General features: G+C 42.1%; 2 protein-coding genes across 3 annotated transcripts; one reads left to right on the forward strand and one right to left on the reverse strand.

Annotated features, from left to right (window-relative positions):
* Positions 1-6,256: 6,256 nt before the first annotated feature.
* Positions 6,257-34,267, reverse strand: paxip1 (PAX interacting (with transcription-activation domain) protein 1). Of its 2 annotated transcripts, XM_079750489.1 has the most exons (24): positions 34,089-34,267; positions 33,298-33,432; positions 32,799-32,842; positions 32,611-32,674; positions 32,173-32,283; positions 24,545-24,620; positions 23,937-24,449; positions 22,822-22,937; positions 18,424-18,717; positions 17,823-18,327; positions 17,587-17,681; positions 16,807-16,902; positions 16,561-16,698; positions 16,134-16,255; positions 14,862-15,046; positions 13,142-13,185; positions 11,953-12,014; positions 11,744-11,846; positions 11,217-11,385; positions 10,645-10,745; positions 9,165-9,299; positions 7,027-7,102; positions 6,768-6,832; positions 6,257-6,578 (listed from the first exon to the last, which is right to left on the reverse strand). In XM_079750489.1, exons 1-24 carry the CDS (start codon positions 34,167-34,169, stop codon positions 6,567-6,569), a joined length of 3,342 nt encoding a protein of 1,113 aa, XP_079606615.1. In that variant the 5' UTR covers positions 34,170-34,267; the 3' UTR covers positions 6,257-6,566. The 2 variants fall into 2 exon arrangements, with proteins under 2 accessions (XP_079606615.1, XP_079606614.1); XM_079750488.1 differs by having other exon boundaries at positions 17,823-18,717.
* A 30,660-nt stretch (positions 34,268-64,927) lies between these two features.
* On the forward strand, positions 64,928-67,635 carry en2b (engrailed homeobox 2b; the record flags this gene model as incomplete). The annotated part of the gene is made up of 2 exons (XM_079750471.1): positions 64,928-65,486; positions 67,316-67,635. 2 exons carry the CDS (start codon positions 64,928-64,930, stop codon positions 67,633-67,635), a joined length of 879 nt encoding a protein of 292 aa, XP_079606597.1.
* Positions 67,636-72,089: the final 4,454 nt, after the last annotated feature.

Raw genomic sequence — 72,089 nt, forward strand, 5'->3', positions numbered from 1 at the left:
CATACAATCCTCCAGTTGTAACTTTCAAATGTGTAACCCTTCCATGAAGTTAATGGTAGGCCTACTTGATAAAACATAGTGCATTTATTAGCAAACAGTATTACATTTTGTAAAAGGGCCCAGATAGTGAATAAAGACACATTTTTTTAAAGACTAATATACTAAATATTTCGATTTGTTTTGAGATTTGCCAGATATACTTTTCCAAAGGGGGCAGTATAGTCATGACACAAGAATGGTGAATTTTGTGGGGGAGAGAATTATCACATTTTGTTGCAATTGCTATGAATACCACTAATAGATGAAAATGTAGACTATAACTTAATATTCTGATTCCAATAGCTGCTCTATATTCTGTTCAGTTGTTTATTGGAATCTTAGGATAACAATATTGAGTGTCTGCTTTAAATGCTGTCTGTCTCACCTTAATTGATTAAAGCATAATGACAACATTTAAATGTAAATCATTCAATCAACTTAAAAAAACAGTTAAATACTGGTATCTCAATTATAATGCTATGATTATCAGCTAACTATTTTTCTTAAATTATATAAAGTAAAATTATGTTCATGCTGCTGTTCTCAATTCATTGTCATTCTGGTCCCATCACATTTAATTAGCACTAATGATTATCTTTGCCTAATTAGTCTGTAATTCCTGTGAATGCTAACTAACAGGGGAAAGTTAGTGCAACAGCATTGGGGATACCACAAACGACAGGGGTGGGAGTGCTCTGGAGTAATTAGAAATATTTCGTCAAAGCATTTACAGATTAATTACATTTTCAATGTCCCAATACTTTATCCCTTCTCCCACAACTCAACTGTGCCAGCAGAGAACATTTACAAACCAACAAGGAACTCAAATGCTTTTTAATCAAAGCTCTTGCTGCTAATTTGCATTTCTAATTAGAAGTAATTACGATTAACTGTGTGTGTGTGTGTGTGTGTGTGTGTGTGTGTGTGTGTGTGTGTGTGTGTGTGTGTGTGTGTGTGCGTGTGCTCACAGGAAGTCCTCAAAGAGTTAGCCACTTGATGATTTAAACAAACTCAAGCTACAAAAAAAGAAAATCATACTACAAAATCAAATTATCAAATTATTTCAAATTAAATAAAAATGTATTCAACAGTTCAGATTTAGATAACTATTTTGTATTGTCTGAATAATTGAAAGATAAGAGATCAGTGCATCAATAAAATTAGGCAATTACAATTAAAGTGTTATAACTGTGTGAGTAATAAAAATAATATTTGATGTTCTGTCATACTAATCTATGCTTTGAAATATCTGCATACATTGCCACTTATAATAAATATGACACAATTATGTTCCCACCACCTTTACAGGTTTTTGGAAGTCCCACACTTTTTAATGTCTCACAGTTGATGATTGGGACTGATTTGGACATGACAGCTTTCGCACAGGTTGCTAGAGGACAGATAATCAAGACCGTATTTATCACCAATTTATTAGCTTGAGCATAATACCCTGGTAAGCTGTAAAAAGGAAATCTAGTCCATGACCTTGGTTTAAGACTTATGCGAATAATTCAATTTCCCCTGTTTGGAGGGCGCTGCCGCGGGCCGTTTGGAACAGTATCCACCAGCCCCTGATGGAAGGAGAGCACCCCAGGCAATACGTCTGACAGCTAGCAATTAGAACTTTACCAGTAACTACCCCAGCCCCCTCATTACAATAATTAATTAGCCTAAATCAAATCTATCAGGAATTGTCACATTAAATCTTGGAAGGTGTTGTTAAAGAGACGTACTATATTTTCCATCCATTTTCTGCCTTTTTTGTGCGCGACAGTATGTGATTGTGTGATCAGACCGACAGAAATCCATTTAGTCGTACAGAAAATCGATGGAATTTATGTTTAAAGGTACGTTTGAAGTTATCTTCATGTAAAGCAATAAATGACACTTCCAAAATATAAGAATGTAAAAAAGACTATCCCTTTTCATCAAAAGGAGTAACAATGTATTACTAAACAAGGCAGATCTATGGTCTCCAGGTCTATGTGACATGGCCAGCCTCCTCAATAACTGCTTTTATGTTGCACAAACTAAAAGTAGGAGTGTCCTGGTATCATGTCCTGGTACTCAGCTTTGTGAAGCATCTTATCCTAGCTATCTTTTGTCAATCTCGTGATTGAACATCCTTACTGTACCGACAGCAATATGTTGTTCCTCTTTCTTCAGTCAAATGTACTTATTGTAAGTCGCTTTGGATAAAAGCATCTGCTAAATGCCCAAATGCAAATATTATGTTTGATAGAATTTCCCATTGTTCAACACATGCTGTTTAGCAAGGAGACTTTTCCTTTTCCTGACCTTCTTTAAGTCAATGACGAGAACAAACAGGTATCACAAACAAGTATTTTGAGCGGTTTGCCACACAACCGTGCTTGAGAAGTGAAATGATGGCTCAGAAGTCCATGGGATTGCACAAATGAAGAGGGGGGGGGGGGGGGGGGGGGGGGGGGGGGGGGAGTATTGGGATAAAAGAGCAGTGATGAAAACATTTCACTTATTGTGTATTATGTTTTAAAGGGGTAGTTCGGAATTTTGGACATAAGGCCTGATTCCCAAGTGAGCATTGGTGTTCTTTATCAGTGGAGACAGTTTTCAACACATTTCATTCAGTCCTTCTAGTTGCAGAGTTCGCTCGTGCTAGGCTAGCGCACGGCAACGGGCAATGCTAGCCTGCTATTAAAAACAGTCTTACCCACTCCACAGTACACCCGAGGTAAGTCAATTAAAACGACAGACTATAGATTTAAATGTCTGTGTTGATAGAATAATGTTAGAAATAAAACTAACCTCGCATCGCATGAATCATCGAGGGACTACTTTCTCAGCAGCAGCGGAATTTTACTTTGCTCTGGTTAGATGTGTAACCGAATCACTACAGCAAAAAGTAAACAGACAAGCATGGGACAGAAGCGGATTGAACGACTCGCAACATGCTGGTTCAGTGTGCATTTAGCAATTGTAGAAATAAACGCTACATGGGGACCACAAAGTTTCCATTAATTTCCATTGCGAGATCCAGAAAGGACTCAACTGAGGCTTGTTGCTGCTGGCTTGGACATCAAAACACCGGCGGAAACTGCTCGCAATTGGAAAATTTGTAGCGATCATTTCAGACCGGACGACTTTGAGAAACCAAGCAATCTAACGAGCAAGGCATCGCTGGAAACGAATGCGGTGCCATCCATCTTTTCAAATGCACCAACAGCCACTGATGAACAGGTAATAACTTTTGGTAAGCTACTCTAGCTAATAAAGCTCGCCCCTTTCATAATGCAGGCAAGCAGGCAGGCAGGCAGGCAGGCAGGCAGGCAGGCAGGCAGGCACTCTGAATCTTTCAGAGTGGCGAAACCGGGAATGAACCTTTGGTAATATCCCACCAACCCGAGGAACGACTTTACCTGTTTCTTGGTGGTGGGGCGTGGCCAGTCCAGGATGGTCTTTACCTTGTCCTCCTGAGGTCGGACGTTCCCGCGTCCGACTCTGTAGCCCAGGTAGGAGGCCTCCTCTAGGCCCAGGTGGCACTTGGTTGGGTTGGCGGTGAGACCCGCCTTCCTCAGCTCCCGCAGGACCGCCCGTAGGTGTTGTAGGTGTATGTCCCAGCTGGCGCTATGGATGATAATATCATCAATGTATGCGGCGGCGTAGGCCTGGTGTGGTCGCAGGAGCTGGTCCATCATGCGCTGGAAGGCGGCCGGGGCTCCATGTACGCCGGAGGGGAGTACCTTGTACTGGCATAGTCCTCTGGGGGTGGCGAACGCCGTTTTCTCCCGGGCGGTTCTCGTGAGGGGGACCTTTCAATATCCCTTTGTGAGGTTGAGGGTGGTGAGGTAGCGGGCGGGCCCAAGCCGCTCTATGAGTTCATCGACCCGTGGCATGGGGTACGCAGCAAACTCCGAGACCTTGTTCAGTCTCCTAAAGTCGCAAAACCCACATCCTGGTGCTGCAGCACGACTTCGGTGAGGTCCTGTCTCTGGGCGGGACTGAGGTCTTCTCCCATCGGGACCTCCGGTACCCTGTGCCGGGCGACAAGGACCAAGGGAGTCGGAACTGGTGGGGTTGTCCCGGCCTTCCACTGTTTGAGGAGGTTAACATGGTATAATTGGGTAGGTTTACGCCTCCCCGGCTGCCTGACCCGGTAGTTCACCTCCCCCACCCGGTCGACCACCTCATATGGTGCCTGCCACTTGCCCAGGAATTTGCATTCCGCTGTCGGGATGAGGACCAGAACCCGCTCACCTGGTAAATCATATAACAAAGGGGGACTCTCCCATCCCGGCAGAACTATAAGTCAAAGTCTGGGCTCCCTGAGCCTCTGTGGACGTTCCGGTCCTCTGTTAGAATAAACCATGTGTTGAACATGTACCACTCTCCGAGTCAAACCTGGCCCGAGTCGACCATACCACAAAGGATCAAATTTGTTTTTCATCACCAGGAGAGTCCAGAACGACTCATTTCTAATGTGTGTACTTTATATTTAAAGGCATGTAACATGTGTATAATGCTAATTGCGTTTATAACATTGCTTTTCACAATTGTTTTTACTGCATAATGAACCACTTTTTTTTGCCCTCAATGGCCTTCCCTCTCGAAATGAAACATGTCTTTGTTTAGCAAAGACAATGTTGAACAATCGTTCTCGTGCCTTGTACGTTGCTGTAATACTTTCCAGGCGCAGTAAGGGAGCATTCACACTACATGCGTCCATCCACGGTTCTCATTGACTTTGCATGGGATGCTCTCGAAATGCATTGTGGGTCGGCTACATGGCCTGCGTCAAAAAGTTGAGAAATGTTCAACTTTTCAGGCAGCGACGAATCCGTCGGCCAATCAGAACGCATTATGCAAATATACGCAAGTACACTGTCCAATGAAATCGCCTTTGTAATACAACTCGGGAAAACACATTGATACGTCAAAAAGCCCAATCCGTCAACGGATGCAATGTAGTGTGAACGAGGCGTCAAGAGAAGGGCCTGCGTCGCTTCATCAAATGTTTGGTAGGGATGAAGACTGCCCAGTGCAGGGTGTCAGGGTATGGTTTCAACATAATAAAAAATAGAAAACTACAGGTTAGGTTTTTTTGCCAATTTGCATAATGAGCAGGGCTTTTCCGTGTATACCAGGCCACTGTTGTTCTAACCCTATCATTTCAGCAGTCTTTTGAAAATGTTTTTCGTCTTCCTTATACTTTATTGATGCATTAACACTTACCAAAACGTATTGGCGGGATACATTTTTCATGATTATCTAAAAACAGTTTCAGCTGGAATTTAACTGAAAGTTTGAGGAAAGAGTGTTTCAACCCACAGCAACTTTGCGTTTTTCTCATCGTTCGTACCGTCGTGTATTAGCGGTATAATTAGAGACGAATATAAAATGTGCCACACACCATGGGGTTATGAGAGCTTAACCATCACCACGACTCGGACAGAGAAACCATGGCCCAATGTTCATGCGGAGCGGGTTAGAGCTGGAGAGACTGTCGGAGAACCTCTCCGTAGCTTATGTGCGCATCCAATATTTTTTAACTATCCGTCGACGCAACGGAGACGGACCGAGAAGGCAAGGGCTGTGATTGGTCCTCTAACCAAATCATTTCCGGAATCACTTTTCGTGATTTGACTTTGCACATTATTTACTTTATACCTTGTTTACATTGCACATTAAGGACCAATAGAACACAAAATAAGATTTAAAATGCTTTGGAAGTTTTACAAATACTATTTACATGGTTAGTAGTCAACATAAGGTCGATCGGGTGGCGGATTGCGTTGCGTATCCAACATCTCGACGGAGAACTGCGAACGCTCGAGGGGTCTCCGTAGTTACGGAGTGGGATTACGGACCCGTAGTTGTATACTTTGGCCTTGACCCTCTTTGGGTAGCGATCATCAAAATTGTACAACTTGTACAATTATGCCAGCATGAGTTTTTTTTCCCTCTTTATCAGGGTAAAAAAAACTTTTGTTTATAGTTCAGAATGAACATGTTTGTTTTTAATAAATTGTTTACGCAACATATGAATCATTTGTTTTTAATTTACCTACATTGTGCAACTTGTAATGTTGGCTCGAAGAAAATATACCTATTTTATTATCCAAAATGTGGCATTTATTCAGCTTTACTATACAGGTTAGAAAAGCAAATTTATACACAAACAATTTGGGAGGGAAATACTAAGGTGTACGCAAAGTCTTTTCATAACAGTACTTTTATTTTCAAAAGCAGCATGTGTTTACTAAAGCTTTGAATTATTTAATATTTCAAATTGTTTAAAATGTACATCATTTAGACAATTTCACAAAAATAACATCCATTCAATCTTCACTCAAAATCTACAAAAATGACTGCTTAACAATTGACACATTCATCAGTACAAAAATGGAATCTAAATCTGGAATTGTTGACATATTGTACATTACAAATTAAAGTTCTAAATCCGAGGAAAGAAGATCGGGAGTGCAATATGTCTTTTATAACCCATTTTCTCGTTCTGTTTGCATCCGTCAGGTCCATCCATTGTGCCATCAGGTGAATTTATATGTGAGATTGTCAAGGAAAGAATGGTGGTTGTCATCTGAAATAATATTTACACTTGAATTGAGGATTACACACACACACACACACACACACACACACACACACACACACACACACACACACACACACACACACACACACACACACACACACACACACACACACACACACACACACTTTTTGAAAGGATATGAGACATAATCCAACTTCTGGGTTAGAACTCCGGTTAAGATGAACTCTGCGTTGTGTACATCTGAATGTGAGGGGAAGATAGAAAATCATTCAGATTGTGTGCATTTGATTGTGAGTTGGGTTTTGTACTTGGCTATAACTGCTATAATGGCTATCTAACCCTTTTATTTAAATTGTGTAGATAATCAGATGGATAAGATATGAACACATCTAAAGTCATATATTTTCTTGTGTGTAATGACTTCTGAATCTCACCAATGTTCTTCAAGAAGAAGTCTCTACAAAGGTGAAGGTCATTTTCACAGGAAATAAGAAGAATTTCTGGAAGGTTCTGTAGAAAAATATAGAAATAATATTATTCAATGAGGATGTTTGTGTCTCGCAAACATCCCAGGTTCTTTCAGCTGGAAATAACCATCTTATGGCCAGCTAAAAAATAATAGCAGGAATAATAAAAAGTAATGTTGCAAAATATCTTAAAATGTATCCCAGTTCTTTAAACAACTTCAATGCATACATCTGTGAAGATAATACACTATAACCAGTTATGAATAAAAACAATTCAAGTAAATTGTCATGTAAACTCAAAGTTTAGTCTGATATAAATTTAGTTATTCGTCTTATCGTAAACCTGCGTGACACCCGCTGTAAAATACTCAGCTACAACGTGGATCACGTTTACAGTGTTAAGTTGTGAAGTTGCTCGTTATCTTGATATCATTCATGACGTTCCCCTGCATGGGAACATGGAGCTCCAGCCCATGAATCACTATCTGCCAACCGTACAATAAACGGGGATTCAACATCAGCGCCCTGCGTGTCTGGATGAGCCCTGTAAAGCCAAGGAGGAGGCACGTAGCATGGCCATAGCTACAGCCGGCGTATGTGATGGGCTGCCACAGCGTGACATTGGGCTGCTTTTCTCCAAAAGTTTCAACTTCGTCCGTTGCCAAGCTGTGTCTTTTTCGCAAACCCCATTTCTTAAAATTCATGAATGATAAAGATCACAAGCGACTTCACGACTTTATACACTATGAACATCGGCCGTCGAGCTATGTTTCTGAATCTGAGTCTGCCCTCGATTCCACCCCAAGGGCTATACAATTTCCCATCTCTCCTCCCTCATCACCAACATCCTCAATTTTGCTCTCTTCCCCTTCATCAAAAGGGTCATCCTTTGACTCTGAATCCACAATACCAGAGTATAAAACCTGTCGTGCATTAGGCGTCTTTCTTGCCATTCCTCAATCAGTTTGTTGATTTAAAGCGTAAAGTTGTGTAGCTTCGGAAAGCTTTGACCTTCTCTACAGCCACATCTGTAGCGCAACAGGAGCAAAATGTCAATTCACTGTAATTATATGTTTTTGGTCCAAAAAAATGTGCATTTCTGTGCTCATTCTAAGGTTATATGGTTGTCATATAATCAGCTCAGGCAGCAGAGGTGGTGGCATTGACGAGGGCCTGGTGCAACCCTCATTGTGAATACCAGGGGTCAGCCCCCTTAGTGGCAGTTGGAAATGTTGCATCAGGTGAGTGCTGCATGCACCATACCCCTACACCAGGGGCACGGTGTAGAGCAGGGGTCGACAACTACGTTTGGCCTTGGGACAATTTTTTTCCCAGCCAGCAGGTGGAAGAAAAAAAAGTTTACTGTACATTTATATTTAAGCTAACATATAGATATTTGACATGCTAAAAAAAAAAAAAAAGAAATAATTATTATATGACTTCAGAATAATCTGTCGGGCCAGATAATGTCCTGCGGGCCACTTATGGCCCGCAGGACGCCAGTTGCCGACCCCTGGTGTAGGTGCATGGTTCAGCAGTGCCACAATTACGGAGAACACCGGTACCTTAACAGATCATCTGGTGGCGTTAAGCCTGCATAATTTCATCATTTCATATGTGCTATTTAAGGAGACTATCGTCCGAATTTACACTGAAACCAATCTGTCTGTGATAGTCCCATATCAGCTAATAATACCAATCGACAAATATTCAACCAATAATTCATTACGGCAATCTCCTCCCTTTTGTATCTTTTGTGGTTGACTGCATGGTTGTTGTTCACCTATACTTTCATACTGTACCTCTGCATCGTTGTTGTTCTACATCTATACTTTTAAACTGTACAGCTGCATGGTTGTTGTACGTGACCTATACTTTTATACTGTACTCGACATCAGTCAAAACCATTCCTGTGACGTCACACACTGAGATGATGGCAAGATGGCCATACCCAGAGACTAAAACAATCAACTTTAAAAATAAATGTATTTAATTTTGATTAGAGTTTTTCTTACAGAGCTATGAATTGAAGTGTTACCTCCTCTGATGTTTAGTTGGGTCACCTAAATGAACAAATCTACAATGTCTTGTTCTTCTATACCAACCTTGTTCTGCTTGTGTTCCATGATCTTCCGATAGGAAGGCTGCTTGGGCAGAAGCTTTCCACCAGCGCTCTCCAAGATTGCCTTCATGGTGCCGAGGCTTGGGCAGATTCCTGGGGTGATGTAGAAGTACTTCCCCTACAACCACAGGTAATAAACTTACTTAATGAAATGTAGAATCACAAACCATGTTCCCATTCAAATAAAAAAGGGAAAGCGTAATTTGCACCAGCCACTAATACGATATATATAGGGGTGTAAATCTCTGGTTTCATCACGATACGATATTAAATCGATTCATTGGACAACGATACGATATTTGCCAAAATATCACAAGTCTTCTGCGATTCGATTTCGAAAAAATTCAGGGGCATGCGATTGACATGAGATGATATCATATACCCATTTAACACAACCTCTTACATTCACATCAACTTACAAAAAAACACTTAATTATAATTTCATTATTTTATTTCTTTTATTTATTTTTAAATCAAAAACAATCCATTTTTGATACAAATAATTAAGTGCCACATTGCATTTAAGTTTGAACGTTTTTTTATGGCTTAACTTAAAGAGCCTGTAATGATCTTTCATTTTGAACATAGACCAGGCATTCCCAACCTATGTGGATAGTTTTCTTCTAAAAACAAAACATCCCTCGGAATCATCTTGGCTGTTATAAGCCGTTCGTGTTGCCAGATTGGGCAAATTCCCGCCCAATTGGGCTACTTTTATTCAAAACTAGACATCCTGGCGCTCACACATGTGCTCGCTGTTGCTGCCTGGTTTAACTGGTGAACGGATCATGGACCCATTAACGAAGGAACGGATACGTGCGTGGCTTGGCGCACTTGCGCAGAAATGGTTTCACAAACACCCGCGCAAGGAGATTGTCAAAATAAAAGCGCATAATACAGCGATGTGCATCGATGTTTGGGCGTTGCATCGATGCAGTTTGATCGTTCGCCAATAAATCGATGTATCGATCTACATCGATGGATCGTTACACCCCTTATAATAATAATCATATTATTATATTAACATCATATTTATATTATGTTATTAACATAATATAAATAATTATTTCTATCAATTATAAGAAAAATGTTACACGTGTGTCAAAAAACAACTTTTTTTGGTTGGGCAGCCTCTAAGTACTAGCCCAGCTTAAACAGCAAAGCTAGCAGTGACACACTTTCAGAGGACGGAGATAGTGCATCAAACTTAGTATCCAAATTACACAGACAAACCAATGTAGGCTATTCATGTCATGAATAGCCTACATGAAAGTAATGTTGTTAAATGAAGCTCCTAGTAGACAGTGACATGATCACCTCAAGTCTACTGCGTGACACACAAATCACCATGCTGCACAGCCTATCAAAACAGATGACAGCAGCTAGCACTTAGAATGCTAAGCTAGCACTGGCATTATTATTATTATTTGAACACCTTTTGATGAGAAAAAAAGAAAACCAACCTTAAAAAGTGGTGTACTGTGGGCTCTCTTCAGGGAATCTTCTAAACTGAATTCAAACAGCACTTCGGCCTCTGCATCCCTTAGTATGTAGCTCTGCTCGTCTAGAGGGCGCAAAGCAATCAGTAATCAGGACCAAAGGAGTAGAAAACGGCATTAGCATACCATGAATGTGGAGTTATTGTTTGTGGGGTATATAACAGTGAAGTTACTGAGTGATATGCACATTTTTTATTTCACATAATTGAAGATACACATCCAATGTTGATTTTAAGAAATGAACAAGCTAATTTTTGTCATCAAATTACATTGGCAGTGAATATTTCACTTCCTACAATTCAATCTTATCCCAAAGTTGATTTGACCTGTACCGGCATTTTTAAACCATTAAGGTTGGTGCCATTTAGCGTATTTTAATTCCTTCCCGACTCTAGGGTGGGCGTCACTACAGACCATCAGCCCTGATCACAGTCGGCAGTGGTCTGCAGCCTGTTGGGCATGGGCCTTCAGGAACTGTATGTTGGTGGTCTAAAGTGGTCCTAACACAGACATGAATGCACAAAAGCCACATTTACCTACAAACTTCTGGCTCCTCCAGCTTTCTTCCAGCCATTCTGGTGTGACAATATGCTTGACAACAGACATGGATGCTAGGAACTTGACGGTGCGTGTCACCCGGCCAGCGACCAGGTGGGTGGTTTTCTGGACACTGTCGGAGAGCTCACCCCCTAAGGCATGTACTCTCTGCAAGAGAACGTAGAGGTGAGCAACTAGGGGCATTTCAAAAGGACACGAATAACTAAGTTCATACAAGATTCAGCAATATGATAGAACTGGCAAGTTCTATCATATTGCTGAATCTGCATTTTAAGACCATGTTGAAACAAAAGGACCATTTCCAGGTTTTCATATTTAGGGTGTACCCCCTAGAGTTTATCCAGACCCCTTAATATACTCTGAGTAAAAAAAAGTAGTTGAGGCTTTCACTAGTTTACAGGAACCCATGTTTACCAGATATGGTAAAGATATGTCTATGGGCTTTCTTTTTAGGACTTTTGTGGACAACAGAAAAATCACGTTAAAAGGGAAACTGAAACTGTACCTTAATGTACTGTTGCACCTGAATGGGCTCAAAACCTGTGAAAGTGACATGAGGTGTAGACTCTGGGGTGAGCTTCTGATTGGATGATTGGATCTCCTCAAGCCTTAATACAGACAAAAAATAAGGAAGTCTTCAATATCGTTCTGAGTTGTCTGTTTCAGGAAATAGTGACTATGAATAGATCACAAGATAAAAAGAGGCTTTCCAACCTTGCTTTTTTGCTTGGTGGCTGGGAGTCAGTCAACCTCTGTTTTTGAAGCAGCTTGAGGCTCTGAAAAGCAAGCGGACAGTTTGAGAACTCGTTAACCCTTTGGTTTTTGTGACCTGCTCATTGGTTCAATAAGTAGCGTGGTTCTGAAATCCTGAACCGCTAATCTAAAGACTCCATATTTTGGACATCCAACGACAGCAAATATGTCTACATGCACTCCAATAAAAGATTATCAGTTTTAGGGAACATCATGCAACTGAAACTGCAAAAAAGCATAATTGAAAAGGTGGAACATACGTTGGTCTTAATCGCATTTAACCCATTCAACAGCAGGATGAGGGAGAAGGAGTTGGACCAGTCCGCAGATCAATGTATATCACGCTGGATATCCATGACTGTTTACTTTCACCAGCGCTTTTTCTCCCTTTTTTTTTTAATGTACACTTTACATAAACGCTTTACATAAATGACCTTTATCATTCGACCTTTTCGTCCAATGATTGAACAATCTTTGCACACATGTGGGTTTGTTGTCAAATTCTGGGACTGAATGTGAAAAGGAACTGCACCGAACCAAAAAATAAACATTGTATTTTGGTCCGGAACAAAGAGAGCGAACTAAAAAGTTATAAGTTAAACTTATACTTCAAAACGTAATTAAGGAAGGATAGTTTTTTAGTTATCCTATCCCCTTCCTAAAGTGTAGTCATCTGTGCCCACAGTTTAGTCACGGGATTTCAAAACTAGTATTATCAGGAATATGGCTACACATATTATTTCGAAGCATTGATATGAAACATTAGGGACTTATGATAGATATTGTAAACCTCTCAATTTGGCAGTTTGGTGTGAGTTTGACATCGACGAGCGCTGCTGAATGTAGTAAAGAAATCCTAGATTGAGGTAAAAACATGGTTTAATGTTTATATTGTGTTTGTTGTGTCAAGAGGCTCTCATGGTTACAGGAGTGGATTTTTGCATTTTGCGTTTGCACTTTATATCCATTTTTTATTGTTTCCCGAATTTGACTGCATGATTATTGTCTGTGTGCACAACATATTCAGTAGTGCACTTTGGTACACACAGGTTTTGTTTTTTAAATAGTAAAAGTAAAAAGTAAAATTAAAACTTCTACAGGGTGCCTGTAGATCTTTAGTATTGCAAAGAATAAAGCCAGGGCTACTTACTGCAAGTGCTTCTGCAGAGACTTTGACTGGAGTCCGCCAGGCACCTGCATTAAGGAAAAACAAATGATGAAATCAACCACATACAAAAGTTCACATTACGGAGGGCAACATGGATAGTATGCTACAAATGGAAATTCTGCAAAGTAGCAGAATTTTTTCAAGCCAGCATATTTCATCATAAGGAAAACACTGGAGACTAGGTATGGAAGTAAATCTGTCTCATCGAATTTTGAAAATAAAAAGCAATTGAATTTTGACCACTGAATATTTATGCATTGAAATAACGTCTCTGGATTTTTTGCCTCTGAACTTAAATCTTTAAATTTTCAACTAATAATTTTCAACTTTATTTTTCAAATATTCAACGTTAAAGACTTCAACTTAAATATTTTCAATGTCCCCAATTCAAAATTCCAAAGTCAGCAGTAAAATCCAATGCATGAAATTCCGTGTTAACATCCGGGAACCCAAGGAAGAGCAATTCGTACTAGGTGCAAGATCGCGGTCAATCAAGGACCGAGCGGGCGCTGTTGGACATTTTCTGCAACATGGAGGAGTTTGAAACGTAGACAGACATGAAGTAGGTCACGTGCGGAAACATGCCCAAGCTTAAAACTTAACGTTTGTTTCGTCATAGATCACTCGGATTGGGGGTATTCGTTTTGTGACGTTTTGGGCGCACGTTAAGTGGCTGGAGCAAAACGGTTGATATGCCCCTGTGGTGGTATAACGAGAGCGCAGCGAGCGCGCAGAGCCAACAGTATTGGGCATGATACAGATATGAGGATGACAAATTAAACGCAGTTTGCTTTCGGGTGCTTCTTCCCGAGGCACGCCGTGCTTCCACTGGAACAACAAGCTGCTGCCGCTACAGTTACCACTCAGTGAGCAATACTGTCGGCTCTGCACTATCGTTCCACAGTACTTGTTATTAAATGTGCTTAATAAATACATTTGATTTGCATTTTACAGACCCATACAATTGAAAGGGCGTTTAGTAAGGTCCACCACCGTTGCTTCTCCCCCCATAAAAAGCTACAGTCAGTGTTTAATGACGTTGATTTACCTTTGTGAATTTCCTATTATAGGCTACTGTGTAAAATGCTGTTTAGAATTAACGTTTGAATCAAGAAAGAAAGACCCATCATCAAAGCCGTTGCCGCTGGCCATGGCTAAGACCACCTTTGCAAATGCCTTCCCGCATCAGTCAGGTATCGAACGAGTGACGCTCTTGCTCCGTCTCGCTCCACTTGCTTGACCGCGATCTAGCATATAGGATCGATTGCTCTTCCTTGGGTCCCCCGATGTAGACGCTGAATTTCATACATAGAATTTTGCAGCTGACTTTGGCATGTTGAATTTGGGGACGTTGAAAATATTTAAGTTGAAGTCTTTAACGTTGAATTGTTGACGTTGAATATTTAGCTTTGAATTTTTTTACATTGAAAAATAAAGGTGAAAATGATTTGTTTCAAATTTAAAGAGTTAATTTCAGAGGCAAAAAATCCAGATACGTTATTTCAATGCATAAGTATTCAGTGCATAAAATTCAATGGCTTTTTATTTTCAAAATCCGGTGACAGATGTACTTCCATACCAGGGGTCATAGTTCATAGTTGGAAAAGGTAATCTGAGGTTGCTTTCTCTTTTCTTTCACTTTTGGTAATTGTTGATGATATTGCACAATTTATTCTCAACAAATATATGAATGCATACATACCTAGTAGATTATGCACAAGCAGTTGGTTAGGCACCAGTGGTTCAGCGTGGTTATAGTTAGAGTAGCGACTGTGCTGGATCTGCCTTAGAGCATCAAAGTTCCCCAGCAGGATGTCACAAAGCCACTGAGCGTTGACACAGGGTATCTTCCACTCCTTGGCCTTCTCATATTTCAGTCCACTGGGGCTGGAGAGACAGTGATTTACATAGGGACAAGAGCATATTAAAGAAAATAACCATTTGACAGAATCCTTGAAGATATTAGTCTAGCATAGATTCATTTTTATTACAATTATATGTATTAACAAATATTAGTCCATCATAACCATTGAAACCTAAATGAAACACAATTCCAAACCAAAACAAACGTATAAGTAGGGATCGTACCGTTAAGCACAGAAACCCGTTACTTAACACACCGCGGGGCTGAATTATTATTATACTTGAACTCTAGTATCGATAAGCTCCAACGTACCCGGTGCTGCTATCAGTATTTGAGAAGTTTAGGAAAGATGTTTTCTTTTAATTCAGGCTAGATAAATGTTGCTAGTTATGTGAAGGGGGGAAAAAAACAAAACATGTAAAATCCTATGTTTTTGCCATTCTCCCCAAAACACTATATGAATGTTCCACTTTGCTGCGAGCAGGTGTTATTAATTTCGTGCCGTCTGAGTAACTTTTCTGATGTACTCAGTCGTCCCGCCCAATGTGCACCAGCGACCTGGTCTGTGTGGGCGTGTGGAGCTCTCTGGGCAGCGGTTGACTGCGGTGTCCGCGAGAAAGTTTAGCTTTTCGGCCACATATAGTGCAACTCTACGGTGTGTGTGGATGGAGAGCATAACATTCTGGATGAACGATCACCAGAAAAGGAAAAAAGTAAAATATTAAGAAATCATATTGATAGATCGATAGCAGCCATCACTACAAGCCAATGTTTACTTGAACTGAACTACGTGAATTAAGGTTGCTTATAATTATAATCAAATCCTCTAAAAACATGAAGTTATTTTGATGAAAATAATAAGCTCATCTTAACTAGGCTTTTTGAGGTTGAGAGTTGTATCCATCTTTCTTTTTCACTGGCGCAATGATTATAATTAGAAAATGTTGCATATTGGCTTAATAACTAATGTAAATACTTTTGACATCACGTTTTTACGTGCTTGATGTAAAAGGACATTAATATACTCTAATAATACTCTAAGCAGACAGAAGGACACATACAGACAGACAGAAACACTTTATGCATGATCAACTGCCCCATTCAACTTACTCTTTGCAGACGAGGACCGTGTTGCTGCGGCAAAGGTAACCAGTGTATCGGGCTCCAGCCAGGTACGCCATTAGCTTCAGGTCGTCTCTGTCTGTATCCACGAAGCCTGTCAACGATATAATCTAACAGGGCAGTAGAGTTAGGTCTCAGAAAGGGGATACAGAACTAATAGCTTTAAAAACTGTTATGCATGTCATTATCTTAACTTTATTTACTTTATTTTTTAAATTAGGGTTTTCCCATTTTTCCATAAATGAAAGATTACATTTATTAACATAAACACAATGCATCTCATCGAAAAGATTTCATCTCATCGCACAAATACACAATTTATTTAATATTCGGCCGAGGATTCTGAAAATGTCACAATAACCATGCAAGCAAAAATCAGTGGCGCCATCTCTAGTGACCCTCCCCTCAGACTTACATGTTGAGAGCAGGGTTTAGCTCCTGGAGGAAAGGCGAATGGAAGGTGCAATGTTCTGTGAGGGGGAACCATCCTCTTCTTCTTCAGAATGGTGTTGAGCCAGTGGGCTGTCACACAGCGCTTCCCCTCTCTTAGTGCCTGGCATTGATGGGGTAGTGTGAGTGTCATTAACCGTCAACCACTCAACACATACAAGTATCAATAGAAAATTAGCCATTTTAGAAGTTCAAATGTCCAAGAACTTACCTGGACATACATGCTGCTCACTTGGCTTTCACAGAGCAGATGTGTGCTACGACTATTAAGAGAAGAGTCAACGGTGCCCCCACAAGCCTGGATAACCTAGGAAACATTTTTTGGGATTATAATTTATTTTAGAGCCAATGCAATCCAATCCTTCATGTTGCTCCATCTGTTTTTGAACCTCTACATGTGTCACCAAACTACCAGACAACCTCTGCAAAGATCTATTTTATAGCCTGAAGCCCCTTTCACACATGCTTGTCCTAGATTTCCTGCATTGCATTGTGAATTGGAACTGGGATCGATATATATCGCATGCTAGTAACATTTCCGGATCACTGCTGGTACCTCCGTGTTATGAAATAAAGCAGTAACTTAGCCAGGAGAAGTCCATCCAACGTAACACTTTCACAGTGTTGATGGCTATACGTGAACCGATCAGAAGACTCCGCAGAGGATGTATTTGAATCACAACTGTTTATCCTAACATGGCAAACCTTTTGCAATAATGGGACCTGGACAGATTCCAAAATAAGGGAGCTCCTTTCAATACGCAGCTGACATCTATAAGTGTTGCATTGCCTCCATCTGCTGGACTGTCCCTTGGCTCATCTATTCCGATATTGTTATTTCATGTGTGAAAGGGTGCAAGACTCAAATGTTCTTAAAAAGATATGCGTACGAATACTGAACATCACTAGCGGCCCCGGAAAGGTTATCCCAGTAATAACCTTGGAACAGAATACTGAATATTTCTAAAAAAAGAAAGAATTACACACATACCCTCTTCCATGTTGCAAGAAGCTGTTTGTCAGCCATCTGTTCAGGATAGTCTGCAATGGCAAACACACAACCTAGAAGGAAGCCATCCTCTGGAACTGAAAGTAAAGAGTGCAGGAATAGTAAGGCACAGCTACAACACAGACTCATTCTTACAGTTTTCAGCCATTATTAGGATCAATTTGTAATAGCTTAGCATGGTCTGCGTTAAACTAGAGTTGTGTTACAGTTTTACTCACTCTCTTGGCCTGGCTCATGGCCAAACAACTGGGATATCTGCGGTGGCTGCTGCTGCTGCACCGATGTTTGGAGTGGCTGTTGTTGTGAATGTTGCTGCTGGTGGTGCTGTTGGTTCTGGTGCTGCAGAGCTTGTTGATTCTGCAGATGTTGTTGCTGTTGAATTTGCTGTAAGTGATGCTGCTGCTGCTGCATTTGCTGTTGCTGTAGGAAGTGCTGCTGCTGCTGCTGCTGCAGTTGTTGCTGGTGTAACTGTTTCTGCTGTTGGCTCTGCTGCTGCTGCTGCTGCTGCTGCTGCAGCATCTGCATACGTTGCTGCTGCTGGAACTGCTGAAGTTGTTGCTGCAGCGCTTGTTGCTGCTGCAGTTGCTGAAGTCCAGGCCGCATCAACTGCTGAGGACGCAGGTGCTGCTGGGAGAAGGCATGCTGCTGCTGCTGTTGTTGCTGCTGTTGCTGCTGCTGTTGTTGTTGTTGTTGTTGTTGTTGTTGCTGCTGCTGCTGTTGCTGCTGTTGAGTAAATAACTGTTGTTGATGGATCTGCTGTGACTGTTGCAGAAACGGTTGTTGCTGTTGGGGCAATTGTGAAAATCCTTGCTGCACAACCTGCGGGAGTTGAGGCTGGTGCGGTTGATGATGTGGAAGCTGCATCATCTGGTGTTGCTGCTTCAGGTGTAACAGAGGATTCTGCTGTTGCTGTGGCAACTGTTGATGGTGTTGTTGCTGCGCGACATGATGTGATTGCTGCTGCTGTAACAACTGTTGTTGCAGCTCAGCTGTGAGAGGCACACTAGGCGCCTTTGATTGGTGGAAAAGAAGAGAATTGTTGCTGTTGGGGGTAGAACCCTGGCTCCGATTGGTTTGCTGGTCTGATGGCTTTGCCTGAGTACCAGTCAGATTCTGAATGAAAAAAATAGAAAGCAGAAAATGCAGTACAGCCAATATATTCAGCTTTCAGAAAAAAAAACATTAATAGCAGGAACCGGAAGTTATTTAGACCTGCTGCTAGTTAGTTCGAAGGCTAGTTTTGCTTTAGTTAAAACCCAGCTGGAATCGGTCAAAATTGAGTTCAAAGGTAGACCTCAAACAGCATCTGTTATATCATCCCCATGAGGTTGATTCGATACAAATAACAATATGGCACCATCAAGAACATGTAAAGTTATTTGTTTGGAATCCATTTCCAAACATAGAATTCAGCACCTAATAATAGTGCTGCCGCGTTTAGTCAACGTAATCGACCATGAAAATTAGTCAATGGCAATTTTTTCTTAGTAACTATTGACCGCCTATTTATTTTTGGCTCACTGTAATTCAGCGGCCCCCAGCCACTGGGGAATCTGAAGTCCAGATTCAACCACGACATGGAGGAGAAAGGGATTGTTAATGCTAAGTAGGTTTGAAGAGGCCTTGTAACATATTATAGCTGTCTGTGTGATGTCTAGTCTTTTCACTTGGCCCAATCAAACATTGTCGATGCCCAACAACATCATTCATTGAACAACAAAAAAGCAATTCATTGGAGGGTGGAGAATCCAAAACACATTTAAACAGTGTTTTCAAGTAATTTGAAAATAAGGAAACGGCGGGAGTCTGATAGATCTGTAAAGATTGAAAGTTGGCTACATTTGCGCCAACTCAGCTGTTTCAAATGGATGGTCCTACTCGTCCCTTTTTCCCATTAGACCGATGTTTAGAATTATATTATGATATATAACTTATTTTTCACGAGCAGAACATAAAAATAGACTGATGTGTAATTGACGCAATGGCAAAAAAGGATCTGGACCATTGTTGTCAAATGATCCAGTTGAGCTTTGCTAGGTTAACACAGGTCACAGAGCTAGCTTATCTTGTTTTGGATGCAATTTATTTGCGTGATTGCACAAGGACATACATTTTTCATATTGGATATCTATATATGTTAGCTTAAATGTAAAGGGACGGATACAATGAATTTTTTTTTCTTTCCGTGACGAGTGACGTGACGAGACACACCCGTCACAGTCATCGGAAAGTTATGCAATAATTATTGGAAACTATGAGTTATTGGAAACTATGCAATATTAAATTAAACGGAACCCCCTCTATAGGCCTATATACAACAACCATGGCGACCAGACATTAGGCCTACGTATTTTTGTGTGATACTGCACATAGAGAAAGACAGGAGCCGTTTTCAAAAGTCCACAAAAGATTTAAGACGCCAAGCTCTGAGACTTTGCTGTTGAACGCAAGTAGAGTCTCTGATGAGGCTTCTTCGCCTACAGCTCTTCTAACGGTGAGTAGGCTAGGAACGGAGGTTTGTGTGGGTGCGTGTCAGTCAGCACCCGCCGTGGTGTATGTGCGTGTTGTGTTAAGTGTTTTAAGAGTGGTTGGCTGCTTTTTTAGGTGTGCACTACTGCCCTCTCTGCAGCATAAGACCTTTCTACGTTGCCATGCTGGTTCGGTTGAGGCTTGGCACCCCGGCGATTTCACCGTCTTATCTCAAGTTTCCTGTGTATAACCGAGGGGGTAAAATCCCCCGTTCGTCAGGGCGCGGGCTTTCTTGGTTCACTGGAGAAGGCGGGGCTGCGCACGGCGTCTGGACCTCTTTAGAATAATTTGCATATTCCCAAATGTTTTTATTTTTTCATGAATCAAGACACCCTCATGCAAGAATGAGTTCATGTCGGAGTGTAGGCTACAAACGCGACTAACTATTTACAAGTTCAAAAACGCCAACATATTCTTTATTTTGCTGACCACTTGTTTTTTTTATCCAGACAAAAGCCTCGTAAGGACAGTTCCTCTGCGTCTCTCTCGTAGAGAGAGACGCACCACCTTTCAATGTCTTTTTTTAATGCGAATGCATCACCTTCTCTCACATGATCAGCAGCTTGCGGATTTTACATTCTCTCCAGTTAGAACTGCTCTTGATGATATCGCTGCGTTGTCTCTGTGGAGACAGTGCAGCATGGGGTAGAGGGAGTCGATTTTTTAACGCAATAATCACAATCACGTTTGCTGTTTAAAACGTGATCAGGCATGACATTTACGTGATTAGGGCATACACTTGTTTATATGTACGTCTTTTAAGAGTCATCTAGTGCTTGGTAGGCATATGAATAAGCCAGCTGACGGGCCTCCGTCGCAGTTCCAGATATGCACTTTCATTAATCAATTCCTTGAACTAGCCTTTGATAATGTTCTGGCCCGCCACCTACTGGCTGGAAAAATTGGCCGGAGGCCAAACTTAGTTGCAGATCCCTGTTATATGATATAGATATCCATGTATAATATGATATTATTTAGATATAGAGCTCCAGGACTCCCGCCGGAGCACCCGGAGTGTTCTAGAATATTTACAGAACACGGCCAAAAGCTGTGTGCGCCTCGCCATTGCGATACATCCACTGTAAACAGAGCGCATGGTACCGTGGCCGCAAGCTGCTCAGGGCCACACCCCCACCCTCCTCCTGGACCCGCCTCTAAAAAACGGCATGTTTGTGGAAATCTCATTGGGGGACTGGCTTGTAGTGGCTGTAATTCTGTGTACTTTGCACTTGCACTCATAAATAAGACCTGCTGAATTTTCAGTTTTATAACTGATTGTCTTATTTTGTTTACAAGTTACGGATGGAGTCTGGACATGATGTGGGGTACTTATTGTTTACATCTTAGATTACACAGTTCAGGCTGTTGCAGACTTCCATTGTATTTTTTACAATGGAAGTCCAAGCGGAAAATACACTGACTTCAACCATTCAGCCTTGGCGACATAGCCTTCTCCAGGGCAGCTCCCAGGCTCTGGAACACCCTCCCAACATATCCGTGACTACGAGTCCCTCACCATCTTCCAGTCCCACCTCAAGACCCATCTCTTCTCCTCCACCTACCCCTAGATCATCCACCAACCCAAGCCCCATCAACTTAACATGTCCTTTTGTTTGTTTATTGTTGTGCTCCTATGTAAAGCGCTTTGAGTGCGAGAAAAGTGCTATGAGGGTCGGCTTAGCTCAGGAGGTAGAGCAGTTGCCTTGTAACCATAGGTCGCTAGTTCGATCCCCAGCTCCTCCTAGCTGATGTTTGTGTCCCTGAGCAAGACACTTAACCCTAACTGCTCCTGACGAGCTGGCTGTCGCCTTGAATGGTTGACTCTGCCGTCGGTGTGTCAATGTGTATATTAACCGACGTAAGTCGCTTTGGATAAAAGCGTCTGCTAAATGCCCTAATTGTAATTCTATATGAGATTAGTATTATTATTATACCGAGGTTTGAACACGTCAGGGTTATCAAAATTGGTACACGTATAGAAACAGCACTTAGGCAGGTCTCTAAAAGTAAAAGGACCTCTTTAGCGACAGGGGGCGCCATAACACTGTGGCATTAGAATGTCAGCATGCTCACGGAATCTTGCACACAAGACGAGTTGGCATGCTACTAAGCGCATTGTCTTTCTTCATTTTTCGGTCAATCACTTTTTAAGGCACATTAATGGCATTTTACCTTATCTACCAAGCTCACCATACCTCCACATGTGAAAGACTTCTCTTTCTCAGAATGTAGTTGAATCTGCCCTTGGGATAATTAATGCCTGGACCTCAACAAAACATACTGCAAGAAATTGAATGATGTTTACTATGATTTAATCATCAAGCCATGGCCCGCATGCTCAGCATGTTGTAGGACCCAGTCATCTTTGCTTGCAACTATATTCATTATTAGGTATTCACAGTGTTTCTTTGGATACCTATTGTTATTGTAGGCTTTGGGTATTATTATTCCGTTTTGGTAACATCTATATATTATATATTTGTAGTTTAGTTTCTTTGCCGTTTCAACGATGTCATCAGGTATCGGCAATTTTTGATTGGGTCATAAGACATTGTACAGCCCAAGAGACCAAAATAACTTACAAAATGACATACAATCAATGCTCACATGTTCAAAAGGTAAAGGCTTCAACCAAACACTGACAACACAACACAACAGCAGTAGTTGAGGTTGTTAATTATTACTTACATGGGGGGCTGTCGTGGGTCGGTTGGCTTGCTGCATATCAGAGTTGTTGGTGATATTCCGTAGGGTTCGTGCTGCCGGACTCCATTCTGGGACCGCCTCCGAACCTGAAACTACCCCTTAAAGCCATGAAGAGATAGAAAAAAAAGTTAGATCTATATTTTGCCAATAAACATATATATAGTTAAATGTATGTCCTGGACCGCAGAAACTCTCGAAATATATAAGGGCAAAGGACTTAAGTGTATGAGAATTTTGCCACCCATTTCTAAAAGGTTTATGATGGAAAGAATCATAAACCAGGTAAAGTGTATCTTGGTCACATTTTGTCCATTTACTTCAGCAAGTTATTCTCAAATTGTGTTAATTACCTTAGAAACATGTTACATTCTACGTAATCCATGAACGCAGAAGTTCTCCTCAAAAATATATTTACAGTATGTATTTCTGAATTCGTGGTGGAAACAGGTGAGTTGCAAGTAACTTGTCGTGTCCAGCAATCTCAAGTTGGACGCGAAAGGCACAGTGTCCAAGTTACCGTGGGTCTAGCAGTCCTAACTGGTAGTACCTGTCCAGAATCATTCCTCTTTTTGCCCTGCTTTATAGCCATTCATTTGGCTTTCTTAGTTTTCAGTTTAAATCTCTAGAGCAGATCTCTTAAAGGGTTCCCCACTTAAGATCTCGATGGATCAATCAAGTCATGTTCTTGACTTGTGCCGATTAACATCTTCATGCTTTAGAGCTGTCAATCTTCCTCTATAATCCCATTCCTTATTATTTTTAATACTTAAATTCTTTATAATATCTACTATGTACATAAACACTGTATACACAGGTTTATGCATTGCCAAAACCACTATCAGCATGTTTTTAAACGTTCTGTCCACTAGAGGACATTCCACCAATAAACATTTTCCTTGCAGAGTAAATAATATAAAGACACAAAATGATATTATATTAACGGCGCATCTCGGCGGCGTCAATATCATTTTTGATTCGTGAAAATACATTCAAACCTATAATAATGAGAAATATTTTACATTGATTGACGATCATCAACACACACTTCAAAGAAACGAGAAACCCTGACCAAAGCCACACCCGGACCACATACAGACCTTGCTGTGTAGATTGACTGAGCGGAGCAGCAGAAGAAGCTCCATCCACTGCCGTGGCGTTCTCAGGCACAGAAGGAGCAGTGGTTCCCAGGCTGACGAGGCCTTGGGGGGGGGCCGGGTCTATTTTCCCAGCTGGCGCTGGGCGTCTTCTGGTTGCGTTGGTGGCCGCGATCGCCGAAGGAGCGACCACTTGTGTCCAGTTGAGGTTGCGCCCCTCCTTCTCCGCGGGGGAGTCGTCGTCTGAGTCGTCGAACATGCGCTCACTCCCGCGCTCCGGCTTACGTGATGAAGCGAAAGTGATGGAGGAAAGCTTTTTGGGGCCTGGTCGTCGGCGGGGGCTGTCGGGAGAATCGGCACAGGACGAGGCAGTGCTGGAGGGGCGTGAGGGCCGCGGGCTGTTGCTTCCATCAGAACGGGACCGCTGGTCGTATGACCCGTCACTCTCCCCTTCATCCTCAAGCTCCATATAGGTGAGGCGGGGGTGGTAGAATAATTCATCCTTTCTGGTGTTGCCTTTAGAAATTAAGCAAAGAGCCATGTTGGTGTAACCAAAGTTAACAAAATACATATAATAATTAAAATTCATATAATTCATCATTTGAAATTACCTTTAACAGAATCGATGATCCAGTCTGGGGTAACAATCTTTATGTAAGGATGCTTCAGAGCACACTCAAACTTGGGCTGGAAGTAAGAACAACACAACACAACAAGAAAACATTGTTAATGTCAAACAGAACTGATTCCAAAATAAGTCGATGCCGGGAAACCACTGAATTGTGTGGTGGCTAAGGAGTGTGTATAAAATTTACTTATAATAGTCTAATAGTCTAATGATCGGTTTCCTTTCATAAATAGTCCAGTCAGTACATCAGTAGTTTCACATTAAAGACCATTGTCTGACTTTTTAAACAAAGCTTTGCATGCTCCTTCAAAAGACATAAACTTGCAGAAACATCTTCATGTTACAGATGAATATAGTGGCATGTTTCATGAAAATAAAAACACTTTCAATGCAAAGCTGTATGCAGTTTAGGGATGTTAATGATTCATCGTCGATGAACAATTTATTGCAAGTGGAGTATGATTGATCAAACTTATAACACAAGGCCTCGTCAATGAAGTTATTTCAATAAATGTTATCTGCCTGAAAACAAACTACAACTGCATGGTAAACTGGTTTAAAACTACGGAGCAAGGGAGGGGATGTAGACTTTTTTTTTTCTATAATCATGGGGCTGATGGATTTAGTTTGATTGCGAGCTATGGCACCAAAGAGGTCCTTAACCTTTTGGAGACCTGCTTAAGTGTGGTTTATATACTCGTACCAACTTTGACAACCCTGAGTTGTTGTTTGAAGTCAGCGTTTTTTCCCCATTGACTTCCATTATAAGAAATCTCTCGACGAGCACCTGCAACAGTGAGATTCTAAAGCACACATTTGCACTCCGCGCTTCACGCCAAATGTGACAATCGCTCACACGACATCACATCCATACCTGGCAATACCCTGGCTGGGTATTGCCAGGTACCTCACAATTCAATTAAATTCTTTAGGTCTTGATTCGATTTGTTTCGATATCGATTCGATTTGATATTCATCCAATTGCTTCGATATGGATTCAATAATACGTGCAGATGACAAAAATACCTAAATATTATTTAGAATTAACCATTTCGAAATGAATTAACCATTTCATTGTGCTTTTACTAGCAAAAAGGGAATACACCATTGTATAGTATTCAGTGGTGCCTGAACGCGTTCATATTTTGGGCGAACGTGAACTGAACGTACTGTATTACTGCCTGATGAACGTTACTGTGAACTTGTTCATTCTGGTGTCTGTGAATGGCACGCTCACTCGGTTTATCTTCGTTCAATAGGGGGCTTATTATCAACACGGCGGATGGGCGCACAGAATGATCACCAAAAGAAAATTTGTTTGACCGGTTGCCATGGTTATCTCCGTGTGGTTCATTTGCAGTTGCGGTGTTGTCAGCTTACTGTTACATTAAGCTGTAATCAGAAAACGCGGTTATATGTTTTAGACCCTATAGTATCTGTGGTATAAAGGCTGGGACGAATTTGTACACTTTATGTTGAAAGTATAGACCGTCGCGATTTCCATTGAAATGAATGGTGCGGTGATTATTCTTCAACACGAGAGCTGGTTAATTGTGAAAAATGAATTCAACTGTAATCAGACAAAGCGGTTATATGCTATAGACCAGGGGTGTCAAATTCAAACTTACTGAGGGCCATGAATAAAGTCAGGGGCCAGACAGTTTTTCCGTGTGTGGGTTATTCTTACCAGCAAAACTGATAAATAAAGCAAAATAGTATTTATCAATTAAAAAATAACTTCTGAAATAAACAAAACACATTTGCATCACAGTACTTTTGTCTTTAACAAAACAAAAAAGATCTTTGTTACCAAAGATCTTGGTAACAAAGATCAAAGCAGCAAGTCGTATTTCAAATTGTACAGTCCCTGACAAAAGTCTTGTCGCTTGGGTACAAGCTGACCTTAAGTGCCCCTCAAATACATGTCTAATCAATTTTTTTTACAAGAAATGGTTAATTTCAACCCCAACAGCTTTTGAAATAATGTTTGGTGCCAAACGAAACTGTTGAAAAGCATTCTAACGTTCACAGCTTGGTAAAGCCCACTGAGTCAGTTTTTGCAAAGACCAAAGACTTGTCGCCTTGTCATATGATGCACCCAATCCTAGATTACAGCCTCACCTGTGATCAATAATTGATCAATCAATTAGTGGGTGTGCATAAAAAGAACCCCAGCACACCAGACCTTCATATCAACTGCAACATAACCTCTGACAACATACCTAAGATTCACCCTGAGACCAAAACGTTGATCATCAAGAGGCTGAAGACCAGATCCACTTCTGAGGCGGCTGACACCTTCAATGTGTCTCAGCGTCACGTACAAAGAATAAGAAAAAGATTTGAATAGACTGGAGATGTTTTTGACAAGCCCAGGTCCGGCAGACTCCGCAAGAAAACTGCTCGGGAGGACCGTTTGTTAGCTCGAAAATCTAAGTCCAGCCCCTTTTCCACTGCAGCAGAGCTCCACCAGGCCTAGTCTACTCAAGTCCCCATGTCAACCAGAACAGTTTGTAGAAGTCTGTCTCGAAATGGCCTCCATGGTTGAATCACTGCCCAGAAACCAGCACTAAACAAAAAGGCAATTAAAAAAAGGTATGGCATTTGTCAAGGCCCACAGCCTGCTAAAAGGATGGATGCTGGAAATGTGGCAGAAGGTGGATTTCTCAGATGAATCTTTGGTTGAATAACATCATAGCTGCCGCAAATACTGCAGGAGACCTACTAGAGCCCGCATGGATCTGAGATTCACCCAGAAAACAGTTAAGTTTGGTGGCGGAAAAATCATGGTCTGGGGTTACATCCAGTATGGGGGTGTGCGAGAGATTTGCAGGGTGGAAGGCAATATCAATAGCCTAAAATATCAAGTAAACGCCAAGTCGCTCAGCCACCTTTCATCCTCAAGCTCGGGGATGACCTTTTGTTTGCTTTCGATGAAACGAGCGATCTCAACGCGGGTATCAAAATCTTCGCAACACTTTCCCCCCAACTCAACCAGCGCACCTCCGTGTGGTATGGCACATCCTCATACACAGAGTTTTCCTCCTCTAAAAGTGCCCTGAATTGCCAGTGATTCAAGCCCCGTGAACACAAAGTTCACCGTTTTGGTTACAACTGTCATTACATGTCCCATGCCCAACACCTTTCCACAGAGGGCTTCCTGGTGGATGATGCAGTGGTAGGCTGTCAAGTTTCCTCCCGTGTGCCCCATCTTCTCTCGAACCAAACCACGGACCTCCCCGCACATCGCAGGTGCACCATCTGTTGTCATTTGCTCATTCCCCGTTCCACTTGTGTGAAAATGTCCTGTCCAGTAGTTGTCCCTTGAATCGATTTTAAATCCAAAAGTTCCTCAGTGACGGAAAACTGAGCATCCACCCCCCGGATGAATATGGAAAGCTGGGCAGTGTCCGTCCTGTCTGTACTCTTATCTGCAGCCAACGAATACGAAACAAATTCTTTGGCTTTAGTTTTTAGCTGGATCTGTAAGTCGGAGGCCAGCTCATCCACCCAACTAGCCACGGTATTTCGGGAGAGGCTGATATCTGCAAATGCCTGCTTCTTGTCGGGGCATACAACATCGCATACCTTTTCAATGCAATTTTTAATAAACTCTCCCTCTGTGAACGGCTTGCATGCTCTTGCTATTTCCTCCGCTATTATAAAGCTTGCCTTCACAGCTCCCTCAGACTGACTGTTGATGCGAGTAAATATGTTTTGCTGTTGTTGAAGGTTGCATTTTAATTCTTTGAATTTTTGCAGCCGCTGTTCCATGTCCATGTTTCCATAATGCTCATGCTTCGTTTCGAAACGCCTCCGAAGGTTATACTCTTTGAAAACTGCCAATGACTCTTGAGATACGAGACACATTGGCCTTTTTTTTAATTCACAAAATAAATATTCTGTTTCCCATCTTTCTTGAAATTGTCGATATTTATTGTCCACTTTTCTTTTTTGGGCCATTGTTTATGCTAGCTAGCTACCTTTGGAAAGCCAGATAGCATTTACGTTGTTTGTATCGTCTCTGCGTGAGAGTGGAGCGCGGGAGTGGAGGATGGCAGCGGAGCACTACAGCGCCTCCTGTGTTTCAACGTTGTATTGTTATGGACGTAAATTTAAACACTGCGCACGGGCCACATTAGATTGTCAGAATTTATTGGCGGGCCTGATTCAAAGTCTTGGAGGGCCATGTCTGGCCCGCGGGCCTTGATATTGACATATGTGCCCTAGAGTATCTGTGGTATAAAGGCTGGGATGAATTTCGATGTACAATCCATAACGTTAGCTCTATGGCTCGATCAGCGGACTAGAATACCACCTAGAATCATTGCTTGCTGGCCGGAAACGTAAAGGGGGGCTGTTTACGTTTGGTTGTAGTCTTTTCGTTTGGTTCTCCGTCCCAACTGTAGGGCTAGAACCGAACGAAAAGACTACAACCAAACGTGAACACCCCTTCCGTTTCAGGCCAACAAGCAAGGACTCTTCCAAAATAAATCAATGGGAATTACAAAATGCCCTAAATGTGCAATAAAACACGATAGAAACCGTATTTCGCTACGATACTTGATTCAACCACTCTATTTCATCCTAGACAAACCAGAAAGGAAAAAACATAATAGCTCACAGCAACATATTGAAAAAAAAAAAAACTATGAACTACTTCATTTTTGGAACTGTGAACTTATTTCAAAAATTTGAATTATGAACGTTTAACTGAACTAGTTCATTTTAAAATTTGTGAACTGAACTTTGAACTAGTTCACGTAGAAAGTGAACTTTCCCAACACTGATAGTATTGTTCCTGAGCTAAACTTACAGCATAAAAGTAATAATCATAACATGGACAAATGTAAAAGGGCATGTACATTTTGGCATACTCGCTTCTAGATTACAATGACTGAGTATGCTTCTTTTTTTTTTTTTAATGGAAATAATCGATTTCAAAAAAATTCTGAATCGAAATTGAATCGAGAACAAATAAATTGCAGTGCATTGATGAATCGATATTTTTTCCCAACCCTAATGGATGCTGAGCCACACCAGGGACTGAAAATGACCTCTATTGATCCAGACATCGCAGGATTGTGTTTGCATTTGTATAGCCAGCCGACTGTTGATGCCCCTGGTCAAACTGTACGCTGCTGAATAGGGTAGGCCTATGCTACCGTAGTGTTTTATTTTACAACGTTGGTCATAATGTCGGTACTTGAAGATCCAAATATTTTCTGAGGTTGTACGTACGAAAGTTTGCGAACCACAGGTTTATGTAATTATTCTGTTAGCTTTGATCCAAGGGCAGGCTTGTCCTAGCTGTGTCGAGGTGACCCTAAGCGAGACAGATAACCCGAAATGTCCTTGATGAGCTGATTGTAGCCTTGCATGGTTGACACTGTTGGTGCGTGTATAAAACTGGTAGTAAGTCACTTTGGATAAAAGTGTCTAAGTGTAATGTAAATGTAAGTGCAGAGCCTAAATCTACCCCTACTAAGGGATTTAGTTTAGGATTCATAATATCATCCGGAGGCGCACACAGCTTTTGGCTGTGATATTCTATATCATATCATATAATGACCCAGGTACTCATAAGCAGTTGTGCTATTGTCCTATAGTGCTATAGGGCTACCAACTGACAACGCACTAGATAGTAATCTCCGCAACAATAAATCCATTTCAGGCTGAAATCTTCCACTTATTCCGTGTTCTAGCTTTATTTACTCTAGCCAAGTAGTATCCACATTGATTCTTTCATTTGCATAACAACCACACGTGTTCTATTACTTTTGATACCAAGATTAAATATTATAACAGTTTGAGTTATACTCAGTTACCTTTGGATATCTTATTTTCAGAAAAAATAAAAAGTCTTTGCATTTGGGAGGGAGGGGCTTAACCCGGATACTAGGGTTGTACGATGCATTGTGAATCAGTTCAAAATCTATTTAAAAGTGTGTAAAACCAGTTGAGAAAGATAAATGGGTTAGAGGGCGTAAACTACTTTTGATTACATGTGAATACCGGTCTTATGTTGGGCCACGATATGGATTTTGCTATACCATAGATACATTTGTATCTTCATAAATTCTAAATTTGGCATTTATATTGTTTTGTTGGAAATTATAAACGGTTAGTAACTATCTTTTTGTTATTTGAATGAAAACATACTAATTTGGAGAAGAAAAAAAAGCACGTAGACCAAACATGGTTTTTGCTTCATTTGTGCATTGAGTGCATGCTACCTCAACTCGACAAAACAGGTCTACTACATGCTACCTTTTGTTCAGCTGCGTACTCTCATCGCGGCTGATGCAAATAGTTTTTAACGTGTGACTAGATGTCATTGTTCATCAGGCGTGACTTGTGAAGTGCATTTTGTTTATGTTAGCGTTTCAGTTTTGGAAAAAACAGTTGATATATTTGGATGTGCTTCTTCTCTTTTTAGGGACCATGACACGGTATCCAACCTGCATCCCATCCCAAGCCTTTTGTCTAGGGCATGCTCTCACGACGCATCCATTTAAAAAGGGACTCTGTTAGTAATGGCACTCTGACTGCATCAAGATCACACCGCCTTATTCTCATTGCAGAATCTTTTTGGAATCAATATTAGTTAGTTCCTTTCTTTCTTTTTTCAAATGTTTCAGGCCTGTACAATTAAGAAGAGACACTGATAATGGGTGGCAATAGTTTTCGGTGTGATACGTGCCAAGGATTTGATCAGTGCTGGAGAGTAAGGAGGTCTCCTTATGAAGTCCACTTCAGAGAACCACAGAAATGTAACTTATTCATCAAGGAACTCTGAAATTGTTACATTTCAGAATACCACTGTTGCAGGTGCTGGTCGAGCCGTTTCTTATAATGGAAGTCAATGGGGAGAAAACGCTGACTTCAACCATACAAAAGGCAAACAACTCAGGGTTGTCAAAGTTGGTACGAGTATAGTTAAGGACCTCTTTGCAGCAGGGGGCGCCATAGCTCACAATCAAACTAAAACCATCAGCCCCATTATTCAATCAATTAGCTTCAGAGCAGCCCAGGGACTTGAAACTTATTGTGCTCACTTATTAGCCGTGCTAACATGGGGGATTGTTTTACAGACTTTATTGTGAAATTTAGGAGACGTATAATTTTGAGAGGCAACAATGACTGAAGATGATGAATGATAACCAATCCAGGAGTTGAGAACTCACACAATGCATGTCCAACGCAAACAAACTTATTGTATTTAGATGTAGGCTTTACTTTAGCCCATAGTGTCAAATTGGATTTATTTGTTTAACAGACATTGATTATAGTTGGTTTGTTCCTAGCAAGATAGAACCCACAAAACTATATTTCATTAGTTTTGGTTTGCCAGTCGCCTCATTCTGACCCTAGCAACCAATTAAATTTGACATTTTTCCTCTTTTTGCTTCCTGATCTAAATAGCTTGTTGAAAACGGAGTTCATTTAAATGATTTACAGCGACAAAACCAGGCCTCTATAAAATCACACATTCACCACAACACATGCCACTCAAGTCAAAGACACCACTGCCAATCCACTGCACTGGTAACACGGATTCTGGGTACCGTCAGACAACTTTTAAATGAATCTTATTAAATGGCAACTTACCCCTTTTGGTTCTTTGACCACAAGGTGCGTGATGTTCTTGTTTAGATTCAGCTGGCAGTCTCCTCCGTAGAATGTAACATAAGCCCAAAGAGCGTTGAGATCATCAGGCAGCTAGTCCATGAATAACAGAATTTCATAATTCAATCAACTTTTCACAGATACAAATGTTTTCTCTAGTCCGACTGGAGTTTCATATAGATTCTGTTATAAATGAATCAGAAAATAAAAACCTAAAATCGGTATTTAAGTTACAGCTGGATATTTGTTAATAAATATCTGCATTCGGACACGTTACAAACACAGTAGAGAAAATGGTTCTCAAATAAAATAGGCTATACCTGAAAGAAAGGTCAGGTCAGTGAAGTTTATCAAAGATGTTGACAATGGTTGTCTCATGAAATGTCCACCAATGTACTACTATATATGATCAACTCTTACTTTTGGAAGACAAGCTGTTACTCCAAAAAATATCTGTCCGGACTCTGGGGAAAATCCAGTAACTCTGGAGAAACTTCTGTTAAGGGAGAAACCACAATAGCAAATGTACAAGTACATCTTTATTACTATTAGGTATGCATTTTCATGCAATGTGAAACCAATTCAAACAATGGGCTATTGAAGGATACGGCAGAAGATCTCCACAGCGAACCGATAGGATCACCCAGGAGGGCTAGAAAGAATAAGAGAAAACTGTTAATTCAGCATGTACGCACAGAAAACTAAGTCTAAAAAAACTAAACAGGATTAAAAGATGTTAAACATTCATGTGGGGACTGAAAAAAGTAATTATTTGCAAAGCACTTACATCAGTAAATGATAATGTTACACCTTTTACTGACTACCATGTCCATGATTGTGTAGAATAACTTAATTCAAGAATGAGACATATGTTTAAAACAAAATAGCCTAACTGCTATCATACCCTTTGCAACAATGTTGAAACCAAATTATGCATTGGTGTATTTTTTGGCTGTGTGAGAAATAACAAGAGCTGTGATAACAGAACTGCTAAGTCTTTATGGTTGACATTAATATAGAGATGACAATACATATATGAAGGCTGCCAACGCTCTTTAGAACAAGATCACACTACAGTTACAACAGGAGACTCCATCTTTAACTCACCTTTACCACAGGCAGATCAAAGACTTCTCTTGACTCGCCCACCTCTGGGTTGTCCCCATCCTCTGCAATAATATGCGTGGCCAAGGCATTGTAAGACACCTCCTTGCCTTTCCCAGCTTTAAGCAGCTTAACTACCTATAATGGCCAAAGCATATTGAACAAAAATGCATAACCAAAATAGAGATCTTAGCAAACACCGAAGTTAAACGACTATTTCGAGGCAGAGACACAAGACAACATGCACATGTGCACAAGACAACAACTAGGAATCACACGCAGGTCTAGTCTGTGCGTTTCGACTGCTCTGGTTGGAATCTGGAGTGGATAAAAGTGAATATCAAAGCAAAAGCAATAGTTCACACATTAATGGAGTTCCCGCAGAACAATGGTCATCTGATTTCACCCCAATCACCAATTGTTACAAGGGGAGGTGATCGAAATACCAACACAATCATATGAGAACTACGTATTCCAAAATAACAGACATGAACTTGTTAGCTGAGGGAGAAGCTATCGATATCAAAGTGTCACACTACGAGCTAACCTTATCCATCCTAAATTAACCAGCACCAGTTATTAAGGTTATTCTCAATAAGCAATGCGGCCAAAACGGTCACATATATGTTGGTCACCTCTCAAACATTACCAATGTAGGCAGTGACAGCAGCTTGCTTATCCCCAATAGCCCGATAGCATGTTAGTGGCTAGCCTATCCAGTAGATGTCATGTTGGTGAAACGAGCTGGTTAGCATGCTAGGTAAGAAGCTATAAGCTAAGGTCCAAAGCCTTACCGTCTCATCAATGTCCCCGACCAGGTAGAATTTGACATCTTTAAAAAGTTCTTCAGGGACCTTTGACTCTTCGTCAGACATGATTGTCCATGAATAGGTGACCACGGTGAGTTGAAAGGAGTGGAGATAGACCAAATATCCAGAGGCTAACAGGCCCGCCGCCACTCTCTGTTTTCTAAAGCCGCTCTAGCGCCAAATCCAGAGTGGACGGCACCATGCTGAGATGGACAGGGGTGCTACCTCTTTTCAAAACATGGAATACCTTACTCTGTCGAAATAACACCACTATCTTTTGTGTTTCCCTATTACATCTTCATTAAATCGTCTCTGTCACGGTAAAGAATTTTTCCAATAGATGTATATGAATGATTATTATTAAGAATGACCAATTACACCCCTGTAATGTGTAGCGCTATGGGTTGCGAGATATAGCAGATTCCGGGTTGGAGATAATAATCCGCCAGATTACATTTATTAGAACTAAATGGTGAAAACAATGGTGGACGTGCAGTGAATGGAAATAGTCAATACAACAATGCATTAATTAAAATAAACATACTGGGGTTTGTTGGTAGAGAATATGCAGTGGATTGGAGGCAGGTGTTCTCATCCGGTAGCCTATTAAGTATTACTTCCCGGCTAGAAAAGTGACATTTTAGGCTAGAAAAGTTTAGATTGTTTCCAAAAGGGCTTACTTTACATCAAACCTATAAAATATTACGAATGACCACAATGTTTTTCTTTGTGCTCAGAGAAAGCTGATTCCAAGAGCCCATCACGGACGAGGGCGGAGTGTACACTCATACCTAATTATTATTATTATTATTATTATTATTATTATTATTATTATTATTATTATTATTATTATTATTATTATTATTATTATTATCGTAAAACGTTACGAATGAAACCAACACAGAAAGACTTTATATTTCACCCTTCTCTCTAATCATTTCATGGTTCAGTCCTGCGGTGATCCAGTTTTCGGCACAGAGCGCGCTGGAGTCTCCTCTAGTGACTCGGTGCGCCTGGAGTAGACCAAACGGTCGAATGTCATCAGATCGGACAGGTCGTCCAAGTAGGAGACATCAGAAACGAAAAGCGGGGCAAAGAAAAGCTGAGAGGGAGGAAAAGGGCAGTCAATCGGTCACCTATTTTTTTTTTCTCCAAAGAACGTTGCATATTTATTCACGGATCTTTCTTTGGTGCTCATTAACATAGTTACCTAGTGAATCTTATTATCTTATATCATTGAAATAGTTTTTCAAACCTTGAATACATGTATATCTATATCTATATATGAATCAATATATGAAGGAGACAGGTTGATGAACCGATAAATCTTTTAACTGAGGAAGCTTACATCAGCAAAGCATACACTCGTTTCCTTGTACTTATCTACTGGCTACAGCCTGATCTCTAAATACTGACACCTAGTGGGGAAAGGTGATAGCACGGTATGAAGACGGTCTGGGTTTTTTCTGTGACATTTTACAGAGGTTTTTAGAACCAGAGGGGCATTACTGGCGTTGACAAACTTTGAAAACCCATTGACTACAATTTCAAACACAACTGAATTCCAATGATTTCTTGATTAATGAGAGATGTCACTCATGTACCTCTGACAGACATAGGCTATATCAATGGCCAATGACAGTAGGTTATATATTGGCTAATTAACACTAGACTACACTAGAGCTATCAGTCTAATACACTCAGGGTCGTCAAATGGGTTTTATGGCTGGTGGGTGCTTAAGGTTGGAGGTCCAATTATAGTCTTTCATTAAGTCCCAAAATCTGTATAAGGGATGGGTTTATTATCTTTGATCCAAAATCCAAGTATCAACATCATAATTATTATCATGAATTGAGCTTGCAACAGCAATTCCTCAAATTTTGTTTTGTTGATGTTTCAAAGCCTTTGATTATAATAGTCTATGGAAAAACAGAGTTTTCAGTTATGAACATCTGTGTAAAACAATACTTGAAAACATAGAAGTAAATGCACAATATATTCTTGTGTATGTGTTTATTCTTAATTGATATGTTACTTCTAAGTAAAACTGTCAAGCTAGATCAGCTTCCTTAAAATACGTAAAGTAAGTCAGGTACAGCTGATATGGGATGACTACATCTAAGAATATTAAAAGATCAAGAACAGTCTGCAAATCCATAATGTCACAATCTGTTCCCCGATTGTTCAACTCATGGCTATGGAGGAATGGTAATGGTATTAGGCCATGGTAATAGCCAAGTAAAAGAGACCATATTCTAGCAGTGCAGAACATTTTTTGTAGAAACTGTAGGAAACAATAACAGTTTGCAATAAATGATAATAATAGAAAAACACGAGAATTATAAGGAACTATTTTGCACATTGTAGCCTACAGCATACGACAAACTACTTTGGCCACACACACACACACACAAGATAGATGCACCTTGTCTTGTCAAAAGCATACCCATCATATATTGTAAGAGACTCTAGGGCCTGGTTGACTATGATTTGCACCATCTTCTTGATAAATAAACATAAATAAACAATAAATAAACAATAAAGCATGGGTTCGATACTGGCAGCTTTCAGTCGGTCCTGTCTAGTTTAACAGACAACAGTGGAATGATGTGCCAGGATCAAAGTCCCTGGTCAGGCAAATCCTAATCCCTGATACTATAATAGTTTGTCCTCAAAGGATTCCTCTGGGTAAACGGTTCATTAAGCAAGTGTGAGGGACCGACGCGGTCACCCCGAGTATTGGGATGCGGACTCAATGGACAAAAACGTTTTATTTCTTTTATTTTTCTTCAAAAAATAAATCAACAAAAATAAATCCAAAGTTCAAAATATAAATGAATGTTGCAAAAATAGCTTTTAGCAATTTACCAATTTAGCATGGCATAGCATAATTTGGTATACCATAATTTAGCATAAGATAACTATAGCAAATCTTCAGCATAGCAAAGCATAAATTTAGCACCACATAACAATTCTAGTACTGGGTCTCATTCCCCGATAACGATGGATCCACGCTCATACAATCATTCTCACGATGGATCTTGCGAACCATCGTGAATATCTTTGGAGCGTTTCCCGAAACTCCTCTTAACATGAACGCGCGTTCTCTGCACTCACGACGTTCGTAGGATTGTAACTGACACGGTGCTGAAATGGGCTCTGTAGGAGGGGGAGACGCAGGAATGTCGCAGGAAAATGGGGTTAAGAAGGGTTAAAATATCTCCCCATCAAGGCCAACAGCAGAGTAGCCTATGAAAAGAATAGACTGCAATAATATGAATGCTAAAGATATTAAAACACAATAGATTAGGCCTAGGCCGATATATGTTATATCAGTCCTAATCCTGAGTGCACTGTGCTAACATTTTTTCACGGCATTTTCCCCCCTGAAATAATTCCATATTACAAAAATCAAAAATAGCTTTTGTTTCAACTACATTTATCTTAATGTGCTGATTTCTGAAACATGCTTTGCGCAGCAAAGAGAGCCGAGTATCTGATTCCGTATAAGGTTTCATTGATTGGCGCACACTCTCTAGGCTAAAATCTTTGGTGTAACCACTAAAAATGCAACATTCCATTAATTTATTATTATTCAAACGGCATTGTCACACGGCTATTGCTGACCCGATTAGGGGAGCTTGTTCTAGATCCTGCCCATGTGGTTGGGCAGGATGATGTATAGGCCTTTTTACACTGCCATGCTGGTTCGGTCGCAGCTTGACACTCCCGGCGATTTCACTGTCCTATCTCAAGTTTCCTGTGTAAATGCGAGGGGGTCAAATCCCCCGTTCTTCATGGCGCGGGCTTTCTTGGTTCACTGGAGAAGGCGGAGTGTAGGCTACAAACGCAATTAACTATTTACAAGTGCAAAAATGCCAACATATTTTTTATTTTGCAGACCACTTGTTTTTTATCCCGACAAAAGCCTCGTAAGGATAGTTCCTCTGCGTCACTCTCGTAGATCGCATCATCTTTCAAGGTCTTTTGTTTAATGCGACTGCATAACCTTCTTTCAATGACAACTCCAACTGTGTGAGAGCTATGGGAAGACACAGATGCGGTGTGACGAACAACACAAGCGAACGCCTTGTTGACTTCTGCCTGAACAACGACTGTGTAATCGGCGGTACCATCTTCCCACACAAATCCATACACAAGCTCACATGGAAGTCACCTGATGGTTCCACAATCAACCAGATAGACCACATCCTGATCAATGGAAAGTGGCGTAGGTCTCTCCAAGATGTTCGAGCTTGCCGCGGAGCTGATGTGAACAGCGACCACTAACTACTAACTGCCGTAGTTAAGCTGAAGTTAAGGAAGGTGGCAAAGAAGAGCAAACAGTCAACACCTTGACGTAGCAAAGCTGAAATGCCCTAACACCAACAGAGATTTCGTAATACAGCTGAGAAAACGCCTCAATGCCTTTGCCAACCATACAGAAGGCCCAGACCCAGATATTAACAACAAGTGGGAGGCCATCAAAACGGTCTATGTAGAGGCAGCCACTAAGGTCCTTGGCTACAGAAAGAAAAACAAAAAGGAATGGCTAACTCCTGGCACCTGGCAGAAAATAGAGGAACGAAAACATCTTAAGGCCAAGATGTTGTGCGCCAAATCACCCAGGCTCCTAGAGCGGGCCTAAAAAGCCTACAAAGACAAATACAGTCAGGTGAAGAAGAGTTCCAGAAGTGAAAAGAGGGCCTTCATAGAGGACTTAGCAGAAAAAGCCGAGCAAGCTGCTATAAGGGGCGAGATGAGTACGGTCTAGCGATCACCAAGGAACTCAGTGGCAAATACACCAGCCAGGCGACCCCTGTCAAAGACAAGGATGGTAACATCCTCAGGACAGAACAAGAACAAACCGCGAGATGGGTACAACATATTAGTGAGCTACTCAAATGTCCCGAGCCAGACGACCCTGCTAACCTTCCACCAGCAGAGGATGAACATAACATCGACACTAGTCCCCCAACTCATGCCGGCATAGACGCCATCCACGCCGAGACCTTACCACTTCTACTAAGGTGCTCACAGAACTCTTCAGAAACATCTGGAATAAGGAAACAATACCTGATGACTGGGACAAGGGCCTCATTGTCAAACTGCCCAAGAAAGGCAACCTCCAAAACTGTGACAACTGGAGGAGGATCACGCTGCTGTCGATACCATCGAAAGTCTTTTGTAGGATTCTTATCGGCAGAATTGAGTCTGTTGTCGACCAAAACCTGAGACAGGAGCAGGCTGGTTTTAGGAGAGAGAGGGGCTGCACAGATCAGATCTTTGCTCTCAAGAACATCATCGAACAGTGTATAGAATGGAACGCCCCACTGCACATCAACTTCATAGACTTCCGGAAAGCCTTTGACAGCCTTCACCGCGGCACCCTATGGAAGATCGTGAGAGCATATGGAATTCCTCCAAAAATGGTCACACTAATGGGGCTGTTCTATCGCCGCTTCGAGTGCAGTGTCATTGTCAATGGAATACCATCATACTGGTTCACCGTAGAGTCAGGTGTGTGACAGGGGTGTACCGTGTCTCCCATTCTCTCCCTGATGGCCATCGACTGGGTAATGAGGAAGACAACGGCCGATGAACCCAGGGGAATTCAATGGACTTTGTTCTCCCAACTCGAAGACCTAGACTTTGCCAATTACCTTGCTGTTCTCTCCTCTAAATACACTCACCTGCAGGAGAAGACTGACAAACCTAACCGGTATGCAAAAAAAACAGGTTTGAACATCAACACCTCCAAAACACAAATGATATGCATAAATGCCACTCCAGATGCACCAATCACAGTGGGTGAAGAAACCCTCGACAATGTTGAAGAGTTCACCTACCTGGAAGCCTTGTCAGCAAAGACAACTCAACATATAAGGACATCAGAACAAGGCTAGGGAAGGCCCACGGTGCCTTTATGAGGCTTCATTATATATGGAAGTCAAAGCAGTACAGCCTCAAAACAAAGATCTGACTGTATAACAGCAATGTGAAATCTGCTGTTGTACATCTCAGAATGCTGGCGAGTGACAACGCACAACATGAAAAGGATCGATGCCTTCCACAATAAATGTCTTCGGAAAATCTGCCGCATCTTCTGGCCTGAGAAGACGTCCAACAAAGAACTGCACAGGAAGACCAAGTGCACTCCTGTTGTGTCGGAAATCAAACGTCGCCGATTACGATGGCTGGGACATGTACTCAGGATGGACCAGGATCGTATCCCAAAGGTCGCACTGAGATGGACCCCAACTGGGAAAAGGAGTCACAGTCGACCAAAAACAACCTGGGGACAAACCGTGACCGCTGAGCTGAAGGAGATGAACCTTACATGGGGAGAGGCACAGCATGCAGCGCAAGACAGGTCCCGATAGAGGCAGATTGTCGAGGCCTTATGTCCCACCTGGGATGAAGAGGATTAATAATAATAATAATAATAATAATAACCTTCTCTCACATGATCAGCACCTTGTGGATTTCACTTTCTCTCCAGTTAGAACTGTTCATGATGATATCGCGGCATTGTCTCTGTAGAGACAGCGCGGCAACACCTCTATCAAAGCCCCCGCCCCCCGCCGGAACTGCGGAGCCGTCACATTTACTTCAGATTGAAACCCAATAAACCGCAAATGTGTGCAGGGTCCGGCAGGGTAAATTGGGGTGCTAGCTCAAGCAGGCAATTAACCTCGGGCAGTGTAAAGGCGCTGACCATGCCGTGAAAAAGGTGTGCACATGACGGCACATTTGGCAGTGTAAAAACGCCTTATGATGGTAATGTAAGTGGGAAAGCGCGCGGCGTCCAGGCACACAGCGCAGCACAGTTTACCGCCACAGTCAACGTTCACTGCAGAAACCACACTCCCAAATTGGCGATGGTGCACTCCACTAAGGTCAGGGATGTTTGTAACTGTCTAGACACGGTCCAATAAATAATGAACTTCATCACAGCCTCATCGAAGCGCCTACAGTGCTTTATGGCAAACAATCGCAGCAAAAAACGCCTGTATGGACCCAGCGGACCCAGATTCATTCCACCAAGCTCTCTCCAACCGAGGCGCCCAAGTGGAGCGACATGGTCTAATTCTTAAAGGTCCCATGGCATGAAAATTTCACTTTATGAGGATTTCTAACATCAATATGAGTTCCCCTAGCCTGCCTATGGTCCCCACAGTAGCTAGAAATGGCGTTAGGTGTTAAACGAGCACTTGGTATCCTGCTCCGCCTTTTTAAAATGAGCTCAGATGCTCCGATTTCGAATTTGGCCCCATATGTCGTCATAAGGGGCCAGATTACCTCCCATTCTCGGCTTTGCCCGCCCAGAGAATTTGGCCCACCAATGACAGAATGAGCTACGACTGTTCACTTCTTTGTTATTTGTTTAACTGTTCTGCTGTTGCTGTTATGGCGCATAACACGTCGGTTTCTCTGACGTCTCTGGTATTTCCACAACGAGACTCGTAGTGGGGGTTATCTCAGCCATGGTTGAGAAGGAATTGGGGGAGAGGAATTTTGGCTTTGACTCCCTGAAGTACATGAACCGCAACATGGAGAAGAAAGGGATCGTTGCCAGCGATTGTCTCCCGCCGGAGCTGGTGCTGCCTGGTGCCGAGGGACCACCGCCAGGCACCAGCAGGGCCCTTTAGTTACTAAAGGATAATGCTGGTCATGGACAGAATGTGTTCGGCCAATGGGCCCCTTGGTTAACAAAAATTGTTACTGTCTTAACCTCTTTAGTCGTCACACTTATGATTGTGGGGTTATGCTGCGTGCTTATACTTCGGGGATATGTAATGAGAACTGTTGGTGTCACTCAGATGCTGGTCAGGTATGGAGCTCCTCAGGTTTTGTATCATTCACAGGACCTGATGGACCCGGAGAATACGACAGGGGAGAGTCGGCTGTGGTGACCCATTGCCAAATGCTGAGGCGTTGACACTGTAACCGTGGAGCCTTCCCTTCTTGAAGGTTAGACGCAGAGGTGAAGAAGAACGACCCCAAGAGGCATACAGGCCCGGGCGCCACGCACAGACCCAGCATCTTCCCCGGTGGAGCAGCAGTAATGATGGCATTACAAAGGTCTGGAACACCCCACAAGAAAGAATTGACAAACACTCATGGCAACAATGCGGCTGATGCAGCTGCTAAAACAGCTGCCCTTCCACCTACCATCCAAGGCTCCCTTATTGTAGTGGAAGAAAACCGACCCCCAGCAACCAAGGCAAACCTCGCTCTCATGCAAGCCAAGCGCTAAAAGTATGAGGCAAAACAATGTGGTTACACCGAACCCACTGCACGCCAGCACCACATCGGTCCCAGACAGAAATCCAACAACACCTCCAGGAAATAGCAGCCTCTAAAGAACCTCCTCCCACCAACGTTTCACTGACCATGGTCTCCGATCCAGTCACCCCATCAACACCATCAAAGCTAGCAGAGTATAACACATATATAGCCAACAATGACTTGGCATCACTATTCCTTTCTTTGTAAGACTTGGTGATGCAATTCAGATGTTCTGATGATTCCCCAACCCTGATGCTGTGCACATTTTGTATGAATACTCACAGGACTGTGACCTCGAGGACAACGTGGACACAGCGGACACATCCACACAGACTCCGACTACACAGCGGATCCCTCCTATCAGAGCCACGGAGTGAAGTCCTTGGAGTGCGGGGGTTCAACTCTAGGGTGTGCTCAGTCATGGTAATGGTGAAGCAAAGACAACTCCATGGCCATTTAGAGGGGCTGATCCAGCTACTGCCTGCCTGCCTACCCGTTATCGGACCTTCGCCTGCCTGACTACCTGTCCATCGTCGAGCCCTTGCCTATCCAATCACCCGCCCGGCACCAGACCCCCCGCCTGCCTGACTACCCGCCTTGCTTGTACCAATAAATCCCGTTGCCCTCGCCCTGTCTCCGCCTCCCTGTGTCCAGCACTTGGGTCTCCGCATTCTGTTCCCTAACAAATAATCAATATTTGTCAAATATCTTGCATTTTTGTACATGAAATGCTGTCATTGTCATTTGCTGTCCTAGGGTTAGGGTTAATTTATACATATGCATTTTGTTTACATTACATTATGTGAGTCTTTCAGCCTCAAAGGGGGGAATGGTGTAAATTATTTTAGTCTATGCTATTTCTGATGACATGTTTCAAGCTAACAACAGTTTTGAATGGTTTCTTCACCGCATAATGGAAAACAACATATAAGGGTTTTATGATTTTGTAGATAAGTTAAAGACTACAAACATGGCCACTTTGCCATTTCCACTAAAGCCAAGACAGACCAAATGTTTACCTTGGTAAACTAGAACATGTAGGCGTGGCTTATTTAACATTCCATCCACTCCCAAAATATAAACAGTTTGTTTAACAGTGCTCGGGAGATGCTTCATGAACCACCTCCAGAACGCAGTCTCTGTTAGATAAACCCTGTGTTGAACATTTAACACTCTCCCAAGACGACCATTACACAAAGGATCTAAATAGGTTTTCACCAGTTTTGAAAGGTGCTATATACAGTTAATAAAACTATACTTACAAATTGAATAGCACGTTTCGAAAGGCTTATTTTCTAAGAACATTTTTGTTTCGATGTTAAATGATGTGGTTAGAGGTAGAATATCTTATGACCCATATCTTTGGTCTCTGTGCCAGGACTTGCATTCATCTGTGAACATGCTCATTGAATGCCGAAGGGCTAGATGGCATTGTAGAGTCGTTTTCAAGCACAGAAGTAATATCAGAAGTTCCGTGTGACAGTCAAAGACAATAAAGTAAATAATAACAATAACATTCCAACTCGTTCTCTATCAGAACTAATGATTAACGAAGACGGCGGCGGACAATGGTTTTACAATTGTATATATCTGTGAACATCCTCCGCTTGTCGCTCTTTTATCTGATCAATCTGTTTACTGACGGCGAGAATGAACCAAAAACATGAAACAATTGAAAGGGCCAGCACGTGTCTTGTGTCGCTCCTATATTAGTTTAAAGGACACCTATTATACAGCCAGGTTTGACTGTGATTAAGCATTACCAGCCGTGTCAAAATCTGCCCTGCCCTGTCACTTGTTGTCATCACAAGTGGGAGTGTCCACCTAGATGCATGTTGGATAGATCTGTCCAACTCGCCCCCTTAATTGATTATTTCACTCCCTGTCCTTAGGTTTCTCGCCTCTCTGATTGTCCTCACTCACCTTAATTGTTTTCACCTGTCCCTCATCCACAGTCCCCTGCTTGTGTAATTAGGCCCCGTTTACACAAAGGGACAACGCAGATATTTCCACTCGGTTTGGCCTCTCATTTACACAAAAACCCTTTTTTTATCACAGAAAACGATTATTTCTAAAAACTCTAACCAAAGTGGGGATTTCTGATAACGCCAGTTATGTGTTGTCGTGTCAACTGGGAGAAACGGGGCTTTAGGTTCTCAAACGTCACATTATGCGCCAGACAATGCTTAACATCATGTGAGCGCCCCATGTCTAGTTTGTTTGGCTATCATGGCCATATTGGTTGTTTTGAAAGGAACAGGAAGTCGCTTGTGTTATTCGTTGTTGTTGATTCTGAGGATTCTGATTGGCTTGCATGATTTTATCCTTCTTCCTACACTGTCGCCCATAAGTTTAGCATAGTTATAATGGCGCTCTACGGCGAATTTATGCGGGTTGATGTAAATGACAACTATTTTGAAAACGATGTGTGCACGATGTTATTTTTGAAAACGGAGAGGGGGACATATTAGTTTCTCCAAATACCCTGCTATGTATAAACATGGCCTTAGTCAGCGTGTTTCTGATTCCTGCCCGTTTACTCCCGACTATACCTTGATCTTCTCCATGCCAGATTTTTTGCCTGATCAACAGGTTTCCTGTGTAGCCTCCTATCTGCTAGTAAAGACCATTCTTTCTACCCAGACTTCTGAATTGTGCTATTGAGTCCTATTTCCCCCGTTGCTCACCCAGCTGTTAAAAGATCACCCTACCAGCCTACCCAGTGGACCTATAGCAACTGGTAGGCCTAACTATCCACCATACATTTAAGTCACCAAGCGCAGGAGCTACTGAGCCATGACGTGGCAATTGTGAAGCAATGCACCACTCTTTGTGGCTGCATAATGGTAAGCATGATCAGTCTGCGTACATTAAAGGCAATGAGTCAGTTTTACCTTATTTGACAGAAATTGGTAAATGTTCTTGAATGTTTATGATCACTTAAAGCTCCCATATTATGCTTTTTTGGGGGTTCATAATTGCATTTGGGGGTACAACCAGAATAGGTTTACATGCCTTGATGTAAATTATTCTCACACTGTTAATTTCTGCAAAACCAATTTGTTTTGTATCATGTCGCTTTATGGCCTCCCTCCTGAGTAATAATAATACATTTTATTTCAGGGCACCTTTCAAAAACTCTCAAGGACGCCTTCCAATTAAGACCGGCAAAATACAATTTAAAAACAAAGCAAACACATTTTGAAATCGGCCCCTTATGACATCACAGGTAGGCGTGTCCACCTAGATGCGTGCTGGATAGATCCGTCTACCAGCCTACCCAGTGGACTGTAGCGAACGTTGCTCATCTATCCGGGAGGGAGTGTAAGGCTGGAGGAGCTCAGAGAGGTATGGAGGAGCGAGATTATGAAGGGCCTTGAAACTGAGGATAAGAATCTTAAAATGAATGCGGTGTTGGACAGGTAGCCAGTGTAGCTGTTGAAGAATAGGAGTGATGTGTTCGGTGGATGGGGATCTGGTGATAATACGGGCAGCAGAGTTCTGGACCAATTGGAGTTCATGGATAGACTTGTAGGGTAGACCAGAGAGGAGGGAGATGGCGCGCTGGAAGCTGTTTCATTTGGGTGGGTTGAGGGTTGTTATTTTCTTTTGTGCGTCTGATAAATTCAAACTTTGTTTCATTTGTCCCTGTTATGTAGTTGTGTATTATTTAAACAATTTTGGACGTTTTTAAGAACAGAAATATGTTAGTCCACAGCCCCCCACCAGGGGGTGCTGATGCTGTGACGAGGGAGGCTGCACCCCCATCAGCACCATCAGCACCATCAGCACCCCCCTTCCAGCGCCACTGGGAGGGTGTTGCAATAATCAATACGGGAAGTGACGAGTATGAGAGTTACAGTGCTGTGGATGAAGACAGTGGATAGTGCATAGGTGAAAGTAAGCAGACCGGTTGAGATTATTGATGTGTTTTTCAAAAAAAAGTGTTTCATTGAGGATGATACCCAAACACTTGACCTGAGGGGGAGGAGGGACTATGGTGTTGTCGATGGTGAGGAGGCACTTCGGACATTTTGATAGGGTGGATTTGGAGCCAACAATGACAACTTTAGTTTTGTGATTGTTAAGTTTGAGAACCAGGTTTTGACTTCATCCAAGCAGTCAGAGAGGGAAAACGGAGGGAGCATGGAGATGAGTTTTCTAGACAGGTAGGGCTGGGTGTCTACTGCATAGCAGTAAAATAGAATGTTGTGTTTCCTAAAAATAAAGCCAAGAGGGAGTAGATTATAAAAAGGAGGGGGTCCAAGACTGAGCCCTGGGGAACACCACTGGTGACTGGGGAGGGTTGTGATTGGACATTTTTTTGTTGTACACAGAGCCCACTGTCTGAGTCAGTGTCCGTAGGGATGCCATGTAGGTGGAACACCAAAAGGTCAGCTGTCTTCCTTGCGGAGGGAAGTTTGGATAGAGCCTGGAAGTGAACAGTCTTGGAAAACTGGTCTCTAACAGTGAGGAGTGAGCCCTCTACACCTCACAGAGTCAGGGACGATTGGCTGGTTGGGAGACCAAGTAGCTGTGTCTGGCTTTAGTCCCCGCGCAGGACAGCTGCCTCAATTTCCCTCGTGAGTGTAACGACAAGATAAAAGGGAGGCAGAATGGGCTCAGCGTTCATGCAGGGGTCCCTTGCCTAGTATTAAAGCAACCAAAGAACAAGGCCTACCTCGCCTGTCGGGAGTTCAGCCTCTTGGCGGACTGAATGTAAGAAGTTTAAGTGGTCCGTCAATCGATAAAGAGCTGCTTGGTCCCCTTCCACCAGTGACACCACTCCTCCATCACCAATTTCACTGCCAGTAGCTCCCGGTTGCCCACATCGTAGTTTTGTCAGGGGGGGTTAGCCTTCAAGAAAGGAAGGCGAACAGATGCAACTTCTTGTCTGAGGGAGAGTATTGGGACAGCACTGCCGCTATCCTGGGTTCAGCGGCGTCAACCTCTACCACAAACAGGAGAGAAGGGTCTGGTAGGTGTGAAGGAAGGATCTAGCGATGACTGTCTGGAGAACAGACCCAGAACTGTCTGGGTAGAAATACTGTGTTCTGATGGAGGATGCTGGCTGGTGTGTAGAGCGCGGGAGATGAATAGATGATGAGAGACTGGCCTCCACTGCGTGGCAGAAGTGGACGGCATGACAAATTCTGCAAAACATTGCAGTCTATGCAATATTTCCACATATTTTCCTACTGTATGACAAGTTGGTCTCAAGCAGGTAAAACAACCTTGAGACCACTTGAATCATTAAACTTATTAAACTTACTACAGCTGTAGAGGCTGACTCAAGATTAACAGAGAGCAAATATTTAATTGATTGGCCCAAAGGTGGCACTATAGCAACTGGCCAAAAATGCAAACTCTGAACGAACATATATCTTAACCGCTTTGACTTAGAGTCATGAAACTTTGTTCACACATGCATATCCTAATGGTGAACAAATATGCCTCAAGAACCTATGATTTATTCTTGGACTTTGTTAAAAAAACTCAACTTAAAAGATCCTAGGTTTTTCGACTTAAGAAAGAAATCCTTTAGCACATATCATCTATGGACTAATGTCTTCAATCTGACATAAAGGGAAGTCTGTACAATTAAGATTAATGCACCAAGGAGCCATTCTAAAAAAAGGGTGTGGTTTAAAACGCGTAAAGACTTAAATGCTTCAACATCAAAAAGGACTACTATGATCTTGAGTCCAATACAAAAGTTGTTCAGAATCAAATTCTGAACAAGAGATAGTCATCATATTTTCAATAAGGGCGTGGCATCGAAATGGGCGTGGTCTGTGACTAAAATCACCACAGTTCATAGACGGAATGTTTGATTTGAGCGGAACTAACTTAGTGGCTGTTAGGGACCAAAGTTCCAACTGCTCAAGTAAAATTAAGTCGATTGACAAAACAACATGGCCACCAGAGGCTCAAAATTTTCCAAAATTAACTTAACACCAAAAGGCATGGTTAACTTAAACCAATCTTCATCAAACTTGGTGCAGTAAAGGCACATGGCATGCAAAGGCACATGGGTCAAGATGAACCCAAGATGAACACCTCCCTCCTCCCGTGGGTAATCCAATAGCTTTCCCTTTAATCTGTGAGCTTAATTTTACCAAATGAAGGACGATATAATTGAGTTAACCTCTTCAAAAAATGCTTTTGGTGGAGTAATTGATAGTTTTGAATTAATATAAAAAATTTGGCAGCCACACCATCTTAAACAAATTTATTCCACCAATTATATTTATTTTCAGATCCCACCACTTTTCCATGTCTTTCTTTAAACCTTTAATTAATGGAAGAAAGTTGTCTCTATAGAGTTGAGATTTATCTGTGCTGATGTAGCAACCAAGATTAGTTAATATTCTGTGTTTGGAGTTTAAATTGTTCATAGTTTTCCAAATTATTTATGCTTTTGTCTACTAATATTTCAGTTTTATTTAATGTTAATTTTATACCCTGATAAAGTTGAAAAATTGGTCAGTGTTTCAATTACGCTTGGTAAAGATGTTAAGAATCTGATGCAAGCCTTGTTTGACAAGGAGTGAAGTTGTTGATCAAACTGTAAGGTATGTGTAGACACTTTTTGTTATTATTATTGATATTTTTCTGTTAAATGAGACCCTTATTTATTTTGTAAAGTGTTTATTTATTTCATGTTTTTCGAACAAAAGGTCACAATTATATATTTTTTTTATTTGAACACAAGCAAATAATGAAAAAAAAAGTAGAACAAACTGTGGGTTCCTTCTTCTCCCTATACATTTTCATCCCCCTGCGTGGGACATCCATTAGGGTGTTCATTGCATGCTCCCACCGCCAGCCCAATATTATGGAGTGCACAGCATGAGACAATCTTCACCGTGACATCCAGGCGACTGCTCTGAAGATCCCTAAGCCTCCTCCATTTACATTAAAGACGTCCAAAAGCATGTTCGACCACCACTCTGCCTCTACTGACTCTGGCATTCAGCTGCTGGTCAGCAACACTAAATGCTCCATTGTCCCTCTTAGGGGTGACAGTAAATGGGTAGAGCTATCTCCAATGAGCCTAAATTCTTCCATGGACTCCCCCGCGATGATGTCAATGAATCGTCCCTGGTCATCAACAATACAGAGTAATAGGATTTCCTTTTAAGATAGTCCCTCCCTCTCACTCATGGCCTCTGAATTCTTATGTGGCAACCGACTATGGCACCTGATGAAGAGCAACTTATTTTTAGGACACGTAGGCCAGCAGAATATTTAATTTAATAGTAGAGCGTGATCATGGGAAAGTACAGGCAGCAAAGTTACATCCAGTGAGACAATGGGTGAACAAGATTCTTATAGGGAAACGTTTGCATTGTGGGTAGGGAATACACAGATAACAAGGTAGGTGAGAGTTACCATCGTGGAGAGTTTAGGATCGTGGGAGAGGCCAAGTTAACTGCAATACACTATGGGGGAAGCGGACATGTCTGCAAGTCTGCAAGTAAGGCTGCAAGACAGTTAAAGGAATCTACATAACAAAGAAGGCAGTCAATTGGCCTGGCCTCAGTATCAGACTCAGGGGCTCCAGTGAGAATGCAAATGTAAACTATCTTAACCTCTCTGTTAGAGAGAGGAAGGGATGTATCTTAAGATACAGGCAGAATGTATACAATTCATTTTAATGTAAATAGTAATTATATAAACAAGGTTAATATAATTTGTATATTATAGTTATGATTGATATTTCCACGACAGCACCTATGATGTTGGTAATGCCACAAAAGAGATGGAACTCAATGGCATTTCCTCGTTTCTCAGACAGATTATGAAAGCTGGAAGCAAGCTCACAGGGGGTGTCCAACATCTCCACAATTGCATTATGGGCAGCTCATTGGGATATATAAAACTTGTCCGATAGATCCCTGAAACTGCTTTGGTTGGTCAAGTACCACAAGGACATGGTCACCTTCTTGATATCAACCTTTTGTGGCTTAATAATTTCACGCTTATCCAAGAAAAAACAGAATTGAGGTTTGATGAGGCGAAGGTGTCGCTGGAAGGTACTGTCATCGATCTCCTTCAATATTCTCCATTCAGTGCCAGTCTTCGAAACCTCAGTCGGCAAACTGAGGTGGAGGATGAGTGCATCCCATCAAAGCCAAAAAAGAGATCACAGATTGTAGGGACTCAATGGCGTGTAAGGGGTTGAATGTTGCATGAGTGAAAAAGTCCACACATCTTTGTCTGGAAATGACAACACCATAACTAGTAGCACTATTGTAATCTGCATTTCAGAACAATTGGCCTTAAAAGGTCTCATGGCATGAAAGTGTCATTTTAGGAGGTTTCCTAACAATAATATGAGTACCCCTAGCCTGCCTATGATCCCCCAGTGGCTAGAAATGGCGTTAGGTGTAAAACAAGCATTAAGTATCCGGCTCCGCCTTTGAAAAACGAAAGCTCGGACGGGCCGATATGGAATTTGCCTCATATGTCGTCATAAGGGGCCAGGTTACCTCCCCTTTCTATGCTTTGCCCGCCAAGATAATTTAATCTGGACTTCAAGGAGTCAAAGCCGAAGTTCCTTTCCCCCCAATTCCTTCTCAACCTTGGCCGAGATAACCCCCACTACGAGTCTCGTTGTGGAAGTACCAGGAGTCCGCAAACAGCAAAAATACCTTTCTCCTCCATGTCGCGGTTCAGTCTGTATTTCAGATTGAAGTGGAAGTGGAAGTACCTGAAACGTTGGAGAAAGCGACGCAGTCGTTTGAGATTCCTAATATCATCCGGAGGCGTACACAGCTTTTCGCCATGATAATATATATTATATCATAGATATATCTATATATTATATTATATTTATATAGAGCTCCAGGACTCCCGCCGGAGCACCCGGAGTGTTCTAGAATATTTACAGAACACGCGCCAAAGGTGTGTGCGCCTCCGGATGATATTATGAATCCAAGCCATTGCGATGCATCCACTTTTGACACTAGCATACTGTATTAGGGGTCCTCTAACACCTATATAAAAACATCCATGAAGTAGCATGCCATATGGGACCTTTAACATTTGGTGAGCAGTAAATATAATGTAGGATGATAATCGGAATTAGTTTTATTTTTTTTGCTTCTATTGTGCTGACCAAAGTAAAGTAACTTAACCTTATTGTGTAATTATTGAGATGCATATTATGTTTGCCTTGCATTTCTGTCTTTATATTGCCATTAATTGGCTATAATTAATGGCATTGTCTTTGTGATATTTGGCAAAGTGGTTTAGACCAAAGTGTCTTAGTCTACTATAACAACCACATTATTACGACACAAATAGGACTAGGCTACTGCATCCCACTTTTATAACCGGCTGCACTGCTGCTATAATTGGGCCTATTGTTGTTACAAAAATAACAAGAAGACCAACAACCTCAATATACAAAACTGATGAACAAGGGCAAACACACACACACACACACACACACACACACATACACACACACACACACACACACACACACACACACACACACACACACACACACACACACACACACACACACACACACACACACACCATTAGCACATGGCCGTTTTTCTACAGCCCTGTGAAAGTACAACCCAGTCTCACGGAAATACGTGACATTGTCACGTCATTTAATTTATCTATTCATTCGTGATCTGGGACCGGAAGTTTTGGCCAAATAAGAATTCCTCAAAAATAAGAAGAGATATATTATTCAAAACTAAAGGTTGTAGTAAGACCATGTAGAGGCCATGCCTATATGGAACAAGTTTTAGAGCTCTAGATTCAACAACGGCGACGCTATTGAAATTGTTGCAAACAAAAAATCCTTAAAAGTAAGAGGAGATATATTTTTCAAAACTAAAGGTTGTAGTAGGACCATATAGAGGCCGTGCCTATAGGGAACACGTTTTTGAGCTCTAGAATGAACAATGGTGACGCTATTGAAATTGTTGCCAAATAAAAAATCCTCAAAGATGTCAGGAGATATATTTTTCAAAATTAAAGGGGGCTCTAGAGTCAATAATGGCGACGCTAATGAAATTTCACCATTGTGGCCGTTTTCAGTTTTGCACTTTGCAGACGGTCCCTAAGCTCGCGGCTGAAAGCCGACAGCTCATAGAAGCCAATGCAATTCACCGTTCTCTAAAGACGGCTGTTTGGATGAAAACAATGTTGTAGCTAGTTCTCTAGGTTACTAAATTTAGCTAAAGGTGTCATTTGTGTCACAACGATGTTTCAGTGATGATCTATTGAACCGCAAACTCCGAATCTGCCAATTTTCTTTCCAACTTGACGGAAGTACTTTTTTCAACATCTTTTCGGTCAGTACGGTGATTGGTTGTTGAGTGCCGGTGGTCTCGGTGAAACTCATCCGCAACATCCCACAAACGAACCCACTAAATCAACGGAAAATAGGGAAATAGCCTAGGCTACAAATTAAGTCCTTTCAAATAGTAATGGACAGTGCAGTTAGCAGAATACAAACATTATGACAGGTTTGTTTAGAACACGATAATAACGTTGTATGCACGTTAAAGAGAGAGAGAAAGCAAACATTAACAAATGTAAATTGCATTGTATCAAGGAGGTACTTAAATGCACCTTGCAAACTATTATCTGATGAGCATATTTCCAGCACTTAAACACTTTAGATATCAGCCAATACCGCTGTTCAAGTCCTTCTATCATGATGAATGAAAGCGAAGACATAGGCGTGAAACCAAACAAAAGCCCAACTGGTCCCAGGACCAATTGCTACTGCTGGCCTAGTTTATGCTGGGGAGGAGAGGGATTATAAAGGGGAAATTTGGCTCCAGAACGACCAACAAGAAGAAGCGGGAGGCATGGGGAACAAATATGCCTCAATATAATGCTTCATTCCCTGCTGTGTGTCGCTATACTGAAAACTGTGAGCGATGAGAAGAGAGAGAAGAAATGGTATGCGCTGCAATCACAGTGAAGGTTCGAAATTGCAGACTTTAGAAGAGCTAGAGGTAAGTCAATTATTAACATTGCTTGCAATCATTTGTGAAATGCATTTGCGTGACTTAAATGTACAATTAACATAGGCTACAGTGATATAAAATGTTGTGGATGAAACTGAAATGACATTACCCAGTTGCGTCAGTGGTGTACGCCATACTCGGCTCAGACACCAGCATAACTGGCCTTGAGGGTGCAACCGATCCTGCAGTCCAGTTACTGAACGAGATTGAGGGGTATGCATGCAACACTTGCAATAGTCTACATATAAAACCTTTGGGTGTAATCTTTACTGAAGAATTACAATGTGCAAGTGTACAACCCACTTCCCAAAAATGTGTTACAAATTATACCACAGGAGAAATCCACAACAAGAAAGTCCAGCATCACATCAAACACCTCTTCCTCTACCTTCTCTGCCTCTTTCAGCTGCTCTCAATTAATATTATCAACTACACAAATGTGTGTTGACAGATTTTTTGCCAAGGTGTTTGCCTAAAGTGTGTATTCACAAAGTGATCCCTAAATGCCAGTCCACTCTGTTCCACACGGCAAAATTCAGCATCATGGCCATCGCCATCATCATCATCGTGGTCAACTACATCTTCATCCCCATCATCCTCCACTTACAAAGGTTCTGGCCTGAGGCGTATTTCGACGTGCAGGACATGAAAACTGCGTTTCTACTGCCTCAATTCCTCTCTCCACAACATTTCGTGTATTTCCGTGTGCTCTAACATACATGGAGATAAACAGTAATAAATATGGATTCAACAAATAAAAGGCGACAAAGAGCCAATGTAATGTTTTTTTACGCATAGGCCTAAGCTTAATATGCCTAATCACTTACATGTTACCATTTAGCTGTGCTCCCAGTTGTGGATTGAGAAAGGGTGTCAAAAGCCACGTCTTGCAGGGATAGCCACTGTCACCCAGCAAGTGACATCCAGCTGGTACATGGTGCCTCTCAAAAAGCTGCCTCGGACCGCTCTCCATTAAAATACGCAAACCATGGATAGATCCAGGCCACTTTGCAACAACATTAAGAATGGTAAAATGTGAATCAAAAACAACCTGCGTGTTGTTGGAGTGGACTTTCTTTCGATTGACGAAAACACCCTTATCTGTTGATGGCGCAATGATTTTGATGTGCGTCCCTTCAATAGCAGCAGGCAGACCGGGCATGCCTGTGATCGCATGAAGTTGGCTTTGATCCTGTATAGTTTCTGATGTCTGAAGGAAACCGGATAAACTGTTGGATGATATAAATCTAGAGAGCGCGATGGTTGGATTTATGGCAAGGCTGACTGATGCTTGCGATATTCCTAAATTGTCGGCATTGCAAAGTTGCATTGACCCTTTTGCTAAATATTGAAGTGTTGCCAATTTATCTCCTGACTGAGCGGGTTATTCCTGTTTGTTGGGGACGTTATTGCATCCCGCACTAATTCAACCATAAGTTTATATGCTCACGATTTAGCCTATTTCTCTTTATCAATTTGCAGTCCTCCATTCAACACTCGGAGGTTCGGAAGCTCTTATGTGTCTTTGCGTAAACCGTCCCTTCCGAAATAAGCGCGTTCAGGAAATACCCCTCAGAAGTTCGTAGGTTATGACTATGATCAAACCGGAAGAACAGATCGTTCTTGAGGCTAGACATAACAACAACAAGTATGGATGTCCGCACGGGCCTCTTTGCGCTTCTTTGCTGAATAGAACTGCTTGCGATGGTTGAAATTGAGCAAAATTGATCAGGTGATGTTTATAATTGTACGCTATAATGTATTATATCAATGTAATGACAGCGAAATGGACAGCCTTTGTTATGACGTGAACTTTGAGGACTGAATATATGTACTGAAAATATGCATCACCTTGTTGCTGAGAATTATGGAAAGTTGTGGCTGCCGAAACTTCTCTTCCTCAAGGGTAGGTTGACGTGCAGCAATCTCCAATTTTGCCATCTTCTGAATTATCACCTCCTCCTTGAAATTTGGAGTCTTGCCCGGTGGCTTCCCTTAGAACACCGCAGACTCACTTTCTCCCTCGCGCACTCCACCAGGTCATTGGAAGCTGTTAAATGCTGATTGAGGCGGTGGCAGTTGAGACGGTGGAAGGAGTTGAGGAGGTGGCAGTGGAGGTGGAAGGTGCAGTGAACTGTGGAGTGACGACGGTTAAGGAGGTGGCAGCAGCAGAGGTGGAAGGTTCGGTGATCAGGGGCTTCATGACGGGTAAGGCGATGGCAGCAATCAAGATGGAAAGTGCGGGGATCAGGGGTGTCATGATGGGAAGGGAGGTGGGAGCAGCCGAGGTGGACTGCTGGGGGATCCTGGGTTCCTCATCCTCCTGCCATTGCTCACTTGAAGGATCTCCCTCTTCCGTGATACCCGCATGGATCTTCAATCCCCCGGGGATGCCTTGGGAGGCAGAGAAGCCTATTATGGCCATGGCTTGCTCTTCCTCATCATTGAGGGACTGCGCCGTGTTCACCCCCGCACCAGTCAAAGTTGTTTGATGTCGAAGTTCCAACGCTTTTATTTTTGGTCAGACTGATAATATACTCCCATTTTTTTCTGACCCCCACATCCGACCTATTGGTACCAGTGGCCGCATTCATTCTCTCTGTTATTTCCTCCACTTCTTAGATTTTTGCTTGTTCTCGTGGGCACCTTTGAGCCGGTCGAATAACAGGCCTATGTTGGCCTCTACCTCCTCAAGGAGAATGTTATTTTCGTCTACTTGAAAGTTTCTCTCCTCTTTCGAGCCTTATCCTCCATTTTGCAAAAGGCCTTCCCTGATTCCGGAGGGTGTTATATAGATGTGTCACTTATGGCCACTTATGTCCTTGGTGACTAGAGAGACTTCCTTCCAATGTGAGAAGCTTAGGGAGGCGTCCGGCTCATCCAAGGAGCCATTCATTTGCATATCAATTCTAGAGATACATGCAGCCCAGGTTTTTCGAGAAACTCAGACGCTCAAGACCACGAAACAAGTGTAATTCCCGCACATAGCCACAAGAGGTCAGCACCAAGCCACAAACCAAGTCGCAATGACCACACATAGCCACAAGGGACCAGCACATATGGGCATCCAGGAGGCGGGAGCTCAGCACCATGCTTAGTCAATCAGAGTACATAACTGAGTCCACACCTGCCCAATATTAAAGTCACAACACATAGCCCAGGGGGCCAGAGCGCTCCAGGCAGGGCATCCACGGATGCCCAGCTAAGCGTATGTCCACATGTGCCTATACAATTTCCCTCCTTTTGCTTCATAGATATCGTACAGAACCTTTACATAATAAAGTGAGTCACAAGCGATCCTGACTCGGCGACCTTTTTCCAAAAGAACACGGCAGTGAGCAATTTATTAATTGAACAATTACGCCATAGGCTGTTTAGCAATATAGCATATGTTTGCCTATGCCTAATCAATGTGTTTCAATATTTTGAGTATTCATATTATTGTTGTCTATTTTTTTCATAGGCTACTCTGCTGTTGGCCTTGATGGGGAGATTCTTTTTTGCTGCCACAAAATATAGTTTCATCTAACAACATTCCTGCGTCTCTCCTCATACTGAGCCCATTTCAGCACTGTGTCAGTGGACAGTTACAAGCCTACGAACGTCGTTAGAGCAGTGCATGCGCGTTCATGTTAAGAGGAGTTTTTGGAAATGCACAGGTCATCATGGCTCCCGACTCCTGGCAGACGCAGCCGCTGAGATGAAGACCCCGTCTGCCAATGTCCTGCCTGCCTCCCCAACGCTCCCTCCTACAACGGTGGCCTCCTAAGCACTTTTGCCAGTCTCCTGAGCACCTACTACGTCGTCTGCCTCCTGAACAGCTCCGCCTTCATCGCCGGTTTCCTGAGTTGACCCAGCCGCCTTTCTGGTCTCCTGAGCTGACACAGCCACCTTTTTGGTCCCCATGATTTGGGGACCAAAATGACTTGCATGTCTGGTGGTCGTTCTCGCATCCAGGCCGTCCGCCTGAAATCTCCTGCTCTGGTCCAGCGCAAGAGCTGTTCACCTGAGGTTCCCAGCTGGTCTGTCCAGCTTTCAGGTCGCTTGCCCCAGAATCCCCCCTCCAGTCCCCGTCCTGCCTGTCATGACCTGACTTTGTCAATTTGTAGTCCACCAGATGTCCTTTGACTGTACCAAACACTTAATTTCCCTCAACTGAGTGTCCTTGTTAATCTTCCCACCTGCACCTCATTCCCTCATCAGTGTCTCCCCATATAGTTGTTCACTTCCTGTTGTTCCCTTGTCCGTTCGTTGTTTTTGTCATGTCTCTTGATCTTTGGTGTTCCTTTAGTAAAAACCCTTTTATTACTTTTCCTGAGTCCCATTCAGCATTTGGATCCATGCCTCTTTGTTCCTGCAGCCCCACCGGTTAATTATGGTATGGTTAATTATGCGTTGCAGCGGTCTCCTTAATTGCTTCGTTTAATTGTAAGGTTTTATACTATGTTTGATGTTCTTCGAAACCATTTTTTGGTTTGTGAAGAAATCCTATCCTAGTATCAAGTCGGCTGTGACGTAGTTTAGGCTTTGCAATGTTTTTGGGTCCATTGACTGTTTAACAACCATCTGGTCACAACAGTCAGTAGGCCAAGTTGTTCTAAATTCATTTGACGATTATTATATTTTACTGAATTAGCTTTCTCTTTGGCGGTCGAGATTATGCTTTCGCAGACCAGGAAACTGCTTTAGCGGCCGCCAAAGAATTGTCAATGTAGGCAATATCATCCCACTGCAGACATAAATTGGCGTTCTCGTGTGGTGGGTGTTCTCGCAGACTGGAACGCCCCCTTCTTCTTCTTCGTCGCCTTTCTTACTAAAATGTATCAAAATGTCAAAGTGTTCTACTCCGACTCCTTAATCCGTAATCCGACTCCATAACTACGGAGACCCCTCGAGCATTCAAAGTTCTCCGTTGGGATGTCGGATACACAATGCAATTCGCCGCCCGATCTTATATGTTGACTACTAACCATGTAAATAGTGTTGTAAATAAACTTTCATAGCTTTTCAGATCTTGTTTGGTGTTTTATTGCTCTTTAATGTGCAAAGTAAACAATGTACAAAGTAAATAAGGTGCAAAGTCAAACCAGAGAAGTGATTGCGGAAATGATTTTGTGGCGGACCAATCATAGCCGTCTCCGTTGCGTTGACGGATAGTTAAAGGTCCTATGGCATGCTACTTCATGGATGCTTGAATATAGATATTAGTGGGCCCCTAACACAGTATTTGAAGATGTTCCCGAAGTTCAACCGTGGTGCAGAATTACAGCCACTGCGAGCCAGTCGCACATTGAACTTTCCCCAAACGCACCGTTTCGGTGTCTGTAGCTTTAATGCAAATGAGGAGAGTGGCGGGTCAAGGAGGAGGGTGGGGGTGTGGCCCTGAGCAGCTTGCGGCCACGGTACCATGCGCTCTGTTTACAGTGGATGTATCGCAGTGGCGAGGCGCATACAGCCTTTGGCCGTGTTCTGTAATATTCTAGAACACTCCGGGTGCTCCGGCGGGAGTCCTGGAGCTCTATATCTAAATAATATCATATTATGCATAGATATCTATATCATATAATATATATTATCACGGCCAAAAGCTGTGTGCGCCTCCAGACGATATTATGACTCTCAAACGACTGCGTAGGGTTCTCCGACGTCTCTGGTTCTTCCACGTCCACATCAGTCTGAAGTAGACTGAACCACGACATGGAGGAGAAAGGGATTGTTGCTTGCGATTGTTGCCCGCGATTGTCTCCCGCCGGAACCCCGCTGCCCACTGCCGAGGGAACACCACCTCAGCAGCGGGCAGTGCGCAGCGGAAGCGGGGCTCAAGCGGGAGACAATCGCGGGCAACAATCCCCTTCATGTCGCGGTTCATGTACTCCAGGGAGTCAAAGCCAAAGGTCCTTTCTCCCAATTCCTTCTCAACCATGGCTGAGATAACCCCAACTACAGTCTCGTTGTGGAAATGCCAGATCAAAGAACCGAGATGTTATGCGCCTTAACACCAACAGCAGAACGGTTATCCAAATAACCAAGAAGTGTACAACACTTGCGTTACAGTGTGTGTAATCACACACACACACACACACACACATGTGGCGCTCGTACGGTCGTAGCTCATTGTCTCATTGGCGGTCCAAATTCTCTGGCCGGGCAAGGCAGAGAAAGGGTAGGTAACTTGGCCTCTTATGACGACATAAGGGGCCACATTCCAAATCAGCGCGCCTGAGCTTCCATTTTTTCCAGAGGTGTGCTCGTTTTACACCGAATGCAAGTTTTAGCAACTGGGGACGATAGGCAGGCTAGGGGAACTCATTAATGTTAGAAAACCTGAGATTTTCATGCCATGGGATCTTTCAAAAATATTGGATGCGCAGGTAAGCTCCGAGGGTCTCCGACAGGCTCTCCAGCTACGGAGAGGGCTCTCCGTGTCTACGTACAGGACTTTACGGAGGACTATAAACCGGCCTAACTTTCACCGTCAACACGGCCCCCTTCTTCTACATCCGGAAAATTCGCTCATTAGATTTTCAAAAACAGTAGTTTCAAAATATGACCTAGTGGGTGTTCTTGTGTCATGACGGAAACGCCCTAGCCTGCAGCTGGACCCTTCTCGATGTAGGAGAAACCCTGTAGAGCTTACGGGCTGAGTCTGTTAGACTGTGAGCCCTTTTAACAGATCAGATGAGTCACTGTTCAGCCATGCTAGTTTTATGCAATTACTTAAAACATCTGGGGCGTATTTCATGCGGTATTTCCCTGGAAATAATATTTTGGAGAGGCCACTAGGGGTCACTGTTAGATGGGTGATGCAGGGTTGACTAGATGGATTCTGTTCTGCTGAGAAAGACTGACATTGATGTAACCCCACACCCCCTGTGCCACGTTCAGTATCTGTGTGCTCTCTGCTGCTCCATCTGGCATGTGTTGGTCCAGAACAACAGGCGTGCTGGTCTCCCAAGACACGAATGGTCCGTTGATCTGTGAGGATATGGCACAGGATAGCCACATTCTGAACATGTTGGGTCACATGTTCACAGGAGGGTCATTCTTGGAGGTTGGAGGCAGAGAACGTCTCGTTGTCCCTAGATACGTCCATCTATTATCTTTGTACTTTTCCTTTTTTGTCACCTTTTTAGCCATTGGTCCACGCTCACCCTTTGTGTCACTCATATCTTCTTTTACCTATTGAACAGCGTTCAAAGGGGTGTCATCTCCAGGATGAAATATTTGTAATGCTCTGGAATAGCCTTTGCATGTTTGTTAGGTCGTCTGGTACATAGCCAATCCCCTGTTATCATAACATGTTAATCCTGTCTGAATACCCATCTCCTTGGCTTAGGAGGGAAAGACAGCAAAGAGCAAAGTCTCATATGTCATTTTTTTCAATTTAAATATTGTATTCATTGAATTCATATTTGAAATAAATACATTGAGTTCACTAGCAACACATACATAATATATTTGCATAGAAGAGAATAAGTTTAACAAATCAATGTTTTATTGACTCATTTACTTTAATAAAGTGTCCCTTCATTACCATAAACTCCTGAAGGGAATCTAGATGATTAAAAGGTTAAAGCTGTTGCAAAGGGAAAAGCTACTTACAAGGCTATATGTATGATGTTGTCAAAGAAATACTTAACATGCCTTTATGTTCATTTTCAATGTTTTAGTTATTTAAGTGTTTTTTTGCACATTGAAATGATAACTCAATAATACTTAACACTAAAGCTATATATACTAGCTACATAAGAAATTGTCTTTGATTTGCCAACATTCATTTATACATTATCAGGTTTTCAGAGACACAATTGTATATTTTATGGATCTATATTTGGGCCTACAAATTTGAATTCTGTTTGCTGATTACATTTATTTTTCCCTTTAAAATACTTGAGTCAAGGAAGTCAGAATCTAAGAACACATGAAAGTAAACTTAGTGCAGCTCTGTATTGTATGAGCATGCCATGTGTATCAAGGACACTGGCAGCAAAGAACTTACAGAGCGGTATTTTCAACAGAAGGGATATCTGAGCCATCAACAATGTTGAATTCAACAAAGGTTGGAGATTAACTGTTGAATTCTGATTGACAGTAGTCCAAGAAGCTATAGACCTGGCCTTGGGATTTTTTGGATCAGCTGTATTGATGCAGTTGGTACACACGGCGATAGTTTTTTGCATGATTTCAGCTCTTTATTTTAATGTAACTATCAGGGATATGCAAAAGGGGGGGGGCTTCTTAAATGTGTAAACAAATTGACTATACTTAATCACTGTGTTCTATATTGTTGGTATTCAACATCTCTTCTTTACCACAGCGATCGTGTATTAAGAATGATGGGTTTGAAATTAACTGGTGTGAAGACTAAAGTCTTAAAGTGTCAAGTGCAAAATAGTCTACATTAAATGGTTTATCAGGGGAAATATAATGACCTCTATTCTCTATAGTGTTGAAAAAAAATAATTTCAAACTGTATAAGCGAAATCTTTTCCCTTGGGGTTTGATGGTAATACTTACATCCATATTCAATCAGAAAGATACAATTAAGAGAGATTGGGAGATGGAGAAGGAAATTGCAATTAATTAGGGCACATTAAACTATTTCAGTTTGGATAAATGATTCCCTTTGTGTTATTGGGACAGAGATGCCGGTAAGAATACTGACTAATGTGAGGTAATGGATAGAAGGGAGAGAAGGCAGACGACATTTGTTACATTTTAAACATTATTTGACAGAGTTAACTAATTTAAACTGACCTGATAACACAGGAGAGAGTTCAACTCTTTAGTTGGTTGATTAAGTTCCGTTTCTTTCATTTCTTTAACATATGTTGTCTCGGAGCTGATCATGGCCCATAAGAACCCACAAACTCTTTACCCAGTCTGCAAACAAAGACTCAATGTTTTCTTTGGCGCCAATATGCGTCCATGCGTAAAGGCGCAAAGCAACAAAGAGCAGGACAGTTATCGGTTATATAAAAGTTATCCAGTTAACAAAGAGCAGTACAGTTATCAGTTATTTAACATTTATCCAGTTATAACAAAGAGCAGGACAGGCAGAGAGGACAGTTCTCCAGTGAGCGTCAGCGTAGCTTTACACTCATATCAACGACCGAGATATCGGAGAAGAAGCGAATTCAAAAAGTTAAAAGGGTGTTGTTGGTCTTATTCACGATCAAAGGGAAAAGATTTGGTCACAGAACATAATACGAATAGGAAATCACGGGGATAATACGACGATCTTGGATTTATTTTTTAACATTTAGCCCTAATTTTGATGTTCATGAATAAATAAAATCTGGATTATTGGTAACAATTGGAAAATTAGAAATATCCCAATTTAGGAACACAGACATTTTACTATTTAGTGTCGATTATTTTTCCTTATTGAAAAAATAAAAAGGCAACTGATTTCTGGTCGTGATTAAATATTCTTAATTTCCACAGAATTCGTTGTCACTTCCCCCAAAGGCAGTAAATATTCCAGTTGTCCAAAGTGTCCACAATGGCAGAGGAAGAGGATGTGTCCTCTAACCTCCAGCTCCGTGCACTGGACCCCTCACGGTTCGGCCCCTTCGCTCTTTCTTCTCCAGGGGCCCTCCGGAAGCTGGAGGGCCCCTGTGACCCCCACACCGTCTCCAGGCTGCTATGCGCCATTCATTGGCAAACATCTGTGAACCAAGACGCCCTCCGGAGACTTGGATTGTCAATCCCGCTCGGAAGGAAAGGATACTTGAAAACATTTGGCTGATAAAAAAGGTCAAGGTGTAAAAAAGCTAATGAGGAAGAGGCTGTTTTATTCAGCCTACAGAAATCATCGGAGGCAATAGCCCCACATTGAGACTTAGAACAAGGCTGTTAAATACACTGATGTCCTTGACCGCTATCGTGAAAGTGTCCTATTTAAATGAATCCACCCAGACAGTATCAGGCCAACAATTAGTGGGGCTCATTTTGTTCAGTCGCCCTCTATTTCGTTTAGCATCATTTCGGAGCTAACTGGCAAAACATTAGTGACAGCTGCTCAGAACCAGAACTACTGCAGCCTGTCGCTCCGATTTCAAGCCTCCGATTTAGAGAGTGTCCAGTTGGAATAGCTAAAGAGACCCAACCCCGTCTCCGCCCGGCCAGAATTCAGCCTGGAGGAGAATCACCTTCACTTTGGCCCCGGCTCCATATACATGACTCGGACAATTTGACAATAGTCTACTCTTCAATATAATGATAATATAAAACTATACAGCGTGTACATAATTTAAAGTGCAGGGCTGGATCAAAAAGCAGTTAGAGTATGGCAATGAATCAATTAGCACTACTAAATGATCTACATGGCTTTCGTTTGGATTGAAATGATGAATAGACAGTCTATAGGACTGTGCTGCAGAGTGCATAATAGATGGTTTGGAAAATAACAACATAACATTAAGTTGCATTGGGCCTACAACATATAATTGTTAAAAAAACAAATCTCAATTTTATTATTGAAAGCGTTAATTGTTAATATCTTATAAAAATTAAAGAGTATTTAGACAATGCTGCTTGTTGTGTGGGCCTATGCGTGTTGATTCAAATTGTGTCTGCTGTTTATAAAATCTACAAATACGGCGACAATATAGTTTCATAGATCAAAAATTAGAAACTATTTAAATTCGCGTATTAAAAAACAGTGTAGACCTATTAGAAAACAATGATAAAACTATTTGCGAGAAAATGGAAAAATGAAGTCCCAATTCAGTTGATATGCCATTGAATAAAAGTTTAAGGTTTTAGTAATCAGAGAGACCAGTTGCTGAACCCGGGTCCTCTTCAGTGCGACCCACCAGGGGTCAGGTCAGTTTGACCTTAATTAGCCTACTATTTAAGGCATACAACGATAAGTAGGCCTAGATATTATTACCCACATTCAAGAGTGGATATTAAGGGAAATTAAACCGAGAAAAAAAATCACTATATAAATATTTAGATATATAACTATACATATATAAATATGTGTGTATATTAAGTGAGTTAGTTATTGTGTTGGCATCATGACGGAATCATGAGGTTTGGTGATTTTCATCCTATATAATCACTTCCTGGATGCGCTCCAGAGGCGTCACGAGCCACTATCAGCGACGGCTATTGGTCAAAGGCACGTGTCTTAAAGACCGTAGTACGACGTCATAGAGAAACCTTTGAGCCTATCAGAAATGAGAACGAAATTCCATAGTAAAAATCTTTGAGCGCTTCTTTATCCATGGTAGTTTAAGAGCTCAGCTCCAAGCAGCAGCTTTGGATTCGATGAAGCGCTGAGACGTTTGTTTTATACTTAAAATCCACACCGCGTTGATGGGTTTCATTTAAAAATGATTTTGTATCTTTAGAAAGCATGAATGAACCATTTGGTTTTATTCGTTTTATGACAACGTGTGAATAAAGACAAAGCCTAACTCAACAGAAGGGCAGTATCATCGGATTAACAACTTTGGAGAAGTAACCTGAAAGGTGGGGAGAGCGAACCTTTATTAAGAGTCAGAACAGCTATGGAAGAAAATGATGTTCGCAACCTAGAGCGCGATGAAGAGTGTGAACAGGAGTCAGACGGGGACCTCCGGCCTCTCCGCCAGGCACCTGGCCACCAGCCGCCCTTCACGATCACCAACTTCTACATAGACAATATATTGAGACCCGAATTCGGACGCAGAAGGAAATGTTGGACTTTCAACACAGAGGGAAATAGAATCGGAGTACTAAGACAGGAACATCTCAGTGGACGGGGGTCGAAAAGTGGCACCCTACAGCAACCTGACCGAGGGAGTAAGGATGGGAGACAATGTTCGGGGAACTCGCGCCCCGACAAAGGCGCCCACAGAGCGGTCGGGGCGCCTCTGGACCCGGCCCCGGGGGACAGCGGGGACCACAGCCCTGACCACAGCCCCAGCTCGCACTGCGCGCCCCGGGACGCCCCGGGAGACCGCGAGGACCACAGCCCCAGCTCGGATTCCGACAGCAGCTCCCAGGCCGGATCCGTGTCCTCGTCCAAACCCATGCTGTGGCCCGCCTGGGTTTATTGTACCCGGTACTCAGATCGTCCTTCATCAGGTACGTGTAGAATCCGCTGCTTTGGTTTAGTTTAGGAGGACCGTGGAGGAAAAACGGAGCATGTTATTACGCAGCAGGCCTGACCAAGTTAAGAGTTTGATTCGGCCGCAATATTCACGCCTGTTGTTCATTGTTAACGCATCATTGCACCGGCCGATACCTAGATTATTTGTTCATGTTCACGTTCCAAATCGTGCCGTAACAATATCACTTTAGAAGGCCTAAGTGGACTATAAATTATAACCTTAAAATATATATATTTCCACATTTTATTCCATCGTATTTTTCCGAGGCCTACTTGAAAATTCGTTCTATAGAAAGACAACAGCCATTATCAGGTTATAATAAGAACTATTCGTTAATCCACACAATAATAATAAACTCAAATATTTTCAATACCTGGGCCCAAAATGAACTATCACTTATCTATGATAGTTGTATTAAGTGTTGTTTAGTTTTAATAAGTGTTTAGCTCCGAGTTATTCGAAGGTGTTTTCCGGAATCTTCCGCTTAATATAAAGTTTCTAATGGCTTCCACATTTGAAGCAGCACTCATTGGGTTTTGGTGAACAAGATGTTTGAGTTGGACGTTGAACTAAAATCAAGTTTAACGCCATTGTTCCTCACTGCTCTTTGTTAATGTTTAATTAGCATATTTTTAACAATGGGAGTGGGGCTAAAATGAGCTAAGGAAAAAGACAAATTATAAATAATACGAAAAAGTTGTCGAGTGATCGAAATAAAATCGCACATTTCCTTTATATGTCTGTTTTTTTGTTTTTTTTTAAAAGTCAGTAGCCATTGACCTAGGCCCATGAAGTGGACCTATGTGTCCTGGGCTACACAGAAGACCTTGGCTACATAGCATAGCTCATTTAAATGAACAGACTATGTTAGCCCTTCAGAAGAGCCTCCTATTGTCATACTGGGACTATTTATGATCACACACGCAAGATAAGACCAACGGTAGTTTAAGGGTATTATAATGGACAGCTCTCAAGTTTAGCAGACAGCTTGAAACGCGTTTTGGCCTATTCAATGAAATGATCATAGTAGCCACACTTTGGGTTTGCTATTGAACGGTTGGACCATCCATCCCAAACTCAGAAGAAGCCTCGACCGTTCAGCTTCCATCTTCAAGTTGAAGGAAGGGCACACAATGGATCTCCCTCGAGGAGTTCCTCACCATCAACAAGATCATCAAAGCACTGTGGAAATGAAGCGACTCTGAAAAATAGAAATGTAAAACCGAACACTATGTCTCTTGCAAAACAGCAAATTCACGATTCACGATCAAAAAAAGATATTTGTGAATCTTTTATTAACTCACAGATATTAACAGAACAATTAATTACGTGCCACTCATGTTAACGTAAAAAGCAAAAAAATAAATCTAACACGAAATCATTTCTTTCATCTTGCGTGAGCACAAGGTTTCTATTTTTGCTTATGAAACGTGAGTTTAGTTTCTAAGGAGAGGAATAAGCGGAGAACCCCCATCCCTCCCGCCAACACCACATCCCCCACACTCCTCCACACAATAGTCCTTATTTTAAAGGTCTTTAAATGTGGTCCTGGATAAAAGGCCCTTTCGCATTAGGCATGGCGCCACAATGTTAGGCTTGGTTAAAGTAACTTCAAAGTGTGCGCCTTACTTTCTATAGCTTACTACAATTAAACGAGTATGCCTATAACGTCAACGTTTCTGTCCGAGTTCATATTGGTTATGATTTGGTCAAATGTGGTTAAATGGTCCAATTTGGTAAAATGATTGGGTGAAAAAAGCTCCATCCTTAAAGTGATTTGTATGTTATTTGGTACGACCCAAGGGCCCAGATCACGGAAACCAAAGAACACGGCGACGCCGAGCAAGGACGACAAGCGTCCCAGGACGGCCTTCACGGCCGAGCAGCTGCAGAGGCTGAAGACGGAGTTCCAGACCAACAGATACCTGACCGAGCAGAGGAGGCAGAGTCTGGCCGGAGAACTTGGACTGAACGAATCCCAGATTAAAATCTGGTTTCAAAACAAAAGGGCCAAAATAAAGAAGGCCTCCGGGAATAAGAACTCGCTGGGCGCTCAGCTGATGGCGCAGGGACTTTATAACCACGCCTCGGCCTCCAGAGAGGACAAGTCGGACAGCGACTAGCAGGACGACAGGGACACCTTCACACCATGCGACCTGTTCAAAGGATCCTTGTATCAAAATACCAGCATTGATATTTAAGTAGGCCCTATAGTAAGCGTTCCGCTGTTTTTAGTGGGACATGTATTTTGTTGCAAACATGTAGCCGATAGATTTTGTTTTGAATCCGTTGAACAACACTGCCAGGTGTGGATGTTTCTATGACTGAACTGATATGCTAAAACCCAAAGACGTCCGTTTCTGCTGCGCGTTGGAACCGTGCGGTCAACAGCCTCTATTGTACCTCTACTGTCCCCTGGTCGGTGGTGCCGAGATAGACTCTCTACTGACGGTGTTAGCCTTCTACTGACGGTGTTCTACTGACGGTGTTAGTCTTCTACTGACGGTGTTAGTCTTCTACTGACGGTGTTAGTCTTCTACTGACGGTGTTCTACTGACGGTGTTAGTCTTCTACTGACGGTGTTCTACTGACGGTGTTAGTCTTCTACTGACGGTATTATACTGACGGTGTTATACTGACGGTGTTATACTGACGGTGGCTGTAAGCTGTAAGGGAAAACTTCCCTTCATAAGATTTAAGTTCGGGCGCGAATTTGCGCCAATGTGATGCATTTTAAATCTCAATTAAAATGTTCTACGCATTGTGTGACATAACATTATGAGTCTGTTCAATTAGGATTGAGATAAACATTATGTGTTTGAATCTGTGTAGCAAATCGAATCCACCAAGGGATAATTATTCGCCAGCCCAATATTTGTGTCTATTGGCCCACTTTGCTTCCCCCGAGCCCACCATAACATTTATCATCGTTCAAATAGATATTTATTGTTGCCCAATTGTCACTAGAACAACGAAACCGGCATCCCTTTTAATTGGGGATGCCGTCAGTGCAGAATAACCAGCCACGGATCACCGTCAGTCCGCCGGGCCCAGGTCCACCAGGCCCCGGGAACCAGCCGCTGATCACCGCCGGGCCCGGGTCCACCAGGCCCCGGGAACCAGCCGCTGATCACCACCGGGCCCGGGTCCACCAGGCCCGGGGAACCAGCCGCTGATCACCGCCGGGCCCGGGTCCACCAGGCCCCGGGAACCAGCCGCTGATCACCGCCGGGCCCGGGTCCACCAGGCCCCGGGAACCAGCCGCTGATCAGCGCCGGGCCCGGGTCCACCAGGCCCCGGGATCAGGCGGGTAGCTGGACCTCGCTCTTACTCAACAACATTTGTATATTTTTGTTTAACCGAACCTCTAAATATGACCGTCAATGTCGAAAGCATGTCATGTAAGACAAATGATGTACATTGAAAGGTAATATAATAAAATATATAATAATTTTAGGCTATAAATTATACAATATTAGTATTTACATAGGCCTTACACTGTAATAGCCTACGAATTAACTTGCAAATACAACCTTCCCAAAATAATCGAGTCCCAATCCAAATATCTTAAAAGTAATATCATTTATAATATATAATAAAATATCTAGCATAGGAAAGGGGATCTCTGATAGCACGTGACGTGTAGCCAGGGGCCCGATCAGCGCTGCGCGGCTCCGAGTAATAACTAGGGCTTTAGACACAAGTGAATGTTTGCAATGTGGGGCCCAGGGGCCGATATAGGCTCACATAGGATAAGCGATTGCTAAAAGCATTTGCAGTAAAACTGGCCACAAATATGTGTGAAGACGGTTGTATTTGAATGCTTCATAAAATGCTTCATTCAATTATCTAAGACCGTTGGCGTTAAGCAACATAACGCTATTAGACCTATTGCCAATTTTCAAGTCTTCCATGCGTACTTTGCCATTTATCTTAAACAATAGACTTTCCTTTAACAAAGCCGATGGGAAAAAAGTAGGCAGTCAAATATTTTCGATTTTTTTTTGAAAATGTTGTGAATAAGTTAGGCTATCTGTTGTCTATTAGGCTATGCCTTAAAATGGGAAGCTATTCGCGGTGCAGATCTACATTCAAATAGCTTGCGGCACATAGTCCTCAATATCAGGGTTATTTGTTGTTGAAGGGAGTTAGAAGGCCTAGCCTATTCCTTACATCCATTATTGTACATGAGTGATAATTATTTTGCAAGGCTCTAGGCCTAATCGCTCATACAACTATAGGCCTTTTTGAAATATACAGTCCTACAACTTTTATTTAAAAGACCATAGGCCTACTCGAAAAGCGTAATCAACATAATGAACAAGATTTACTTGCGTTTTAAAGTGCTAATTAAGATTCCCTATGTAGGCTATTTGTATTATTCAAATTAAGTAAGAATAGGATATCAGAACGTTCACATTTTTATCTTAACTTTTAATTAGATAAATCGTTCATACTTAAAGATCTTTTTTGTTTATTATCATAGTTAAACTTTTTAATATAATTTAGGACAGATGGAAGTAGGCACTACCAAAAGAAAAAATATATACAAAGATATTTAAATTATAATTCCAAATAACATAAATTGAGTACAAGAACATATACATAAATAAAAAAAAAGCTAACAAAAGAAATACTTTTTGAAAAAAAAACGTTTCCTTGCAAAGACCCAAAAACTTGCACAACTGACTCAATTAACTGCAAATTTGCAACAAAAAAAAGAAACAATTTACCAAAAAATCCCAGTTGCCGCTTAAAATCCATCTAAAACCATCCACAAACCAGAAAAGCTTTGGGACCACATCAGCCTAGACACTCTGGGTAACAGTGCATAATCAAGGAAGAAGGGGACACATGGAAATATGGAAAAAAGTAGAAGGCAAAGTAGAGAAATAGTGAGAGAAGAAGAAAGGCCTGGGAGTTATCTGTGTGGATCTTCCTATTGGCTGCTTCAGCAATGGACACAGAGGCAGTAGCATTGACCTCAGCTTTCTGTGGAATGACTCCAGGAGCCCTCATCTGCATTTTCTTTCTTGTGTCCACTTGTATGTGGAAGTAAACAGGCAACAGTCTCTGACTGAACAATCTGCTGCACCTTGTCCTGACAATGACAGCTCGGCTCCGCTGGAAAGAAAAGGTTGAATACAAATACTGGCTTGTGCGGCTTTACCTTTCTCTAGTGGTAGAGGAATATTTTGAATAAGCGTCCCAGATATGTGGGGTAATGGTGGTGGATAGGGGTGATAGCCAGAAGTCCTGGACCATGGTCAAACTAACTGTACACACCAAAAGCAGCAGGTGACGGCTCTCATGCCACAATGGCTTTAAAAGACAAAGACAAACACGCCTTTCAGCCTGAATTAATTTAATACTTACCACATAAATGTATAGGGTTATTTTTGGTCTCTTTAGTATACTCATAACGTACTTAATTTCATTTGAAATCATTACAATTGGAAAATGGTATCACAAAATAGTATACATTGCAATAGTGCTGTGCCTAATGTGGACATTTAATAGTGAGATCAGTAATGTTTGAAGGTATTAAACAAGAACAACACCAGACTTAATGAAATGTAAGTGGCCTCATATAATGAAATGCTGGCAAATTGGAAATACATTTTTACTTTGTCAAGCAAAGGACCATATATTTATGGTCCAGTGTCCCATGGAAACTGGCTGCCCTATGCCAACCCCACACCCCTACACTTTGTGTAACAGCCTATATAGAGCTACCCCGTACCCTAACCCCCCACTCCAAAATGTTGATGGCCATTCACCAGACGATGCATTTTGTATGGTTTCTTTGTATTTCACTGAACAGTTGTGACTGTGTCCTTGCAAAACAAACAAAACACAAATAAGCTAATATACATGGGTTTATTTATCTCAATCCCCATGTCGTGAAAATAAACCGTGCAGAAAAGGCAGAGGCCGAGGGCAGAGAAAAGAAAGTACATCCAAGTGCTATCTAGAAGTTTCCATGTGTCTGTGGCAGACAAAAGAGGACCTATCCTGTCCTCCTCTCCCCCCACTGAGTAATTTAGCCATAGTTCTCCAAAACGTTTCCTAGTCAAACTTGGAATATGGAATGAGGGGACGGGGGCCCTTTGTGGCGGATATATAATCACGGCTGCTAAAAGCTCGGTGGAGGTGGAGAATGGGGGATGACATCAGGCTGATTTCACACCACGACCCTGGATGGCTGTGGCCCAGCCTGGCCCTCGCTCCGCAACACTGATCAAAGCCTGCTGCAGCCAGCCCCAAAGGCAAGCAGAGGGGAGGCTTAACTATGCTAATCTCCAGGACAAATATATTTTAATCTTGTTAGAATACAAGTTAATGCCACAGCTCAGTGGCAAAACTTTACGGTATAAAAGTATAGGGTGGGAAGATAGAAGTTAGAATAATATTAGGGTGAACCAAGCACACACACCTCCGAAGATATTTTCTGAATTCACTTTGTGAGGGTTCGTATATCTTTGACGCATTTAGAAAGCCCAACTCTTGTGTTCCTCCATCTTAAAGTACATCGAAATACAGAAAATAGTATTATTTCATTTCAAGTCATGAAATC

Source organism: Pollachius pollachius (genome assembly GCF_949987615.1).
Source record: "Pollachius pollachius genome assembly, chromosome: 14".
In the NCBI taxonomy this organism is placed as follows: Eukaryota; Metazoa; Chordata; class Actinopteri; order Gadiformes; family Gadidae; genus Pollachius; species Pollachius pollachius.

What these genes read in the sequence shown, in the direction of transcription:
- paxip1 (XM_079750488.1), bottom strand. Translation starts at nt 34,169, where the DNA reads ATGTCTGACGAAGAGTCAAAGGTCCCTGAAGAACTTTTTAAAGATGTC. An exon ending in GACCCACGACAGCCCCCCAT is followed by an intron (nt 18,718 to 22,821) that starts GTAAGTAATAAT and finishes TTTTTCATTCAG; the next exon opens with AATCTGACTGGTACTCAGGC. An exon ending in AGGTGCAACAGTACATTAAG is followed by an intron (nt 11,386 to 11,743) that starts GTACAGTTTCAG and finishes GTTCTCTTGCAG; the next exon opens with AGAGTACATGCCTTAGGGGG.